At 36.9% G+C, this 62,053-nt stretch overlaps 2 protein-coding genes across 6 annotated transcripts; both read right to left on the bottom strand.

The window, feature by feature from the left end:
* Positions 1-1,695: 1,695 nt before the first annotated feature.
* MFN1 (mitofusin 1) lies at positions 1,696-33,378 on the bottom strand. 3 transcript variants are annotated; one of them, XM_032875394.1, is made up of 18 exons: positions 33,270-33,378; positions 31,900-32,018; positions 30,607-30,742; positions 29,123-29,285; positions 26,510-26,634; positions 24,719-24,827; positions 23,191-23,298; positions 20,360-20,513; positions 20,178-20,245; positions 13,940-14,061; positions 12,182-12,308; positions 11,790-11,894; positions 11,415-11,517; positions 11,048-11,277; positions 9,266-9,418; positions 8,011-8,207; positions 4,674-4,808; positions 1,696-2,407 (listed from the first exon to the last, which is right to left on the bottom strand). In XM_032875394.1, the coding sequence occupies exons 2-18, from the start codon at positions 32,009-32,011 to the stop codon at positions 2,326-2,328; spliced, it is 2,229 nt and encodes a 742-aa protein (XP_032731285.1). In that variant the 5' UTR covers positions 32,012-32,018; positions 33,270-33,378; the 3' UTR covers positions 1,696-2,325. The 3 variants fall into 3 exon arrangements, with proteins under 3 accessions (XP_032731285.1, XP_032731286.1, XP_032731287.1); XM_032875395.1 differs by lacking the exon at positions 33,270-33,378 and adding an exon at positions 32,945-33,059; XM_032875396.1 differs by lacking the exons at positions 1,696-2,407; positions 4,674-4,808; positions 8,011-8,207; positions 9,266-9,418 and adding an exon at positions 9,927-10,209.
* An 11,405-nt stretch (positions 33,379-44,783) lies between these two features.
* ZNF639 (zinc finger protein 639) lies at positions 44,784-55,310 on the bottom strand. 3 transcript variants are annotated; one of them, XM_032875392.1, is made up of 7 exons: positions 55,139-55,310; positions 51,872-51,943; positions 51,172-51,240; positions 49,662-49,772; positions 49,378-49,437; positions 47,097-47,231; positions 44,784-46,976 (listed from the first exon to the last, which is right to left on the bottom strand). In XM_032875392.1, exons 3-7 carry the CDS (start codon positions 51,227-51,229, stop codon positions 45,823-45,825), a joined length of 1,518 nt encoding a protein of 505 aa, XP_032731283.1. In that variant the 5' UTR covers positions 51,230-51,240; positions 51,872-51,943; positions 55,139-55,310; the 3' UTR covers positions 44,784-45,822. The 3 variants fall into 3 exon arrangements, with proteins under 3 accessions (XP_032731283.1, XP_032731282.1, XP_032731284.1); XM_032875391.1 differs by lacking the exon at positions 55,139-55,310 and adding an exon at positions 54,918-55,034; XM_032875393.1 differs by lacking the exons at positions 49,378-49,437; positions 55,139-55,310 and adding an exon at positions 54,918-55,033.
* Positions 55,311-62,053: the final 6,743 nt, after the last annotated feature.

Here is a 62,053-nt window from a genome sequence, read left to right as displayed (position 1 = left end):
AATATCTTAATCACACTAAAAATTAAGCCTCAGAAGTAAACTCCAAGCCTGGTATGTCATGCTCGGCCCTTTTTCCTTTCCTTAACCTCCTCACCACTGTGAATGCTACCTACTGTTAAAAGGCTACAAAGTTACTGCTTTCATTTCTTTGTCCTTCAAGAATGAATTGGGGGAACTTTTTCTTGGCCAGGAGAATGAAATGAGGGAGTCTCTTTTCTTGGCTGGGTGCATGGGCCAGTCTACTACATAAAGATTAAAACTCATTGCCAGCATAAATGCTACATTTATCAACTATCAGGCAAACAAGTTTTATTTTCACCTTGCATACTTATAAAAATGTAGTTCTATAAAAAGTTTAAGGCTACACAAAGTTATAAATAATCCTGCAAACATACAGAGTAAACCAAGTATGTGCAACAACTTTGAATTACAGCTGTGAATTTACATACTTCCTGTATAATTCATGGCCTTAGAGGTGCACATATCTCTTAGGCATAAAGGTTGGGTTTCATTACTTCAGTGTTCCATTTCCAACATTCATGCATTTTTACACTTGATCAGGTGGCGCTACATTCAAACTGGTGATGGAGAACTTAACTGTAGCTTCACTATACCAGAACCACTATTCTGGTAGTTCCAACTTGAGCATGCATCGGGACCATCTGGAGGGCATGTGAAAACAGACTGCTGGTTCCCAAACACTACTGGATTCAGTAGGTATGGAGGAGACCCTGCAATATGCTCTTCTCTAAAATTCACACAAGTGATAATACAGTTAATCCAGGGACCAAACTCTGACAGCCACTGTACTATTACTAAGGAGGTGATACCAAACAACTATGCTCTTCAAAATGTTCAAGTACTTTCATATAAAGATTAAGGTCTTGAACTTGTAACCTAAGTTAGTAGTACCCAGTCTTAGACATCAGTTTTTCATGTGGCAGTTGCTACATTTGTTGGTAGCTTGTACTATTTTTTGGTTATAGAACAACAAATGCTATCAAGTAGTACTTGAATTTTAACACTGCATCCTAGTATCTGATCTGCATAAAAATACATTTTGAAAGGCTTCTGTGACCTAAGTAATGTTATTTTCTCCTTAAAATATCCTGGAACATAATGCTGCACCAAAAAGACTGAGTAGCATCCGGGAGCCTTAAAGGCACAAGAAATACTAAGGATAAAAGAGCCTAACATGTTATCCCTCTATGGAAAAGCAGAAACCATCCCCGGCCAAATACACTGTCATGATGCATTTAACAAGCATCTAGATGCTGGTGCTTTGGTGATCCTCAAGACTACGTTTTGCATAGCAAAGCCCCAGAATACCATTTTGTATGTTTCCATATATGTTTCTATTAGTTTCTACACAGAAAGAGACACAGTACTCGAACTCATGAACATTTCATTAAGTTAGAAATTAATATAAACAGTGCCCTGGCAAATTCATACAATTAAGAAAAGTAAAAGCCACCTGGGGGGACAGTCCAGCAGTACTCCTGGCGAAAACCTTCTGAAGAATAGCATTTGTACATGACCGTAACCACCGAAAATTCAGAGCTCCCATATCTTTGGCTATTTTTATCACTTCAAACTTTATTCCTAAAACTGAGAAAAGTTTTCTTGCCATAATCATAGCTGAAGCAGAAAATGTTTCTTTAGAAACAGATCAGGCAACTATTTATTCAGACCCAGATACTTTTTAAAGAGACTTTATAGTAACAAACCTTTATACTATTTTACATCCGTTTTAATGGGAAAAAAGAGGGAGTAAAAACAGTATATTAGTGGTTTACATATCTGCCAGGATGGCAAAAGTGATTGTAACTTGCATCAACAATACACTCAAGAACATTTCCACACTCCTCCTTGATAGAGCATTACTATTTATAAAACAACAAAAACAAATGGCTATTCCCATTAAGGCGGGCATCAAAAATTAGTTTTGAGAAAAGGCGAAAGGAGCATTCTCTAACTCCTGGATGCCAGGAAGCAGAGTTTTTCAGAATCAAAAACAAAGAGAGCCCTAATTAAGAACAAGGCCCCACCCCTCAGGGGTCACATAGTTGGTTCTGTTGCTTTTAACTAATTCATCATTTTTAACACAATTTAGCCTTTCTTTACCCAAAATTAAAATTAAAAATACATCACAACACTCTTCAGAAATGCAAACACCCTGAGATAGATAATTACCAGAATCTACACAAGGATTTGCTATTTAGGTACAGTTAGTATAATTCATATTTAAAGTCATTTCATAAACAACTGTCCCAATCTTCCAAGTTCCATTTTCTCCTATGATGATCACCAAAGCAATCTCTACTGTTAAGATTCTTCTTCATTGCTTGAATGTAGAAACTGCTTAGTAAAATTCTCCAGTTCATTTTCAAGTTGAACGGCTTTATTTCTAATTTAGAAAAATGAATAAAAAACCAATCTAATTATCATAAAGGCCAGTGAGGAAAAAAGTGCATTCCATCCAATCTTAAGAAGAAAACCACTAGTCAGGTGTTGCTACATTTATCTGAATGCAGATTAAATTATTACCAACCTTTTAAGAGTATGTATATATGCTATTACTTTGCTGTAAACACAGAATCCAATGTCCAGAACTTGAAAAAGGTACACTGAGATAAAAACCAAAAACTTAAGAATGAAAAGCATAAGAGACAAAGGAATCCTATTACCTTACATGGGTGTTATATCCAAAGTCACAGAGTCGTAACTGTCTTTGAATTCCCTTTAAGTTAAGCATAAAGTGTAGAATAACTGTTTTGTTTTTTTTTTTTAAGATTTTATTTATTTGACAGACAAAGATTACAAGCAGGCAGAGAGGCAGGCAGAGAGAGGAGGAAGCAGGCTCCCTGCTGAGCTGCTGAGCAGAGAGCCCGCCCGATTCGGAGCTCCATCCCAGGACTCTGAGATCATGACCTGAGCCGAAGGCAGAGGCTTTAACCCACTGAGCCACCCAAGCGCCCCTAGAATAACTGGTTTTATGTATACATAAAGTAGCTGTCAGATGTGAAAGGACCATGGTATACCAAAAGTTTGGTTTTTTTTTTAATAATAGGATTATACCTGATATAGCTAAGTACCCTAAAAAGAGGAAAATAGGAACACTGACAGAGGAACACAGATTGTGTCTCCCATTCTCATTCTATGCCAGGGCGTGCACATACTTGAATGAGTTTCTCTTTTCTCTTGGTCTTGTACTGTTGCTGGGTGCATATTGTCAAGGTCATGTACTATAGACTCCACTGTGTGCTTCTTCAGGCTTCAGCAGAGGTAAGTTTTACCTGAATTACTAATCCTAATCTAGCAACAATGGAGATTCTAAATATTATGGTATTTGTTATTTTATACTTTCCTGTTAGAAAAAGGATGAGCAGATCATAATTATTCATACATAAGTCAGTCTGGCCAAAATCAAAAAGCTACAGTAAGTGCCAATAATATCATTTACATTTTACTCTAAACAAGATGAGAAACACTACTAAAAACTTACCTAAGTCAAACACACACACACAAAACCTACTAAATGTAATCTTACTAAATTTGAAAGGCTGTATTTGAGATAATCTTAAATCAGGCAGAATGGAATAAATCAAATTTACTTGGCTGTGTTTATATGTATAAGGAGGTTAAGGTCTAAGTGACGGCAGTCTTTTTCAGAGATGATGAAATTGAGGAGTGATGACAATGTCACTGCACATCAGATTAAGACATCGTGAACAGACTTAACTGCAAGTGTTTTAGATGTACCTCCCAAAATTGAGCTCACAAGGACAGCCTCTATAATTTGGAGACACTGCGAGCTGCTCTTGGATGAGTAACCGTATGTAGCACATGCACTGGTAAACGGCAGCAGCTATTAATTGCTGCTTAATGATAACTTGTTAGGTAAGCCAGCTAATGGGTAAAAGGTGAAAGTTAGGAACTACCAAGAAGTAGTTTCTTCTACTACTCATCACTCATACTCCTGGTCAAGTCCCCAAAGGCAAACTTTACTTAGATGCCACAAAATCCATGATAAGTCAGTATTAAACCAGAACTGCACATATTAGGATGTCTTGTTTACTTTCGTTGCTTTAAAGTTAAGTACACCCAACAGTCCCCCAAGGAAAATGGAAGTTAAGGGTCCTGAATACCGAGGACTAAAAACTCGCACTTTTGGGGCACCTGGGTGGCTCTATCAGTTGAGTGTCTGGCTCTTGGTCTCTGCTCAGGTCATGAGCTCATGGGTCCTGAGACTGAGCCCCATGTTGGGCTCTCTGCTCAGCAGAGTTTACCTGAAGATTCTTTCCCTCTGCCCTGCCCCTCAACTTGTACAGGTGGTAAAAGTGTGCAAGCATGTGCCCACTCTCTAAAATAAATAAATCTTAAAAAACAAAACCAAACCTTGCACTTTTAATTACAAAACTTCTGCTCTGAATGGGGACTAGTATGGCTTAATAGTTTTAGATAAAGATCTAAAAAAATCCTATTAATTTTTTAATTTAGATTTTCTTTTTCTTGTTGAAATTAGGTTTCACTGAAAATGAAAAACAAATGGAATATGGAAAGTAAACAAATGTAAAAAGTTTTACTACAAATTCACTAGTTATTTTACATAATTATACTCAAGTAACGAGACCAACAAATGTTCACATTATTGAGAAAAAAGATTCAAATACCTTAAGAACTTTGAATTGTTTTGTATTTTCTCCAACTGATCTATTTCTTTGGATAATCTAGCAATTTCTTCTTCCAGATGTTTTTGTGTAATATCAACTTGTTGGCACAGGCGAGCAAAAGTGGTTGCCATTTCCCTTAAAATAAAAAAAGCTTTTTTTCAGCAGTCATGAATGTCTTTTAAAATGAATGAAGCTTTAATTTAAAGCTTATACAGAAAGACTAAGTTTAAAATATACCTAAAACATAAGATATCAAAGAACACTGTTAAGAATGTTCTGAAGGAGGCTATGGCACTTGTAGCCTTAATTTCATCTGGTCTCAAGACAAATGCTCAACAGGCAGTATCGACCTCTAATGTACAGTTGTGAATATGAACAAGCTATAAAAAGGCAGAAGATGGGTGTATTTCTTCAGAAGCACAATAAGCCTTACTCGTCCCTTGCCTATAGAAATAACAATTACTGAGCACAGGCAAGAAAATTTCATAAGCTTGTGACTTAGACAAAAAAATACTTTAAATCATAGCAACATTGAACCATGTTTCCATAACTAAAGGATTGTATTTGTGTGCCAGTTAATATGGTAGCTTTGGCAAACGTTATTTTTGCAACTGGGAGCATGCCTAGTAGGTGTGTATACCTCTGGAATATGATTAACTGACTTTTCTCTGCAACTATTCTATGCATATTCATCTTCCTCATGGTTTTTTTTCCTTTCCATTTTCAACCCATCTCACCATATATCAATATTAGGACAAATAAGAATCTTTCATTATTTTCATATTTCATTAACTCAATATTTAGAGAGTATTTTTTAACTGAGTAATATATCGAGGCTGCCTCCATTAGGATGTAAAGTCTTTTAAGAAAGAGATCAAGTTATCTCTATTTCCTACAACCACCGTTAGCATAGATGTTGGCACAGTTATTAGCACATGTTAGGCAATTAACAATTGATGATTAAATGAATGAAAAGCTTCATTTTTTTGAAAAGCTTTGTTTTTACATATGTAACCTCAGCTGATTTCTTCCGGAGGTCTAGGTACCTCCATTAGAGAAAAGATCTTCCTTAATATAAATAAAATGAAAACTCTCGTGTAAGACAAGAGCTCAGTAAATATTTGGCAAATATCCTCCAGTCTGTGCCCTCATTGTTTCTATTCTCTGCAGCTCTGTGTTAAGTGCAGGCTTTGAGCTTGTGTCTGAAAGTTTAATCTCCCTTTAACTCTGGTCTCCTCAGCCTAAACCATTCAATACACCACACCACTGCAGTTATTTTTATAGAACTAAATGTCAATGACATCAACTTCCACGACTTCCAAATATCCACACTCCTATCCTAGTATTAGGTTTATATTCGAATGTACCCCCCTCAAATACACATCTGCCACACTCAAATTTCTCATGTTTCTGAACACATTTCTTCCCCCCACTTACTTTCTTTTGGTTTGGGGTGTTTCCCTCTGCCTACATCTTCCTATTCCACACATTCAAACTTGGTAGGCTAATCTTCCTTGTGGGAAATCTTTTTTTTTTTTTTAAGATTTTATGTATTTATTTGAGAGAGAGAGAGAGATCACAAGTAGGCAGAGAGGCAGGCAGGGGGGTGGGGGAAGTAGGCTCCCTGCTGAGTAGAGAGACCGACGTGGGGCTCAATCCCAGGACCCTGAGATCATGACCTGAGCCGAAGGCAGAAGCTCTAACCCACTGGGCCACCAGGCGCCCTGGGAAATCTTTTTTGACCTACTACTCTTCATGATTTAAGATTCTAGAGCCTCATATTATGAAGCTTACTTACCAGTTACATTACTTATCACTTTTCAACTTTTATTGTAATTATCTATGTTATTTCTCCCATTAAATCACAATTCTCTTCAGCTCAGAAAACAGTTTAATTCAGCTCTCAGCAGCATCCAAATACAGACTATTATGCATTGACTTAATTGCAGTTCTATGTATTAGATCAATGAAACAAATTTTAAGATCTATAAAAGAAACTAGTGGACCCAGTATAATAAAATTCAGGGGCGCCTGAGTGGCTCAGTGGGTTAAAGCCTCTGCCTTCGGTTCAGGTCAGGATCCCAGGGTCCTGGGATCGAGCTCCGAATCGGGCTCTCTGCTCAGTGGGGAGCCTGCTTTCCCTCCTCTCTCTGCCTGCCTCTCTGCCTACTTGTGATCTCTGTCAAATAAATACATAAAAATCTTAAAATAAAAAATAAAATTCTCTTCAGTTCTAAAAGAATTATGCCTTTAAACTTGTAAATACAGTGGGGCACCTGAGTGCGCTCAGTTGGTTAAGCATCTGCCTTCAGCTCAGGTCATGATCCCAGGGTCCTGGGATTGAGTCCCACGTCAGGCTCCCTGCTCAGTGGGGAGTCTGCTTTTCCCTCTTCCTCTGCCCCTACCCCTGCTCCTGCTTATTCTCTCTCAACAACAACAAAAAATCTTAGACTTGTAAATCTCGGCTGTGACAGTAAAAATACATTACACTTGCCATCATGCTTTTTTTTTTTTTTGGTAGCATTTGGTTCCCAGATTATTTTTTTTACTTTTTTTTTTTTTTTTTGAAGATTTTATACGTTTGACAGAGAGAGAGAGTACACAAGCAGGGGGACGGGCAGAGGCAGAGGGAGAAGCAGGCTCTCCCCTGAGCAGGGAGCCCAACAAAGGGCCTGATCCCAGGACCCTGGGATCATGATCCCAGCCAACAGCAGACGCTTAACTAACTGAGCCACCCAGGCTCCCCTTTTCTCACCTTTATTAAGATATAATTTACACACTATAAAATCTGCTCACTTAAAATATACAATTCAATTTTTAGTATATTCACAGAGTTGTGTGACCATGACCAAAATAAAATTTTAGAACCTTTTATCACTACTGCCCCACAAAAAATCTCATATACATTACCTGTTATTACCCTTTGCCCCTTTCCCAACCCTTGGCAAATAATAATATGCTTTCTGTCTCTATACATTTGCCTACTCTAGCCATTTAATATAAATGGGACCATACCTTATGTGGTCTTTTGCGATTGGCTTCTTTCACTTAGTATGTTGTCAAAATTCATCTTGTCTTGGGGCGCCTGGGTGACTCAGTCGGTTAAATGTCTGCCCTCGGCTCAAGTCATGATCCCAGGGTACCAGGATCAAGCCCTGAGTGCCATCATGCATTTTTGAGCCTGTTTGATACCCTTGTTTTTTTCACCTTGGTGGTGATTACAAAATGTGTTTATACTGTGATAATTCTTTTGAGCTATATTCTTATTTATGCATTTTTTATACATGTCATACATCAGTAATGCTTTAAAAAAAAAAAGACACATCTTTCAACTTACTGTTGTACTTGATGGCTACAGTTTGCACTGGTGAAGCTAACAATCATCTGCAGTTTTTCCGTTGCATAGTTCACAAACTGCTGTTTAAAGGCTCTCTCCTTGGCACGTGTGGTCCAGGTCAGCCTCTCATAAAGATACAAAGCTCCATACATACTTAATGAAACAGATACGAGTTTCCACCCTACAGTTTTCCAGATCTGTAGGATAAATTCACAGGTTATTTCAAGAAAGAATATCACCACTAGGGAGACTGTACATTAAGGCATTTTAACAAACTCATCAGCCCCCTACATATCGTTGACTCAAATCCTTATTTTTAAAAAAATGTATATTCCTTCTCTGTGAGAAAATCTGAAGCCACTGGAAATCAATCAAGATGAAAAAGGAGCTGTACATAAATACCAGGCAAGAACTTTTATAACCTGCCAGACATTTGCTAAGTTGATATAATATATCTCAAGAAGACATGTGAATTTTTTTTTAGGTCAGACATTTTATTTTATTTAAAGATTTTATTTATTTATTTGACAGAGATCCCAAGTAGGCAGAGAGGCAGGCAGAGAGAGAGGAAGAAGCAGGCTCCCCGCTGAGCAGAGAGCCCTATGCGGTAATGGATCCCAGGACCCTGGGATCATCACCTAAAAGGAAGGCAGAAGCCTTAACCCACTGAGCCACCCAGGCGCCCGAGGTCAGAGATTTTAAAAACCAAAACAAACCTATGTTGTTAATGATGTGAAAAAATTTTTAACAGTTTAAAAGAACTACAACTAAAAAATAATCTTGAATACTTTAAGGCAGATCCCTCTGGTATTCAGAGAAGTCTACATAAGGGACCTGAATCATTCTTGTTACTCCAAATTATAAATATCATTTATGTGCTATGAAGTGAAAATAGGAAGCATTGTTTTAAGGACTAGCTAGTTGGTGGTATTTTTTTTTTCCTAAAGAGGTATTTGTTAAAAATGTATACTGTGGTAATCATTTTGCAATATATATACATCAAATCATTATCTTGTATGCCTAGAACTAATACAATATTATGTCAACTATACCTCAATTTAAAAATAAATAAGTCTGCATTTTTAAAAACTTAAGATTAGACCTGTGAAACTCATCTTTATTCACTAATTTTAGCCAACAATTTTTCATGTCATTTTACAGATTATCCTGGAAATAAAAGTAAATATACCTTTCTTTTCGTGTCTAGCAGTTTTGCAAAACTCCAATTTTAATTATACTAAAAAGAACTTCTTACCACTCCTCCAACAACTATGATGCCCATAGAAGTTCTAGATGTGAGAGAAGCTAATCCTGTTATTAAGGTGACCATGAGTTCTTCCTGTGATGCACTGTCTGGAGTTGCTGGATTGGTTGGAGCAGTGGGAGTAGAAGCTAAAGATCTGGGAAGCTGATAAGGTTGGGGAAAAAGGATTATTATAATTAAACAACTACAAATGGAATAGTTACATTTATAAAGTTCTGTTTTATTTCTTGTATAATTACAGTAGTAAATCTATAAAAAGAATGAGTCAAATAATGAGTTTACCATAAATATATGAAGAAAATAAAAAGTCTCAAAATTATTTTCTATGACCAATACTGAATTTTTATACTATATGATTCTACCTTTAACAGTAGGCCCTCAACTCTCAAGTGGAATTAAAACTGTATTTTAACACTCTCACACCAAAGACACAACCTTAGAAAAAAATTTTTTTAATTACTTAAAAATTAAAATCTTCTACACTTCAAAATACACTATACGAAAATTAAAAGACAAGCCATAGACCAGAAAAACATACTCTGAAATCATGTATCTGACAAAGGACTTCCATCTAGAGAATATATAAAGAACTTCTACAATAAGAAGCCAAATAATCCAATTAAAAAATGGGTAAATAATCTGAATAGACATTTCACAAGATACACAAATGGCCAATACAAGCACATGAAAGATGTTCAAAATCATTAGTCATTAGGGAAACACAAACTGAAACTACATGAGATACCCCTTCACATCCACTAATAAAAAAGACAGACAATAACAAGTCTTGATGGAATGTTGAGAAACAGAACCTTAATATACTGCTGGTGGGAATGTAAAATGGTGTAGCTGCTTTGGAAAACAGTTTGGCAGTTCCTCAGAAAGTTAAACATGGAGTTACCGCATGGCCCAGCAATTTCATTCCTAGGTATATACTCAAGAGAAATGAAAACAAATGTCCACATAAAAATAGTACATGAGTGTTCATAGCAGCATCATTCATAATTGCCAGAAAAGTACAAACAACTTCAGTGCCCATCAACTAAATAAAATATGTGATAATCTATAATGGAGTATTATTCACCTATAAAAAATGGAGTACTGGTATATGCTACAACATTCATGTACCATCATGATGAACCTTGACAATACTCTGCTAAGTGAAAGATGCCCCAGGGACAGAAGGGCACATTTTTTATTATTCCATTTACAGGAAATGTCCAGAAAGGGAAAAATATGACAGTTAAATAAGCTAACTAGCAATAGGGCTGGAGGTGAGAATGATCACCTGCAAATGGGCACAAGGGTACCATTTTGGGGTGATAAGTTCTAAAACTGGATTGTGGTGATGGTTTTAAAACTCCACTGATTTTCTGAAAAAGTACTGAATTGATAAAGTCAAAGTTTTTTTTTTTTCTAAATGCTTGCATTTACTCTAGTTGAAGTCAAAACTTCAATTTTATTTGAAAACAAAAACTCTTAAGGAAAAAACTGTTTCAAAAATGAATGTGGAACAACTACAACAGTACTGAATGAAAATGCTGGAACTGCCTTTCCCTTTGCACAGTATAACTAATTCAGAAATGGCTCTATGTGACTGGTATTAGCTCATAACTATGCAAACTGAACATAACTAGTTGTATTAGAGAAATCACATAAAGTAGAAATATTTTTAAAAAAAGAGCAAGAATCTCAACTGGTAGAATCAAAGATAAATAACTGTGTAGTAGAGCAACAACAAAATCAAAAGCTTACTCAAAAAGAAAAAGATACCTGGAAGATGGGTTCTGATAATCCTAGCAACACCCTCTGAGCATTCACTGGGCCCAAGAAACGATGGACAAGGGAAGACCAGCCCAGGGAAAAACGAAATACAATATCCTCTTGAAAATCTGAACATAACTTGTGGCAATTTAGGTCATAGCTGAGATCAAATTTCTTGCAAGGAATCAGTGTATGTAGTTTATTTTGTATACCAGTTGGAAGTAATGGCTTCAAATTTTCTAGATAAAACAAAATTATGGTATTTAAGAAACAAGAGTAAATAATATTTTACATTTTATAAAACACTTCAAGGAAACTAAGTCCTTTCCCAATGAAATAAATAAACTACACATGAACTTATAGACATAAACATTACCAATAATTTCTTGCTGGGACTGAAGCATTGAAGCATTGACTTCATTGGTACACCGATCCGCCAAATTTCTTCCCATACCATCTTCTATGTGCTTATTTAACTCCTGTTAACATGGTACATGTGCCCATTATTTTTTCTCTAGAACATGTACAGATTTTGCAAAAACTTAAGTGTAGTAAATGATCTTATTTTAAGAGGATGTTTTTGGGTACTTTATATATAAGATAGTTTACATTTATTACAAGAGTGCACAGGGGATAGAAAAGTTCAATTATGTACTGATTGCCAGGAAGACATTAAAATGGCTAATCCACTAAATAAAAATGTAGAATAAGGTGAGGAAACCGAGTAACTTTTAACAATAATTTAACTTACATTTTTATATACTTTCAACACACTTGGAGTAGGATGAAACTCAGAACAAAATTCATCAACTAAAATGGAGAGTCGACAAATTTCATCTGTCATTGCACAGGAAACCTGAAAATATGAAGTTAAAAAAAATTAACCAAGATTATCAACCAGTCAGTCAAACTGTAAAAAACTTAATCAAATGTGCCTTTAGGGTAACGGTGATAACATTTTTAGGATTATCAAAAATATTTTCATTTCCAGAAATTTATTTTATTTAAAGATTTTATTTTTAAGTAATCCTACACCCAACGTGGGGCTTGAACTCACAAACCCAAGATCAAGAGTGGCACACTCTACTGATTAAGCCAGTCTCTCCATTCCCAGAAACCGTAGTCATAAAATCACCAACTCACCTTGTTTGCCACCTCTTCTGTAACTGCCCTGATTTTTTTCTTAACATCCAGTGTTAAAAGATTCATCTGGTTTCGGATAAAGTCCAGTCTATCAATTTGATCTTCCCTCTCTTCCATTGAATAAACCCTATTGTAGTAGGTAGAATAATTAATTCTCAGGAAATACTAAAGTCCCAAAGCAATTAAGCTAGGACATTCACTTAGGTAATGAACCATCTGCTAGCATGATACAGTGGCAAAAAACCCCAAAACTTACATTTCACATCTAAAATGATTCAAATAATATTTCATTTACGAAGTATTTTCTAGAGGATCGAATATAAACTACTTTGTCTGTCTGTGCATGTGGCATCCAAATCCCAAAGAATAAGGACTCTCCAAACACAGATATGAACAGTCACAATAAAAATAATGACTTCATTTAAAAAACAGGGTCAGCAAATGGCATCCTGAAAGCCAAATCCAGCCAGCTGCTAGTTTGTGCCATGCCATGACCATTCATATGCCTCATATGCCTATCATGACTGTATGGCTACCTTTGCCCTAAAACTGCAGAACGGACTAGTTGCAAAAGAGAAAGTACAACTCATAAAGCCTAAAATATCTACTATCTAGCTTTTATAGAAAATCTGTCAACCACTATAGGATATAGGAAAACAAAGACCTGAGCATTTTAAAAATTATCTTCAGCTAAGAGAGTCCCCAAGACATGATTATATAAACCATTCTCAAATCACATCTTCTTTGTGCTGTGTTTAGTTTAATGTCCTGTATTTTTAAAATCAGTAACATTAAGGTCAACCAGTGGACCAAATAGTCACTCTGGCTACTATGATAAAACAACTGAGCTGAAAGAGGCATAAATGACAAAATCATCTCATACAGAAACAATGCACAGGGCCTGAGATCAGACTCTTTGAGTTCTCACTCTTGTGTTTCATTTATTAGAAATTCTCTAATTTTGTATATGATGCATTCCAGGAGAAGTGTCATAATTAAGCAATAGATTTAGGTGTATTTGTTCCCAGTAAGATCAGATGCATTTAAAATTCCCAATTTAATGTCCTCTTAATCTCTGATGCTTTGTATCTTTCCCTTGATTGGCTTAAGCCCACTAACTGTTCAATTAAGGCTTAACATCCCGTGTCACATCTAATACCTGTATCACATCTAATAACCTCAGCTTTGTTTCAAGTGTACCGAGTTTGTGAGAACTAGCCCTTTCCTCAGTGTTAGCAATTTCATGAATTTACTTTCATCTTTATAATGTCATAAATGCAGTAACAGTGCAGTACAATGACATATAGGGTAGTGCTTACCAAATTGACCTTCTGGCTGGCAGGTAATATCACCTTGTTTACCAGTTGATAAAAAACCACAACTGGCATCAAAGAGAGATTTCTAGGTATCAATGTATAAAACATGAAAAATGGGTCATAGGTTGAATATAAAAAGAGGTCCACCTGCTTTTTGTATTTCTTCAAAAAATTCCACTTGTTCTTCCATTGCCTTAAAGATATTTTAAAACTATGAAGCACGTCAAAATCATAACTCGAGAATAATGGGTTCCAGGAAATGTAAATGATGTTAAGGTTGTAAAATAAATATTTACAATTTCAAATATTCATTTAAAAACATGCAAGTAGGTTGCTGACTTAAGTGCTAAAGTATTTAAAATATAACAATTTAAAACCTTAGTCTAAAAATTTATATTGACATGAACTGACATTTTTATTTTGCAATAAAATGAATTCATACCTTTTCTCTGCTGCTGCCACGTTTACTGAATCCATTATGTTTTTCACAGTATCTAGTATCTGTTTAGCTCTGATAGTGTGCTGTTCAAACTTTGTTTTCACTGCTGACTGCGAGATACACTCCTGCGAGGGCCCAAGCCATAACACATTACTGTAATTCCATCCCAATATTTTCAGGAATTTAAACACAAAAACTTGCTGTTTGTAATGATAACCAAAACATAAGTAAGGGCAGAAAATAAATGCATGATAAAAAGAACTTAAAATAACAAAAGTTAAAAAACCTACAAGAAATCAAAAGTAAAAAGGGCATTAACAGCAAGTTCATATCTTTGTGTAATTTTACACAGTAATGTGCAATGGTTTTTTGACTATATTTTAAAAAATAAATGAATAAGCAGGGTACTGTTGTCAATGTTAAAGTTTTCTCCATTAAAATTACTAACTTTATTGGAATTGCCTTTAATCTATTTCTAGTCTGTTTTGATTTTTCTCATGCTTACAATAGATAACCTAATGAAGTTCTTAACTGAGTTATGTAGAATTCCACATTTTAAGAAATGAGTTGATGATAGAACATAGTTATTAGAAATTAGGACTTGTATTAAAACTTGAACTTGAAAAACAGGTTAGCAACAAGCAACCGAGATAATATATTGTTTAAAAATACCTACAGCTATTTCAAAGATAATCCTGTTATTGTCCTTGCTCTATAGTTTGTGCAAACAGGTTCAAATGATGTCCTATCTCATTTGTTTCATCTTTAAGCTAATTGTAGCTCATAAACCATTCACAGCTGTACAAATCAGGTTTCATGACCAGTGTTTTTTTTGTTTGTTTGTTTTTTGTTTTTAAATAGAATACGGGAGAATGCATCACATATAGTAATGGACACATTTATACTATAGAACTTGTTTCAATTTCAATACATCTAAATACTATTTGTTATCCAAAATATTTACTGTGAATTCATCATTGAAAGCTCACAAAATTATATTAAAACTCTTTCATTCTTACTTCATAGAAAGTTAAATTCTGCACTGACATAACATCTAAAAACAACTACAAGTGTTTACAGAAGAAGGTCATCTGGTCTTTGAACAATCGCTTGTCTGGATCACAGCAGCAATAACTACAATAGGTTTTTCGTAGGAAGTCACATTTATTCCCTATGATGATTTTTTTTAAAAATTAGGAATATACCCCAACTTCCATGATTTCCATGAATTCATCTTCTTGAACCTCTTTTAACTGTAACCAGTATAAATTGTGTTAACTATCCTTCATCACAATAAACAGCTTTCAAGCTTTAAAAAGTATTCACTTAATACCAAAGTATTTATCTTGAAAGCACTAGTATGTTACATTCATTCAATACACTATTTATAACCTAGAGCCTTCACATCTCTAAAATGATTACCTATTCAATTCACTAAGATAGAAAAAACTTTTATAATTTCTTTTGCCATTTTAGCTGTCCTCTTTGGTACTACGAGGTATGAAATAAAAACAGATTCACTTCTTTAGCTATAGGACATTGAGGGTAATTCATTTACTTAACAATTTATAAAACCTTAACTTAAACCCATGACTTTCTTTCACTGGATAGCCTAACTTCTGTTCATGGTTAAACTTATTTATACATCACTCAACATCACTAATCCTGAAAAGATTAGTTGTAGAAAGTTATGGTATTCCCGTTCTGTATGTGCCTATAGAAAAACTACCAATAAGTACACAATATTAAACAGTTAAACTGCTTATTTTTAACAACCAAAACAAAGCTCTGATTTTCTTTAAATAACTGCATCTCATAAAATGACAAATTAACCTCCATAAAAACAATAAAAGCATAAAAATATTTTGAAAAGAAAAAAAGGTTAAAAGAAATCCTATATTCCTCGATGAAGCAGATCTAGATATCAGCAATGAAGACCTAAATTTATAGGTAACAGCACAGTATTAGAGCTAGACCAGAAAGAAAATATTTTCAAAATTTATTAGGCAATATAAAAGTCATTCCTTGATTTTAAAAATATATAATAACGTCATGAATTAACAAAGAGACATAAACTACTTCTAGTTAATATAACTAACTAGTTAAAATAATAAACATAAACTCCTTCTAGTTTAGAAATGGGTATCCGACACGGATATTCCCACTGATCACAAAAATATCAAGTCAACCTGCAAAAGAAATACTCTATTCTGAGGTGTGAGAAATGTTAATTTAAATATGGGTTTTTAAAATTGCATTATTTCTCAGAACTCTCACTACACTAATAAGCTTATGAATCCCCACAGGGAACATACATAGTGAGCAGCAGCTTCCAGACTTACTTTATCAGGAACTCTAATTTTCCAAGAAGGTTAAAATACTACACCAAACCATTTTAAATCCCAATTGTATCTCAGTTAAGATAGTTTTCTAACTTACTTTTTTTGTTTGTTTGTTTTCTAACTTTCTAATAATATCTCAAGAAGCTAGCTGGTAGTTAATTACAGTCATAGATTTGTAGATATTAATACTTATATATAATTAAGACATAAAGTGACTTTGTCAAATCCTCTTAACAGACCCCAAACACCCAATAACATGCTATTCATCACTCCCAACTTATTTTTAAAGATTTTTAAAAATAATTATTTATTTATTTGAGACAGACAGAGAGAGATCACAAGTAGGCAGAGAGGCAGAAGAGAGACAGGGGGAAGCAGGCTCCCCGCTGAGCAGAGAGGCCGTTGCGGGCGGGGCTTGATCCCAGGACCCTGAGACCATGAAATGAGCAGAAGGCAGAGGCTTAACCCACTGAGCCACCCAGGCGCCCCTATTTTTAAAGATTTTAAATTGAAAGGGCAGTGCAAGAAAAAATACTACTATACAATATACCTCTCCCATCTGTCTCCCTCTCCATACAGATATATCTATATAGAGAGACAGACATATATTTTTATATTTTTCTCCTGTTGAACAATCTGACACTTCTTTGCAGACACCACAACTTCACTACTAAATATATTAACATGTGTTCTTAGGAATGGGATCATTTTCCTATACGACCAAGAAACAATCACTGCATTCACTGGGACAGTAAATACTATTAACCTAACACACAGTCCATTTTCAGATTTCACCAGTTGTCCCAGAATGTCCTTTATAACAAATTCACTGACATTTTAGAGTAGAATTATTTTATACCTGTTTTCCATCTTATAATCAAAACTATTAAGAACAGCTAATGGCCAAATATTTGAGCAAAGGTATTTAGATTTCTAAATTATCTTTAGAATATACACTTGTTCAAATACAGGTTTAAAATAATAAGAAACATGCTGACAGAATTAACACCGATTTTGATTGATTTTAATGGATTTAATTTTCAAGCCTTATTTTAACTTGATACTCCAAATGTTCCTATAATGTTTTGCTCCTCAAGAACCAAATGAAACCCAGAAAGTCTATGGCAAATATCAGACCATTAAAAATGGTAAACTTGGTACAATTTTTTTTTCACAAAAATCATTTTCTAAGACTCCAAAAAAAGTGAATTCTAAAAACAAAGAGAAATTACATATGTAAGACACATTTTGTGATCACAATACAAAGAAACCAAGAAATAAATAACCAAAAGTTGGATGAAAAGAATCAAAACATCTGATTCTTAGCAACTCCTGTATTGAACAGAAAATGCCAACAACTGTAATTAAAAACTATTAAAAACAATGAAAACTAAACTGGATACTGAAGCCCGTGGTATAGGTCCAAAGTTACATCACAAATTCACAGCCCTAAATTCTTCCCTAAAGAAAAAAAGCAAAATGACAATTCCACTTAAAAAAAAGTATAAAAAAAGGAAAAACTATGTTTAAAGATTAACACTGAATTTAATGAATAAAAACCAAAAACTGCTACTTATAAATGGAAAAATTAACCAAAAGCTGGGACTAGGTCTTTGGAGGATAAAGCAGAGCAATTAAATCACTGGGAAATCCAATTAAGGTTAGACTATATACATGTGGGGGCACCTGGGTGGCTCAGGTATTGAGCATCTGCCTTGGGCTCAAGTCATGATTCCAGGGTCCTGGGATCAAGCCCTGCATCGGGCTCCCTGCTCGGCGGGAGGCCTGCTTCTCCCTCTCCCAGTACCCCCTGCTTGTGTTCCCTCTCTCACTGTGTCTCTGTCAAATACATAAATAAAAATCTTTAAAAAAAGGAAAAAAGAAAAAAATAGAATATATACATATGTTTATACATGTACGTATGTCTAAATAGATATGAGAAAAAACACAGAAGTTTTAAAAATGAACAATTTTATCCTACTAAATTATAAATTCTTAAAAATGCCCCAATTTATAGAAGTCTTAAATTATGAAAATTGATTTAAGAAGGAACTAATTTCACTCTGGGAAAAAAGCTGAAAAGAATAATCATCAAAAAATGCTTTCCACCAAGACAAGACTTTTTGCCCATCTAGTTATTTCTTTAGGTAAGTTCAAATAATTTCTAGCTGATTCTTATATTAAATCTATCATACTTTTAATTGAACAAACATTTCAAATTCTAAGGTCTGATATTCTCTATGACTTTATGTAAAGCTCTTGCACATGGTTTTTTCTATACATAATTTTTAGATTCCCAAATGAACTATTACAATAAAAAACTGCCAAATTTCTTCTAAAAACATTAAAAACAGTAATTCCTAGGTCTGCCTGATTATTGCCCTCACTTGGGGAGCTTTGAATATATACGTATTTTTAGGTCCATCCCATGACCCATTGGATCGTCCTCTGGGATAATTCAGGCAGTTCTCTAAAGCACCTCATGTGATTCTCATGATCAGCCAAGGTTTGGGAACCAGTGCTCTACAGCATAGCTTTTTATTCTTCTCATTCCCACTTCTTCAAGGAGATACTCTGTCTGGGTAGCAGGAACCAATGAAAGAGGTTATAAATGCATACGAGAACAATATGATTTAGTAGGAGAAATCAGTGACAAATATCTAATACACATAGAAGGAAAGGAAGGTCAATAAGTAAGACAAAGGGAGACAGAACAATAGATCCTCTCCCCAATATTTTTCCCATGGATGAAATTTTTGAGAAAGGTGAGGAGAGCACTGAATCTTGTGAAAGAAAAAGGAAAGAATATAAACAATGGTCTTGGAGTGACTGGGAATTCATGCAATCTATGATTTAGCTTGGGATGACGTATGCTAACATCCCAGGAGCTTTGACTTTAGAGACATCTTACCAAGATCTCCACTAGTGTGGACTTTCCTTCTTTACATATTCTGTCTTCATCTACTTAATAGTCTAGCTCCAACTCACCAAATTAAAGATGGGGGATAGTGACCAAATGTTTAATTTAAAAAATTCTGCCAAGTACATTCAACATTCATGTCCTTGCTATTAAAGCTGTTATGACTTAAAGGAAGAATTACAAAAGAAGTTTTTCTTAGTTCTGAAGTCTTCATGTTCATACATGGGTGAAAAGGGGATATGTAATCTAAACAGAGCTAGATTAAAAAGGGCTAAATAAGAGCTTGGAAATTAACATCTAAAGAACTTTTTTCAATTAAATGTAGGATGAGTTTTAATGTCTCTGAATAAAATGCCTACACCAAAATATAAGAAAGTGTCCTTCCTTCCCAATGCTGCAAATACATTAGCTATTCGTGTGCCCAGTAGTTCCTACCAGATTCCTATACTACAGAATACCCTGTATCCTAATTATTTTTGTACTCATTTGTTTAGGACATTTGATATAAAATGTGGAGGATAAGCAGGTAGTGACACAGCTTAAAATGTAATAAACTTCAGTCAAATGACATTTACATTCTATATCTATCAGTAGTATGGTACAAAAGAAAAACATGATCTTCACTTTGCTCCTTACCCATTCCAATAGCAATTACATTTATTTAATCTTGCCTCAAATTACTGAATAAAAAGAATTTCACTCATTGCACAACACATGCAATATTAGAAAAACAGTTTCCTGTTTGAATATTACCATATAAGAAAAAATGAGAAATTACAATCTTTAATTCTCAATTCTTACAGATTTTGCAGGGACTTCCTTTCTTCAAACTTCTTTCACTTGCTGTAGCAGTAACTATACTAAATAACAGCAAGCAAAGGTTATTTGACAAAGATAAATAGAGGAAACAGAGGATTATGATCATTCTCCAACCAATGATAGGGTTTTATATTAGTCAATACATACACAAAATTCCTACCTCGAAGATTTGTTCAAAATTCTGAAACTCCTGTAATCTCGCCTGGAATCCTTCAGCAAGTGCCCCACCTGTAATATTTAGGTGAAGAGTTTAAAACCTAGGATACAGCAAAGTAAGATTTATAGCATGTTATTTCTACAACTATTCTTGCATTTCAAAAGACAATCTATATTAATACGTACCACCTTCTGGCATTCCCTGTGCTTTGTGCTTTCTAGCACTAAGAACTTCCTTTGCAGAAACAAAGAAAATACGATTCTGTGCCTCTAAAGGATCCACAACTTTAAGCTCCTCCACCAAGAAATGCAGACATCTTTCCATGTGCTGTCTGCGTACCTAGAGAAAACAGGGTACCGAAGTAATTCTAACAATTAAACAAATGTAATGACTGCTACAGGCCTTTTTAAACTCCATTTATAGTGATATTATAGTAGTATCTCCCATATACTTAACAAATCCAAAAATTCTAATAAATGAAGTTTGATACTTGCTGACAGAATATTTTCTTTTAGAGTAATGATCCTTCTTTGACCACTTAAAATTCTGATGGACCACCAAATACCATGACGCCATTTCCAAACATAGTATTGACAAATACTAATACTTACTGCCATGGGAAAATGTTCTTATTTCTGTATTATTGACATACATGACTATACTACAAAAAAGAAATATGTATCTATACATTTGTGAAAATTAATAGTTGGCATGAAGGCAACAACCACAAAGCAGGTGGGACATTTTTATTTCCTTCTTATGCTTGTTTTCCAAATTTTCTTACAATGAAGCTATTAATATCTTTGATATCAGAAAATAAATGCTACAAATAATTTGCTACAGTGAAGCTATTTTTATTGCAAAATCAGAACATAGTCTGTTTTTCTTTCAGTGATTGTTTTTTAAAGATTTTATTTATTTATATGAGAGAGAGAGAGCATGGTGGGGGGGTCAGAGGGAGAAGCAGACTCTCTGCTGAGCAGGGAGCTCCATGGGGGACATGGCCTGAGCTGTAGGCAGTCGCTTAACCAAGTGAGCCACCCAGGCATCCCAAATAGTCTATCTTTCTTAAAACACTGAGAATTAAATTTGGGGAGAACGCATTAGCTAGGGATTAGGGTTGCAATGTTAGGTTTAAGATTAGCACTTAGGTATTAAAATTAGGATTAAGAGGGGTGCCTGGCTGGTTCAGTCAGTACAGTATGTGACTTGATCTTGGGGTTGTGAGTTTGAGCCCCATGTGGGGTACAGAGATTACTTAAAACTTTTAAAAACATTAAAAATTAAAGAAAAAAATAAGACTAAGAGTAAAACTAGTTAGGGTATATTACTAGCCTCTAGCATTGTGCCTAAGATAAGGGGTCTAAGCTAAATAAGAATGGAAAAAAACAATCTGTGGATGATATTTCTTAAATCTCTGATGATTAAATGAGACCCCAATTTGCAAAAGTATAACCACATGAGTTAATAATAGCAGAATATATAAAGCTTCATATTAAACAAAATTATAATTCTGGGGGTAGGGGAAAGAATGAAAACACATAATCAAACATGTAAACAGTGATGGGATTGTGTAAATTTTAATTTTTTGTAAGTAAACACAAATCATGATTAAAATCAGAAAAAGAAATTATCAGGCAAATTAAATATTATTTATAGACCACAGACCAAATTCCAGATACTCTATTCTTTTTAAAAAGAAGTTTCTAGGGACGCCTGGGTGGCTCAGTCGGTTAAGCATTTGCTTTTGGCTCAGGTTATGTTCCCAGAGTCCTGGGATGGGGTCCCATATTGGACTCCTTGCTCTGCAGGGAGCCTACTTCTCCTTCTGCCTGCCACTCCTGCTGCTTGTGCTTACTCTCTCTCTCTCTGACAAATAAATTCAATCTTAAAAAAAAAAGTTTCTAAAACCACCAGCATGACCAAAATTTAAAACAACAAAAAAATACAACTGTTGGTAAGGATATATAAATCACTTGGAACTCTTAATCTGCTTGGGAGTATAGACTGGTACAAGCATTTTAGAAAACTCTTGGGCTGTGTTTACTGAAGCAGCATATTCTCTACCTATAATCCAGCAATTCTACTCCTAGATATATACTCACAAATTACTGATCTCTGCAGTACTGACATTTTGAGTCAGATAAATTTTTGGTTGGGAGGATTGTTCTGTTACGGGACTTTTAACAGCTCTTAGCCTCTACCCAACAGATGCCAGTAGCACACTCCCAGAGCTGTATCAATCAAAAGTATCTTCAGACATGGCCCAATATTCCCTAGAGATCAAAACTGCCCAACCCCTCAGACTGAGAAGCACTGGAATATACCCAACAGAAATATATACCTATGTGCACCAAAGACACACATGTAAGAATATGTAGAGCAGCACTACTTATAACAGCTAAATACAGGAAGTTTACCCAAATGCCCGTCACTAGCAGAATGAATAAATCAAATGTAGATATTCAAAGGCTGAAATACTATACAGTAATGACACTGCACTTCAACTATGCACAAGAGTATGGATGCAATCACAAACGTAATGTTGAGCAGAAGAAACCTGACACATAGCAGATACTATATGATTCCATTACATAAAGTTGAACAACCAAAAAACTAATCAAGGATGTCAGAAGTTATGTAAGTGCTCATTCTTACGAGAGAGGACAGAGACTGGAGGTGGGTGCTGGCAATGTTCTGCTTCTTGAGCTGGATCCTGATACAGATGTGTTCAATTTGTAAAATTCACCGAAATGGACACTTAGGATCTACACACTTTTTTGTTATGCTATATTTCAAAAAAACTACAACAAAACAAAGTTTCATTATCTAAAATGATTAGATAGTACACTTTATAACAATTTTCCTCCAAAGTAGTTTAATATTCTGGTCTCGATCACTAAGTCTTTTCTCAAGTAAAAGAACAGCTACGTAGGATGTTCTATAATGTATACTGTTTTCTCAAATAACAATGTACATGACTACAGCTCATAACTTAGAAGAAAAAATAACTTACGTCTTCCATATACTCTGGCTCTGACGCAGAGGCATCCCAACGATTATTCAAAATGAAAATATTAGGCTTGGAAAGTCGTTCATTTACCTTGTGAAAAAACTGCTTTTCCTAAAAAAACATCAAACACCCAAGATATGTTTACTTTTAACAGCTATTTTATATTTACATTTATAGTTGAAGTTCTTCTAATCTTAAAGTTTGAACCATTAAGACAACAGTGGATTCATACCCACTGATAAAGGATCCCAAATCACTGAACATTACACTTCTCCAAGATGAGAAAACTAAATTGTAAGATGGCAAGAGTGAAGATTTTCCTGCTCCTGCCATGAATCTTTTCTGAAATTCAATTTAATAAATATCTATGTCTCTACTATTGTGCAGAGCATAACAGATACTGCTGGATATTATAGTCCACATTTTCAAAAAGCTACCTCAAATCTTTTTGAAGATTTAGAATAACAATGTAAGACCTATGCACATAATAATAACAGAGAAAGGTATGTGCCTTAAATGCTATAAATACATACTATGCTTATTTAAAGGAAAGAGACACCATATCCAGTTGGAATTAGGAAAAGCTCCATAAAGAAGGGAGTGATGATAAAGATGTGCTTAGAAGTACTGATAATGGCTTTCTGAAAGAGAAGCTGGGAGTGGAGGAAGAATTGTGGGCAAAGAATAGCATAAACAAAGACACAGAAGTCAGAATGTAATTCAAATGGGGTTATTCTAACAAAGATTTTAAGCATTTATCTGTTTCTCATATCATGAGATTATAAACAACTGTCCATGTTGTCTTAGCAGCCTGTTCCATGTGATATAGATCAGGTTATACAAAAGCTAGTACCAGTGGCAAACCAGAGGTCTTGCTGGTAACACCTAGGTTATAATGGTGTTTGGCTATTTATATGCTTTTGAGGAATGACAATTTTTAAAAACCATACTATAGTTTTGGATATTAGATATCTATAAACTCTGGAATTTATCTGGGATGAGTATGGCTCTAGACAGCCTGGATAAATAATCTAATCTATTAAATCTGACAGCGGCATATAATGGGCACAGGTAAGCCAGAACCTAGAGTACACACAAGTAAAGCTGGGAAGGATTGACAAAACTAGAAGTATGAAAAGCCTTGCCTGCCAGATGTGGGGACTGGGGGAAGGGTGTGAGATGGGAGTGTTAAACTTTATTCAAAAGACTGAAATCATCACCCTGACAATCTGGTGCCCATTCCTTCTGAAACTGGCAAATAACCACGATCAATGTCAACACCACATACATATCACACCTTGCATTTAATTAAAGATTCACTAGAAGCCAGAGCCATCAAACCCTAGATTCCCAATAGGAACACTCAAGAAGGCCAGCATCAGCTTTTCCGGTCCCATGGAAACACAAATTCCTCTGTTCACCCTTGATATTAGAGGTTGTTTTTAATCCATGATTTGGATTTCCCTCACTCTTCAGAAAAGACACTATCTCATTTCCTACCACTCACACATAATAATATGATTAAACCTACCGTGTTCATTAGAGTTGATTCAGAGTTTGCTACCAAAACGAAGACATCAGCATCTAAGCAAAACTTATCAATCCAGCTATCCAGCTCTGTAGTGACATCTGTACCGGGACTAATGGGAATAAGATAATATTGTATTTTATATTTTTTAAAAAAGAAAATTTGATTATAAAAGACATTTTATAAAGCTTTTATAAATTGAAGTCTAAAGGCCAGGATTTCCACCAGTTTTCAGCACAAAGCCTAAGAGATTTACTTTTTCCACCTATAAAAAAGCACTTGTGACAAGCTGAGTCTGTGTTTTATAAACTTCCATATCTATTCTGCTGACAAAGAACTCCCAGAGCCTATTCAATTGAAAACTTAACAAATGCTTAAAAAAAAAAAAAAAAAAAAAAAAGGTTGTTTACTAAAAAGAAATAACCTTGGGCACCTGGATGGCTCAGTTACAGTCTACCATCAGCCTAGGTCACGATCCCAGGATCCTGGGATGGAGCCCAAGTCACTGGATCCCTGCTCAGTGGGGAGCCTGCTTCTCCCACTCCCTCTGCCCCTCCCCCCTCCTTGTGCGAGGGGGGGAGCACTCGCTCTAATAAGTAAATCTTTAAGATAAAAACAAATATCCTTCTGATTTTTGACAAAGTAAGAAACACAGTCAATATTTTAATCTTTTAAATCCTTATGGTTTGGAAGGATGAAAAGTAAGTGCTAAAAAAAACCCCAAACCTCCCCCCACAAAAAGGGCTAATATATACCAAAATCAAAGGTGTAAGTAGCTATGTCCAGTACAGCTGAGAAAATATTTAAGTGCTCATGAGCATAAATAATAAAACACCCTCTGCTAAAACCTAAGTTTAATATACTATACTATAAAAATTATAATGCAACTATCTACACACTGTGACAATGTAGAAAGATGAGAGGTTGGGGTCATGGACATAGTCTGGCCATGAAATAAAGCAAAATTAAAAGCCCATCGCCAAAACCAAAATGGTTTCCACACAACACTGAAATTTTAAAGAAAACAAAAGAGCATACCAAAATTTTGAAAAATCATTTAACTACTTTTTTTAGTTAAGGACATCGCTTAGCAGATGTGCATTAGCATTTTACTTAGCACCAATATAGTAAAAGAACATATAATAAATGAAGACTCATCAGAAGAGTTGAAACAAAATTCCAGAAGTATTCAATTAATTCCTGAACAATAAAAAATCTATGTAAACTGTCCATTAAGTTATTCTGGGAAACTTGGGCCTTAAGCATAAATTTATTATGCCTGGGTGACTCAGTCAGTTAAGCGTTGGACTACTGGTTTTAGCTCAGGTTGTGATCTCAGGGTGGTGACAGTCCTGCATTAGACACCACGTTTCAGTGTGAAGTCTGCTTGAAATTCCCTCCCTTTGCCACCCCCACCCCACACCTTACGCATGTGTTCTTTCAATTCTTAAAAAAAAAAGAGGTATTACTAGTTAAAAAATTTTACCTAACATAGTCATTTAGAATTAGGCAATCTCTAAGCCCCAGCTATTTATCCAAACTACAAGGTAGAGGGGGGAGAAAAGTGGCTATCCTTGAAATTTCGTCTAATAGAATTAGACAAAGAAACTGGCACTTTATATAACCAGTAAAAAACATAAACCAACACCTTTTCTGTTTCTTAACAATCTAACAAGTGAAAACAAAGCAGCAACTAAACATTTAAATTTTTATATATTATACTTTAAAACAAGCAATACTATTCTATCAAATAAACTTTTACAAGGAGAAAATGCAATTCATATGTAATTTTACCTGTCCACTAAAACCAGGTCATCTCTCAAGAGGGCACATTTTGCCTTTGGCCAAAATACATGTACAAGACAGCCAGCTTTCAAGTCTTTGTCCATATGAAGGGCATGAGCCAGCTGATTAACTGTCTAAAGTGGAAGGGAAAGAAATTAAACTCTGCTTGTAATAAAACTCAATAAAAATGAAAAACACTATGATCTGGTACATTTATTTTTGCAAAACTTATAAAAAAAGCAAAACTTTAAATAACTGGAAATAAAACTATCTCAGCAATCTTGAGAAACTGAGTTTTAGAATTACCAAGTAGGGGGGAAAAAGATACTCTTAAAAACAGTTTACTCATCCACTCTGCAAAAATAATCAGAGCTAGTAACATTTTAAATGCCCAATAAGTGAACTCTGGCAATGGAATGCTATGTAATACCCGATATTGATATTGTATGTATGAAAGCAAATCTACAATATATTAAGAGAAAAAAAAGGCAAGTCAAAACAAATAGCACACATGAAACCATTTTGCTTACAAAATACAAAGAAACACATTTAATTCTATACCATAAGAAGTTTCCACTGGCTTTAGGAAACATGTGAGTTTTGGAGTTTCTTTTTGCCCATTTGTATTTTCTGTCTCTTCTAAAACGCACTGCTCAGTAGTTAAGGGGCGAAAATAGAAGAAACATTACTAAAATAGGTTTAAAAGCACCAGAGTAATAAGACCAAAACAATACAAGAGAAGCTCAAGACATATTCTTTTAATAAAGGATTTTCCTCACCAGGCAGTTATTTACTCACATAAACCTGCTTGATTGACATCAATGACTAGGCCTTCTCTTTCCATCTGAATTCCCTAAAATATTTCTACTTCTCAAGATGATTTCTGACATATGCTAATTTATTAATGTGTTACTTTAATACTATTCATGTATGTGTTAAATATACAATACAAAGAGCTTAATATAAAATTAGTATTCAAGGAAAGGACACCAGCACACATACAAATGAAATGCGGAGGTATCAATTTTTAAAGGGAAACATCTATTTTCAAATGGGCACAACAGTCCTGATCACGGCTGAGGTGAATCTCCATAGTGACAATGTTAACTAGGTTTTATTTTCGCTTGCTTTCATAAACTTTCTGACTGAATTATAAACTTGTACTAAAATCTCGATGCCTGGTCTGTAAAATTAAGATAATAAAAGCACCTATCTGACAGAGCTGTGGTGAGGTCTGAGTTACTGCAGGTACTTAGAATATTGCCTGGTACTTAGTAAGTGTACAGTGAAATATTAGCTGTTACTGTCGCATTTCTTTTACTAAATAAACTACTACAGCATGAGACTCAAAGTCTATACCTTAAAGCAGGCCTCAACTTGAGGTAAACAAATTTAAATTCTGGAGTAGGGGAGAGGAGCAAAAGGGCATGAAGGAAGTGGACTGGACGTAGAGAGAACAGACCAAGAAAGAGATGATTACTTTAAAATATCACAGTACATTTTACTGAGGATCTAAAGCCACCAGTAGTTTGAATTTGGATTTGGTAAAAATCCTGATTAAGAAGTGATTCCTTCATTTGGATGGGTGAAAAATTTGAAAATATTTTCATAAACATCACCTCCTTTATTCCCCATAACTAATCTGAAGGGTATTACGCAGATTGAGTTACCTGAGCTAAATCAAACAGTAAACTCACAGAACAATAACTACACCAGTGAATTCAACTTAGTTTTGCAAAAACTAATATGGGATGGATTTTAAACACTGAACTTCTGCATTTGTGGGAGAGATCTTAAGACTTAAGAGAAAGTGATAATACTGAGAAACACTTTTTTCCCCTCTTTTGGCTGAAGGAACCTAGTGGCACTGGGTTCCTTAAGAAATTTATGAAAAGGGTGCCTGGGTGGCTCAGTGGGTTAAGCCTCTGCCTTCGGCTCAGGTCATGATCTTAGGGTCCTGTGATAGAGCCCCACATTGGGCTCTCCGTTTGGCAGGGAGCCTGCTTCCCCCTCTTTCTCTGCCTGCCTCTCTGCTTACTTATGATCTCTCTCTCTTTCTCTCTCTGTCAAATAAATAAATAAAATCTAAAAAAAAAAAAAAGAAATTTATGAAAGGTAGGGAATTGCCATTGGCCCTTATCTGAAAACTATTAAATCTAGTCATGAATGTTCTTACTAAATACTCCAAAGATAAAATAGATTCTAAAGGCACAGACATGCATCAAAAACATTCCAGAGCCCCATTTTTTAAACAAAGTTTTCTTTCAAAAGATGAAATTAGATTTGAGATTAAATAGCAACAATACACTTCAGTAATGCTGTTTTCACTGGGAACATTATTTTTAAAATGTAACAAACTTTTAACTCTAATTTATTTTAAGGACAAGTTTTATTCTTCTAATAAGATATTCTTCTAATATGGTATGCTTTAAGATCTATTCTTCTAATGATTTAGCTCTGAAGCAAAAAAAATTTAGAGAATTCAAAAATATCAGTGATGGCTTTAAAGCTACAAATAGAACTATTAATAGTTCTTTTATGTCCAGCAATGTAGACATCTTACAAATTAAAAAAAAAAGTTAAGGACATTATTTCAGATACATTATGCTAATAATATTATACCTTCACACTCTTTTTTTCATCTGATCCTTCTGTCATAAGATAGGCTTTATCTCCATCAGTTCCTTCAACACTCAGGAAGCAATTGGTTGTATGGCCAATCCCACTAGGGAGGACTTTATCCCATAACATTGCATTGATAACAGAGCTCTTCCCACTGCTTGTCCTGAAGAATGATATATAAAATCATGAAAATAAAACGTTAACAGTAAAAACTTTATTCTTTCACTGGGTCTAAGACCAACCTTTTTAGAATTCAAACTTTGATGAAATTTCATCAGATTGCATTTTTTACAAAATTGCCAACCTGATTTACACAAATATTAGGAATGTACATATCAGAAAAATAGAAGAACACAAATCCCACCTTTCTCATATATCTATCCTTGCCTTTTTATCTTGTGACAATTTGACATCACAATCGCAAATTCTTCCCATCACAAACTATCGTCTCAAGTCTCCATCTCCGTAAATCTGGGCTGGATCTTTTTCACTTCCAAAGATATTACCTATCTCTCCTTCTCAAATAGGACAACGGAGTCATCACTTCATCAGGAGGTCTCTTCCTTTCCATTTCCACTCCACCCTAATCTGAATTAGGGCCTATTTATGGACCTACCTCATGCTAGATTCTGTAAGGCCCATAAGGTGAAGCAGAAGTGGACCTAAATAAATAAATAAAACAGCACTGTGGAAAAGGTTTAAAGGGCACAAACAGGGCACTTTAGAAGAGAATAACTGAGAAGACATACTTCAGACAGCGGTCAGAGAAGATTTCTGAGGTTGTAACACTTAGGATGAGATCTGAACAGTGAGAAAGAGTCACACATAGATAAATCAAGGCAAAGGGAATTCTAAGTATAGGAACTCACAAGTGCTTGAAAAAAAGCTCTAAGATGGGCTTAAAAGTTAGTTTAGTGAGTAAATCAATGTTTCTGTTGACACACAACACATGATATGGGCCTACTCATTTGTCTTTGCATTCCTACTGCCTAACAGAGTGCACACTACACAGGAAGTTAACAAATTATTCTTTAATGAGCATGAACTATGTCACAGATTGCTCTATCACTCGAGATAGTTAACAAATGGCACTTCCTACTCTCCCTCTGGGAATCGTGGGGCTCAGAATCCTTTTGGAAGGCACACCTGATAATTAAGAGAAACTTTAAAAAGTCACAAGTTACACATATCATTTATCTGTATTTCTATTCTTTGGACTGGCTAAGAAGCTAATTCTCAGAGATCAGCATCCTTAAAAAGTAAAAATACAAATGACCTTTAGAAAGCTTCGTTTTATACCAAGAACTAAAATGAACAAATGCTTTTTCATGCTAATAGCTTTAGCATTTAGCAAAGGGAGAAACTCTTTGTGGGGTAAAGGGGGAGGAATATCACTTGCTGAAACATAAGAAACAAGGCTGGAGATATGACTTAGAAAACCTGATTTCTGGAAACTACCCTTGAGAGAAACAATAAAGGATTACCTGCCAAAAAATGCCACTTTCATATGTCTCCGAGACAGCACCTCACCAATGATGGAAAGCTTGTTTCTATAACCCTGTATTTCTATCAGATCATCCTCAGTAGCTACTTGATCAAGTTCTGGATTCCTGTATGTTGCTACAAAATTGAAATGGTGTTAGCAAAAGTGATAAAAATTATTATTAGGTTAATCATACAAAGGAATACCTAAGATATGCACACATTTTGCATATTTTGGCTTTGCTCTATATTATCATGGCCATTTGAAAAGTAAAAATGCCACAGTATCTGAATATTTGGTAAAAGGTGAATGCCTTGTTGCAACAGGTCATAAGAATCCTGCCCCTAAATTCCAAAATTATTAAAAATTACAGGGGCTATCCTCAAACTAAAAATCTGGTGAGGGAGGAAGGATAAGGAAAAAAGTTTGACTCTACCAACCTACCAAATGTTTCCCAACTGTCACTGAAGAAGTATATAGAATCCCTCCTTTTTCATTGTACCCCTGACAGTCATGTAATCTTAAGAACCAGAAAAGATTTCAACAGTTACCTCCAAAGCAGTATTCCCCAGTAAGACATTCCTCACCAACCTGTTTGAACAGTTATACTCACTCTAAGAAAGCTTCTTTTGCTCTTTCCCCCACCATGGTCCACCCTCATCTGAGAAGATAAGATAGGTCTGAGATCTAGGCTGACAGCTGACTTGTGGGAAGAGATACATATAATGGCTTAAATGTGGGCTGCCTGATTTTTAGTCTGGACATTCACTAGCAAGGTGATCTTGGGCAAGTTGCTTACATTTTCTGTGCCTTGGTTTCTTCATCTTTAAAATAATTGCGATTAGGGATGTGTGGGTGGCTCAGTCAGTTAAGTGTCTGCCTTTGGCTCAGGTCATGATCCCAGGGTCCCAGGATCAAGTCCCACACCGGGGTCCCTGCTTCTCCCTCTGCTGTTCCCCCTGCTTGTACCCTCTCTCTGACAAATAAATAAAATCTTTAAAAAAAATACAATAATTGCAATTAAAATCTGTCCCAGCGTTGATATAAGGATTAAAAGCATTAATAACATAATAAAGTGCTTACAGGTATCATACATAAAACTATTTATATCTTAGGTTATTAATACCACTTAATCTTCTTCCTTTGGAGGGCAGAAATGGGTTTCATTTGTTACGGCATTTCTCCTAGACTATAGAGCAATGCCCTGTATACGTGTTCAGTAACTAAGGGTGAAAGGACAAAGCACCTGCATATACTTTCAACCATATTATTTTAAAAACTTAGAGAAACTAACCTTCAACAAAATAGGATCCTTCAGTAACAAACTCCAGTAATTGGTCGAAGATTGCAGTAATTGCCCTCTTAGCCAGCACAAAGTGTTTCAGTGGAGAAGCAGTTTCTGCCATTGTGTTACTGGGGGAAGAAAATTAAAGTTAGAAAAGCACAAATTAGGGGTGCCTGGGTGGCGTAGTTGGTTGTCCTCTCAGGATCCTGAGATCCAGCCCCAGGTCAAGCTCCAGGCTCAGGGGAGAGTCTGCTTAGGATTCTCTCTCTCCCTGTTTCCCCCGGCAACTCCCTCCCTCTGTCTCTCTCTAAAGCAAATAAATCTTTAAAAAGAAAAAATTAAAGCACAAGTTAAACTATATGATAAAGACATGCAAATTAATGACACCTTCCTACTGCATTAGCTCCCCAGTGAAATAAACTAAACTGCCAAGAGACTTTTGGATAATGTTTTCCTGAGAAATGTTTTAGACAAGCTATTAAAGACTTTTCAGTGGATAGTCCATTAAAATAATTAACTATTGGAAAAAATCTTGGTTGCAATTTCTACTTTTCCTTTATTTCCCTTTGGAGAAGATGAAATTAATTGTGGCAAACTGTGACTGCACGTGACTCTTAAGAACAGGGTTAGTGAGATGGAACAAGTTCGGGAACAAGAAGTTTCTCAACCTGGAGCTATAGGGGGTGGAGGTGGATACCAGTTAGGAAACAAAATTCCAGTATCATAAAGTAACTCCGACGTTTAAAAAAAATTAGTTCTCATCACAACAAATAAGCAGGCTACGCTTAAAGCGATCATTAACGTTACCAGCCAAAGTATCAAGAACTTCCAAGAATAGAAGTTAAAACAAATTTTCTTTTCTGGCAAGTTCCCATGAAAAAGACACCAAACAAAACCGATTACATGCTAGTCCAGTCCCGGTATGTATGCGTGTGGAACGGAGCAGAATGGCCATAAAGCCTTCCGAAGGGTCACGAAATGACTCAGTGAAAGAGCTGCGTGGGAAAAGCGGGGTGAGGGCAAGGACCCGGTTCTACCGGGTGTGAACACCTACCTTCCACAGGAAAGGCCTTCCACACCGGGCGCTGGAACGCCGCCAGCAGAGCTAGGGACCGGACCTCACCACCGCCCCGCGAGCGCCAGCCCCAGACCGGGCTCCCCAATCCCGGGCTCCAGGCTCTGGCCTCGCGAGCTCCGCGGGCCCGACCTGGCCGAGGGCCCCCGCTCGCAAATCCGCTCGCTAGCTCCGTTCCCGCAGAGCCGCGGCGGCGCCTCGTCACAGAGCTCCGGCGCACGATTCTCCGCCCCCCGTCCCTGGCCGCCCAAAGGTCACCCCGAGCGAAGTGAACGGGCCACTGGCCGAGGCAGCGAGCACTCACTCTGTCCCGGCTCCGACTTGTCACCCGGCAACCGCAAACCAGCCACAGCCCCCAAGCCTCTTCATCCTCCCGGGAGAGGCTGGGAAGAGGAGAGGAGGTGGGAGGAGTGTCAAAAGGGCGGTCACTTCCGGTTTCTTCTCCGCCTGATTTTGTTTGGCTCCGTGGCCGGAAGTGCAGCTGCGCCGACCGCCATTTTTCCTAAGGGCAGAAGGCTGGGTTTGTTGAGGCTAGGGAATGCTACCCGAATGGTTTCCTTCCCGGGCACCCCTCCTCCCCCCACCCCGTGTACGTCTGCCTCCCATCTCTTCTCCCATCAGAGTCTCCAAAGCTCTGCCTCCTTTAGGCATGGCTAGCTTCCACTTTAGTGAGGGAGATCTCAAAAAGGAGGTGGGGTGAACTGGGATGAGGTGGGGTTAGGGCTGCCAGACAAAAGGGATTTCTGCTTGCCGCAGTAGCGGCAATAAAGGAAAACCTTTTGACCGCTCCACTACCACTAATCTTTTCTGTTGTGTGACTGGCTTCCTGGGCTTGGGGGAGTTGTGTGTGTGTTGAATTACTTTAGAGGTGAGAAGAAATTGATACATTGTTGATGAGTGTTTTTCAAATTTTATACTGAAGAATCACCTGTGGATCTTGTTAAACAGCACATTCTGATTCATTGGGTCAGAGGTGAGGCCTGAGAGTGTGCATTTCTGACATCCTTGGAGAGCTGCTGCTGTTAGTCTTTACATGGCTTAACAGTTGGTCTGGAGATTGCTTTCCTGGACTAGTAAGTGAGGTGCAGTTTTGCACGTGAAGCAACCTCATCTTCCTGAGCCTCAGACACTTCGTCTATAAAACTAGAGTACTAATAAGACCTACCTTATAAGTTCTTGTGAAAATTAAATGGGTCGATAGCAGGTAAAGTACTTATAACACTGCTGGGTATATAGTTAGAGCTGGTTAAAGAAAGATTAATGTTTTATTGGAATACATGAATATCGATTAAAAAATGAAATAAATGAGATCATTTCAGATGTGCTTCCTACCCCAAAAAAGGAAAAAATGACAAAGGGATAGACTATGGGAAGAAAAATGAGGAAAACAGCCACACAGGGTGATCCTTTCTGGGGAGATAATATTTCCTTGATTTTTCCCAGGAAGCCAATCCTTGGAATATTGGAGGAAGAGTGGCACAAATAGTGGGAACAGGAAGTCCAAAGGCCCATAGGAAGGAGAGTGGTATGGTGGATGAAAAAGAAAAGGCCAGTATATCTAGGATGTAGGGAGGGAGAAAAAAATGTGGGAAGTTTAGAGAGGTAGGTAGCTGTAGAATCATATAGGCCAAGATTAGAAGTTTGGATTTTATTTTAAGTGCAATGGCTAGCTGTTTTAAACTTGGGGACTGATTGGACTTACATTTTAAAAGGTCACTTTTGTTGTCCTCTAGGTATTGGACTCTACCAAGATTCCACACGATGTTTATTAAAGGGCTATTCTACTGACTGGAATTAGAGGTATTTCATTTTAAAAATGGCTTTTAATATTAGTAATATACTGGAGCTGTAGGCATAATTGCAAAATAAACTGGAATCATTTGACTTCGGTGTTCTATGCTTTTTAATCCCTTATCTAATTTTACCAACCTCCTTCTGCAACGTATAAAATGCACACACATAAACAGTATGCTATTCATTCTGCTAGGAATCCTTATATTGTACTTCTATCAAAATTTGTTTTCCAATAAAGATCTATTTCAGGGCACCTGGGAGGCTGCCTTCGGCTCAGGTCCATGATCCAGGGTTCTTCGTTGGGTCTGCTTCTCCCTCTCCCTCTGCCCCTGCTCTTGAGAGCTTTCTCTTCTTATTCTGTCTCTCAAGTAAATAAATAAGATCATTTCAGATGTGCTTTTTTCAGATCTTTTTAAAAAAAAGATCTATTTCTATGATAGATAAAAGTCTGTTTATGTAAGAAAACTTTGCATTATAATGTAAATGACGACTTGGCAGTTGCATACTTTGCTGGTCAGAGGGTTACAGTGTGTATCAGTCAGGAGTCAGAGGGCAAATTTATCACAAAGAATTGGCTTCTGTGATTGTGAGGGCTGGCTAGGCAAATCCAAAATTTGTAGGGCAAGAGGTCAGTAAGGGCAGAATGGAAATTCAGTGGTTCTTAAAGGGGCAGAATGGAAATCTTTGGGCAGGACCTGATACTGCACCACAGGCACCATTCCTTTTTAGGAAAATCTCTTCTCCTCTTAAAGCCTTCTAACCGGTTGGATCAAGCCCACCCACATCATCCCCAAATAATTTTCTTTATATAAAGTCTACTGCTTGTGAATGTTAATCACTAATACTTTCCCAGAAACACACAGATCAGTGTTTGATTGAATAGTTGGGTATTACAGCCTACTCAAGTTGACACATAAAACTGTCTATCACATTGTTATGGACTATTTGGGAAAATTATTCAAAATTTATAATGTGAAGGCTTTTGACCCAGCAGTCCTAGGAAAATAAACATGTGGACAGAGACTTAGCTATAAATAAATAACCAAATACTATATATTCAAAAATACTAATACATATTTAGTAAAATATTTAAAACCATTAAAAATTATAAACAAACCAAGTGTTCCCCCAAAAGAGATGGGTTAAATAAATTGTGGTATGTGGACAGTATTAAATATGATGTAGTCATTAAAGTTTATTTTAGAAAAATATTTGACATAGATATATTCCCCAGTACATAAAAATATTTTTGTAAATCATGTAATACATACATTTTATTTCTGGATGATGATATTACATGTGTTTTTTTTTCCTTTGTAGTTTTCTGTTTTCACAGTTTCTATATTAAGCATGTATTTCTGTAGTGAGAAAAATATAAACAGTTTTTATTTTTAATTCTTAATAAAATACATGTGCATCTATTAACAATTCTGACTGATAAGCACTATAATTAACAATGGTTTTAAGGCATTAAGCAAAAAGGAATGAAATTTTAAGGATGAATTTCAAGCATCTGGCAGCATATGGAGGGTGAAAGCATTCACCACCTTTAAGATCTATTCATATGTTCATTCAACAAATATGTATTGAAGAAGAAATCTTTTAATGTTAAAATATGGAACTTGAGGGGTGCCTGGGTGGCTCAGTGGGTTAAAGCCTCTGCCTTCGGCTCAGGTCATGATCTCGGGGTCCTGGAACCGAGCTTCGCTCGGCTGTCTGCTCAGCGGGGAGTCTGCTTTGCCCCCTCTCTCTGCCTGCCTCACTGTCTATTTGTGACCTCTGTCTGTCAAGTGAATGGATAGAATCTTTAAAAGAAAAAAAAATGTGGAACTTGAAATCTGAAGACCTCAGTTCAAATCTAGACTATGCCACTTAATAGCTATGTGAAACCCTTAATTATTCAAATCAGCTCTGAGCATAGGGAATCTCAAAGGGAACTTCTGCTTTATTTTTAAATTTTTAAAATCATGATGATGCCCCTTTGTTAATTCTACAAATAATAATTACATGGTTATAGAATTATTATATTTTAAAGTAAAAATGAACTATAAATTACATTATAACAAATGTTTTAATATAATAACTAATAAATCATTTAACCCATTTTTCTTATAATGGAATAGGCTTCATGGGCAAAAACCAGCAAAATAAACATAAAGAAGAAAAAAATTGGGGCGCCTGGGTGGCTCAGTTGTTAATGATCCCATGGTCCTGGGATTGAGCCCTCCTCTGGCTCCCTGCTCGGTAGGGGGTCTGCTTCTCCTTTTCCCACTCCCCCTGTTCGCGTTTCCTCTCTAGCTGTCTCTCTCTCTATCAAATAAATAAAATCTTAAAAAATTAAAATATAAAGACTAAAACAAATACAGATTAACAAAAACTAAAATGTAATTATTCAAAAAACTTATAAATTTGACACACCACTGCCAAATGTGTTCAAGAATGTCAAAAACAAGGAAGACACATATCAAAGGAAAATAACTCTAGATATATACCATAAAGCCAATAACTTTGAAAACTTAAATGAAATGTAAAATTTCTGGGAAGGCATCAAATACCAAAATTATTCCAAGAAAAAAAAGAAAAATTGAATAAGTTAATAATCACTCAAAGAACTGAAATGGCAATTTCCAATGTATGTGTGTCTTTTAAAAGCCAGGCCTAGATGATTTTAGAGGTGACTTCTTGCCAAACACTTTAAAAAGAGATTAATCTTATCTGATACAGGTTTTGGCTGAGAATAGAACAAGAGAGGAAACATCCAACTCACTTACAAGAGTAGAATAACCTTGACACCACACCGGATAGGAGGTACAAGTAAGAAAAATTACATTTGTGAATGTAGAAGCAAATATTCTCCATGAACTATTAGCTAACTGAATCCAACACTGTATTTGAAAAAAGTTTTTGTCCAAACAGGGTTTTCCTGGAAATACAAAGATAATTCCACATCTGAAAATCAACCAATATAATTTATTCTATTAGTAGATTAAAGGAGAAATCTCACATACTTATCTTAATAGGTGCACAAAAAGTTATTGCTTAAGTTTAATATCTATTTATAATAAAAGTTCTTAGAAAACTAAGAAACCTAACAAAGACTACCTACCAAAACCTACAGTAAACAAACTTACTGGGGAAACTTTAGGAGTCTTACATCTAAGACTAGAAACAAAAAAGGAATGCCTGCTATTGCTAGTTCTGCGCATTAATAATGGCACTCATTAGTAATAACAGTAAAGTTACAAACAAATTCTGTGATAAAAAAAAAGCTATTAAGGACATTTAATTCCTTAAGTTTATGTCATTCAGAAGTTAGATGATTATTTATATTAAAAATTGAGCAAAGATGGCTATTAGAACTAAGAAGACTAGAACCTGAAAAGGTGTCTATATACAAAATCAATGTTTAAAAACCAGAAGCCTTCCTATGTACCCGTAATAACCCTTTAGAAAATAAACATGCTAAAGAAACCTAAACTGTGAAGAATCTAGGCATTGACCGGACAAAATCTACATATGACCCTCATTGAAAAAATTAAAAGAACATTAAAAAGAGACTTGAGTGAATGGAGAAATATACAATATTTACAAAAGGAAAGATTTTTTTTTTAATTTTTTAAAGATTTTTATTTATTTAACAGAGAGAGAACACAAGCAGGCAGAGAGGCAGGAGAAGAGAGAGGAGGAAGCAGGCTCCCTGCTGAGCAGAGAGCCCGATGCGATGCGGGGCTTGATCCCAGGACCCTGAGACCACGACCTGAGCTGAAGGCAGCGGCTTAACCCACTGAGCCACCCAGGCACCCCAAAAGGAAAGATTTTAATGTAAAGATGTTAATTCCCTCTAAAATGATTTAAAATTTTAATGCAGTTGCGGGGGCGCCTGGGTGGCTCAGTGGGTTAAGCCTCTGCCTGTGGCTCAGGTCATGATCCCAGGGTCCTGGGATAGGGCCTGCATTGGGCTCTCTGCTCAGCGGGGAGCCTGCTTCCCCCTCTCTCTCTGCCTTCCTCTCTACTTGTGATCTCTGTCTGTCAAATAAATAAATGAAATATTATTAAAAAAATAAAATTTTAATGCAGTTGCCACAAGACTTCAGATGGAATTGGAACCAATCCTAAATTTACATGGAAGAAGAAAAAGTCCACCAATAACTAATACAATTCTCCCAAAGAGTAAAGGGAGTAAAGTCGCACTACTTTATACTAAGACACATTGTAAAACCCTAATATTTTAAGCAGACTGTAACTGTTTAAGCCTGGGGCACTGTTGCTAGAACAAAGGAATATATAGGAGTACAGACACAGACCTGTCTGCCAGTTATGTCTGTAGGCAATTGATATACGATAAAATTGGTATGAACACTGAGGGAAGATGCATTATTTAACAAATAGTATTAGGGAAATTGGCTCACTTGAATCAAACAACAACAACAACAACAACAACAACAACAACAACTTGAATCATACCAACACACAAAGAAACTCAGATGTGGACATGCAAAGTATAACCAGAAAATTATTAGGAGAAAATGTAGGAAAATAACTTTATGACATTGGGGTTAAAGATAATTCTGTAAACAAGATGCAGAAAGCACAACTTGTGAAGGGAAAATGCAATGGATCTATCTACATTAAAGATTTCTGTTCAAAAAAAGATATTAGTAATATATAACAACCTGGGATTTTTTTTTTTGCAGTATATATAGGAAACAAAGGACTGATATTTAAATTTGATTAAGAACTTTTGAAAGTCAACCAGGAGAGGCAGTTCACAAAATAAGAAACCAAAATGTCTTGTTTTAAGATATTTTCAACCTTGTTAGTAATTTGATAATGCAAATTCAAACAATAATAATGTACTACTTTATGCCCCTCAGATTTACAGAAAATTAAAAATGTGGTATGATATTAATTTTTGGTGAGGATGTAGAGAAATGTGATCTGCTGATGAGAATATAAACTTTAGCCAGTCTGGATAATACTTTGGAAGTATTTAATCGCACATATATTGTGTGTATATGTAACCCAACACACCCACACACCCCCAAAGAAAACCAAAACAAACCCCAAACACCTCAACACATACAAGAATGTTCTGGTAGCCTTGTACATAAGACAAATACTTAGAAATGCAAAAGTTACTCAGTTTGATATTTAACTGAATTGACTTCCGCAATGTGAGAGAAGAGTTTCCTGCCTTATATGGTAAATCTCTTTGAGGACAAGAACCATAGTTTATTTATCTTCATATCCCTGAGCACACGGCTTTGTAATTGATATTCCATAGCTACTTGTCAAATTGAAGAGTAGTGAAATAGAAGTTTTTAAGGAATTGCAGAGACTCCATGGTCTATTTGAGAAAATTTTAGTAATATTATGTCCACTGTACATGGTTATAGCCATACAATTTACGGTTAGCAAACAGGGTTTACAAATCACTCATATTTTAGTCCCGGACTCTGTCATTTTCTCTCTTCAGGTGTCTAGTATAACATCCTGTGAAAAAAACAAATAGGGCATATTTAAACTTTCTCTAAAGAAAAAATTTTAAAATTGATGGGGAAATTAGAAGTTCCATTTATTTTAGCTTAAAAAGCATTTGACTGGGGCATCTGAGTGGCTTAGTGGGCTAAGCATCTGACTCTTGGTTTCAGCTCAGGTCATGGTCTCAGGGCCATAGGTTTGAGTTCTGCCTCAGGCTCTGCACTCAGCAAGGAGTCTGCTGGATATTATCTCCCTCTTCCTCTGCCTCTACTCTTCCTCCTGCCTCGAATGCTCCAAAATAAATAAATAAAATCTTTATAAAAAAGCATTTGACTAATGGTACTAGATAACCATTCTTCTTCTTCTTTTTTTTTTGATAACCATTCTTCTAAACTATAAACAAAGAAGCTTAGATCAGAATTTTGTATTCTCAAATTTTAGTCTTTCATGTATCACTTACCCAACTTTTCCATGTCTATGTATCATTATTTACTTCATATTTTCTTCAAATCAATCTGCTTTTTTCTTAAAAAAGTCAGTTTTGTCCTAAGTAAATATATTCACAATTCAGATTTGATGTGACAGTTAACATATAATTCATTGCCATGAAAACAAAATTTATATCACATACAATTATTTTTATATGTTGTGCACTTTATGAGTCTGGATTAGAAGACCTCTGAGGTCCTTCCCAGACAGACTGACATTCCATCATTCTAGGTTAGTTCCTCTACCTCAGTATTTTAATTATTTAGTAAAGAACACTGAATGAGTGCCATAAGGAACTTAACCATAATCTTGTGACCATAAAAAAGTATTTATTAAGATCTGTGCCATGATATCCTGCTTAAAACCCAAGATAGATTCACTGAAATTTACAAATTCAGCACAGCCAACTGCTATTAGAGAGGAATATGTAAAATGTTTATAGGGTATAGAAACCAGTGATGTGGTATATGGTGTGAGGGAAGTTAAATTATTTTAACAGTTTGGAGAATAGAAGAATTAAACAAATTTACTCTCACCCTTTTAATTGGGAAAATTTTAATCTTATGAGACTTCCTGGAGATATGGGAGAGTTGTAAAGATGAAGGTAATCAACCATAGATTTTATTTGAGGAATATGTTTTAGAAACATGAATAATGGAGGTAACCCTAAATAAAATGAACAGGGAAGGCAGGAAAAGAGAATCTAATACTCTCAAACTTCAGTCAATTCAAGTTTAGAACAGAATGGTGAATGGCCTTCACACACAGAATTAAGTAAGGAAAAAAAAATTACCCACCAGAAGTTACATTTGATGGGTATGATTCCAATTCCTACTCTCAGGTTATTCTAAAGAGAAAGGCAACAAAAGTATCAGTCATTTCAAGCAAAAGTTTTTTGGCAGTGGACACTATCTGGGTAAGGTTAAAAGCTAGAAAACTTTTGCGTTTTCATTCAAAACATACTTTTCACTAAATTTCAGGGTATAAGTCATTCAGTTCAGTATTTTTAGCAAGAAAGACTATTCAGGTTATACTCATTTGCCTTTTTAAAACTAAAAGTAACGCACTTTTAAAGGTTTTAATAACAAAAATTCCTTTAAAAAGCTGTCTAAATAATCAACCTTCTTAAAATGTGGGAATAAGATTAGTAGGTAATATGATATTTCTATGTAGCAATGTGAGAAAATTTTTTATTTTCATTTTTTAAAGGATTTTAAGTAATCTCTATACCCAAAATGGTGCTTGAACTCACAACCATGAGATCAAGAGTCCCATGCTCTACTGAGCCAGACAGCTGCCCCCCAAAATTGTTTCTTTTTAGAATAAAGAAATTACTTTTCACAAATAAGATTTATGTGGGTTTGGGTAGTTACCAGTTTAACACCAGGATTACAAAAGAGAATGAACTTAAGGAGGTTGTGATGACTGATGCTTTAATACAGGAAGTCTTTATCCAGAAATTATTTTCAATGACTAGTATGAAGTAGGCTTCAAAGAACACTGTCTTGGGGTGCCTGGGTGGCTCAGTGGGTTAAGGCCTCTGCCTTTGGCCCGGGTCATGATCCCAGGCTCCTGGGATAGAGCCCTGTATCAGGCTCTCTGCTTGGTAGGGAGCGGGCTTCTTCCTCTTTCTCTGCCTGCCTCTCTGCCTACTTGTGATCTCTGTCAAATAAATAAAATCTTCAAAAAAAAAAAAAAAAAAACACGGTCTTAAAATTTTTAAAATTACAAATTGAATGCATAACTTCATATAAATATGTAAATTACATGACAACTTTTAGCTTTGTGAATTTATATTTTACAACATGAATGTATACATTTCTTTCTCTTAGATTTGAATGTTGTCTTAAAAGATTTTTTTATGGAAAGCTAAACCATTATAAGGAATATATGTAAATCCATAACCTAAATGCCTTGAATGAAAATTCTTGTAGATACTCTGTCTTCAGTCACTAGAACTGAAAGTTATAGGCAAAGGAATATATATCCCCAAATTTGATCTTAATTTATAGGAATCATACTGTTTTTGCTTTCTTTTTTTAATTTAAAGATTTTATTTATTTATTTGTGAGAGAGAGAATGAGAGCAAGAGAGCATGAGAGTGGAGAGGTCAAAGGGAGAGCAGACTCCCTGCGAGCAGAGAGCCCAATGCGGGACTAGATCCCAGGACTCCAGGATCACGACCTTAGCCAAAGGGAGTTGCTTAACCAACTGAGCCACACAGGCGCCCCAGCAATCAGACTGTGTTAATTATAGGGTAAACCTGAGTAACCAAATTTGCTTTTCCTTGGGATGTTTGGTCTTAACTATTTGTTTTCACTTAAATTCTTAACAAATATTGATTTTTTGGCAAACCAATCTGATTCCCAAGGGGGTTGGGGCCATTTGATTTTTATTAACTTTCTCAAGTTTGTATAAGTCATAGTGCTTTTAGGCATTAATATCCACTAAAAATGAATCACAGTAGTTTGGGAAACATTAAACTTCTTACAAAAGGTAGTAATACTGACAAAACAAGGAAAAGTAAGGTTAATGGTAAAGTGCCAGAAACTAAGTAATACAGTGCTTTGCAAATTAGATTTAAAAATTAGGAATAGTGTTATTCTAAACACACACACACACACACACACACACACACACACACACAAAACCTTACATATACTACACCTACCAGTAACTCAGCAATCACCTAACAACACGCTATGGACCCTGTGAAACGGAGAAACCGGTTAGTATGTGATGACACACATTCATGAAATCTAAAAGAGTTGATTTAAAATGGTAAAACTGGCAAATTTACGAGCAGGAAGAGAGACTTTTGAATAGTGCACAATCACTTTCAAATTTTGGAGTACAGGGGAAATTTGGAATTTCATAAGTAATAACTCATTACAAGAAGATAAAAAAAGCAAGAAAAAAAATAGCCCAATGCTACTGCCAAGAATTCTTGCTGCCAAGAATCCTACTGTAGTGCAACTAAACATCACTATCAATTATGTATTCTCAGACTTGAACTGTGCTTTAAATCACAAGAGAGTTCAGTGGAAATGTTTGTTTTTTGGGGGGGGGAAAACCCAGAAGTAGTTAGAAAAAATCTCTTTATAGTTAGGGTTGTTTTTCTGAAGAAGTTCTTTAACCTAAAAATATAAACCAGCTGTCATTGACTTATTTGAAAGTGGAGTCAAAGCAAAAAGTTTTTATTGGACAAACTGTCAGTGGGATGTGTCCTCAAGATGCAGATTCAGTAAAAAGTACAAAGTTACATGGGTCTAAATTTGGATTAATATCTCGAGGTTTCATTACAATTACTTTAATTTGATTACTAATGTGATCAAATGTAAAGTAATAAAATACAAAATTGAAAAAAACCCACTAAGGCATTATTTATTTAAAGTCTGTTTCCTAAAAATAAAACTCTTGAAGGTGGATGTATATTAAAAAGGCATTAAAAAAAGAATTACCAAGAAGGCAGCCAAACAGCTATGTTAAGTAGTCATGAAAAACACCCAAGGACAAAGCTTGGATTTTAATGTAACATGGTGTAATGGAAACATTAGACTGGAGGCCAAATAACTTGGATTCCACTCCTGTCTCCTATAACTGGTTTTGGGACCTTGGCCTATTTCAACAAGAAACTTAAGAGAACTAGAGGGTTTAGACCATATGGTTTCTAAGGTTCTCTTCCAGTTTAAATACTCTGATATTAAGTCTTAGAAACATTTCTATCAGGTAGCCCTACCTGGAATGTTCAAATCAGATGAGTTTATAAGAATATAATTATGCATATATGACAATATAGAGCTAAAAAGGATTATTTTTGAAAAAACTTGTTGCTGCCACCATTCTCAAAATAGACTAAATTTCCATGGTTCTTGTGGTGGGAAAACCATAGGTCATAAACTGATCTCTTCAACTGTATCGATATTCCTGAACAATACTGTTTGTTAGCAGGAGTTCATTGGAGTTCAGTGATAGACAAAATCGTATCTTTGCATATTGCTATTTAAGAAGCTGCTATTGTATTGTGGTTTTGTCTCTTTTTCCCATCCCTCAATTCAAATGTTGAAGTTCTGAGCTCCAGTACCTCAAAATATGACCTTATTTGGGGACTGGATCTTTACTAGGTTAAAATAAGGTCATTAAGGTTAGCTCTAATCCAGTGACCTTATAAAAAAGGGGAGTTTGAGAAATAGACTTGCATACAAAAAGAACACCATGTGAATGAAGATGGCCATCTACAAGCCAAGAAGAAAGCCAGAACCCCTCATCTTCCATATCTTCGTAATTCCAGATTAATACTTCAGTGGGTTTTCTCAGTCAATAAATGATTTATCATCAGCAGTTTGAGCTTACTTCGCTGTTACATAACTGAAAATGAATGTTGAAAATGTTGAGCTATTAAATGTTACTTTTTATTGTCTAACCCCATATCAGTTCCTCCTCAGTCCCATTTTAAAATCATTTAACTCATAGATAGGGGCTAAAATAGAATGAGAATTAAAAAAAAAGACCCATCAACAAAACTGGATCTTCCCTTCCTACTGTAACACTTGCTTCCTAGTGTTGTTAAAAGAATAATACAGATGGAGAGTCCACTGAGTCTTGGAGATAATTCCTAATGGGGATTATCTGGGAGGGTTTGGGTTCTTATAAATGGAAATATCAGTGGACTTAATTGTATGGTACATTGTATTTAAGTTCTGATAATGCAGTACTCTGATGACTTCAAAGATGAAAAACTGAGTTTGTCTTGAGTTTAAAAAAGTTAATAGCACCCATGGTTACAAAAGCAAAAGTGTAGTCTAGTTTCTTTAGTACATCTGTTTCTCATCAATTCAAGAAATCAGAGGTTCTGTAAGAAACAAGATGACAGACACCAAGAGTGGTTAAAACTATCATGCACTGAAAATAACACATTTAGGATATCATTATATACTGAAAAATGTAGCAATGCCAAGAAAATTGGGCAATTAAAAAACTTACTTGTTAAAAGCAATTCTCATAAGTTATGTTTAAAATCATCCATTTTAACATCTCCAAAAAAAGTCAAATTTATTATTTTACATTAACATTATGGCAGGTAAAGAAAATAATCAAGTCGTCTCGTGGACTGGAAGGTGACTTATTAATTCCCTTTCATTTCCAAACCTCATCAAGCAGTCACTACATTTATGAGGTAAATCAGCTGAATGCTTGAAATCTAGATGAATTTTAAGATCTTCAATTTGTCCTGTTGAATATTCACAGTATTGACATAAATAAATCCCTTCAGATAAATGTGAATTTAAATGTTTGCAATATTCTAGCATACTTGAAAAGCCTTTCCCACAGTCATCACAAACATGAGGAAAAATTTTAGTATGTTCAATAGCAACATGCCTGTTAACATTTGTATGAAGTCTACTCCGAAAACCACATACTTGACACACAAAGAAGTTTTTACATTTGTCAAAGGTAATTTTGCTTAAGAGGCTGTACTGTCCATGTTCTCCATTGTTATACTTATCACTCAACTCAATTAATTTACATGCATGTTCATTTACCACATGGCTATGCAAGTCTTCTGGATCATTTGTTTCATGTTCACAAAACTGACACAAGTACTGTTCATCACAGCTGTGCTCCTGGAAATGTAGGTAGAGTTCACTGCTTGAGGAGAACTGTACATCGCACTGCTCACACCAATAGAGGTGGTCACTAAAATGGGTGTCTGCAATGTGCTGGCTGAGGTTCTCAAAAATCACTGTTTTATAATCGCAGTATTTACAAATGTAGGGATCCTCTTCATGCAGTTTGGCATGTTCGATCAGAAGCATGTTGGTAGAGAAACTTTCCTTGCATACTCGACACACATTTGAATCAGTACGCTTATGCTTCAGGATCATATGCTGCTTTAAATCAGAAAAATATTTGCTGTTGAACTCACAAAGTTCACACTTATAAAGACCACTGCTATTGGCTCTCAGTAAAGGCCACTTCTGTTGGGCAGTCACATTCAGAGCTTGGCTCTTGTCAAGAATTTTGCAAAGTTTAGATGGTGGCTCCTCATCAGTTTGGTCTTGAAGGCTTTCTGAGGAATTGTTTTCTGTCTCTATATCATAATCTTCAGAAACTGCATGCACTTCTGCAGCAATTGGAACATCTTCAGCAGTGTGAACTTCTATAGGATTTTCCTCTTGAGTCTGTTGGTTGGCTGACTCAGGTGAGTCACACTCATCATCACAAATTTCAGTATCAGCAGATTTTTCTGAAAAATAGCACACGTCTATTATCACCACTAAATAAGACCTAATGAATAAATAATTGGCAAAATTTTTTTCATTCATCTATATAAAATGAGCAAATGCTATCAACTGGTTTCCCTAACCTGTAGAAAAGGCAGTGTGGTCTAGAATTCGAAGTACAGGACTGGGAACCAGGTAGTTTTGATTTCTATTTCTGGCCTTGATTCCATCTGTAAATTTTGGCAAGTCATTTGATGTCTCTGTATCAGAATCATCATCTGTAAAAAGAGATTTGGAAAAATACTTATTATATATATGCAAAGCATTAAATATTAATTACCATTAAACAAAGCACTAAATGTTTTAAATAAAATCTTGAACTCCAACAGGAACTAAAGGACTTAGATTGAGCCAGGAAAAGAGATGTTATCCAACAGACACACAAAATAATCTGTCCAAACAAGCAACTGCTTTTGCATCTGTGCCCCATTTGGACTAGAATATACTTATTAAAGTTACTTAGGAATTTTCAGTTTAAATTACTGAGTCTGAGTAAGCCTTTATTCCCTCAGCCCAGACCCCGTGTTTCAAAGTTAGCATGGGGAAACTGAAATACAGGTCAGTAGAAAAAACTAGGCTTCAATATCATGTCACTGTTGTTCTTAAAAGACTTTATTTTTAGTTCTCAGAAAAAATTTGAGAAGATAATACAGAGGATTCCCATATATCCTGCATTCAGTTTCTCCATTCTCTTACATTACATTTCAATTTCTCCATGCTCTTAATATGATACATTTGTTACAATTAATAACCAATACCAGTAAGGTGGTATTAACTAAAGTCTATACTTAAGCAGATTTTCTTAATTTTTTTTTTTTTTTAAGATTTTATTTTATTTTATTTGACAGAGAGAGATCACAGTAGACAGAGACAGGAAGAGAGAGAGAGGGAAGCAGGCTCCCCACCGAGCAGAGAGCCCGATGCGGGACTCGATCCCAGGATCCCGAGATCATGACCTGAGCCGAAGGCAGCGGCTTAACCCACTGAGCCACCCAGGCGTCCCAAGATTTTCTTAATTTTTTCCTAATGTTCTTTTTCTGTTTCAAGAACCCAAGATTTCACATTACATTTAGCTGTCATCTCTCTCTAGGATACTGTTAGCTGTGGCAGTTTCTTAGACTTTCCTTGTTTTTGATGACCATGACAGTTTTGAGGAGTAGAGATCAGGTATTTTGTAGGATGCCCCATGATTAGACTAGGATTATGGGTTATTAGAGGTAGACCAGAGAGGCAAGCTGCCTTTTTTATCACATCATATCAAGGGTACATAGTACTTACATGATTTGTTACTGTAGATGTTGACTGTGATCACCTGGTTGAAGTAGTATTGATCAGGTTTCTCTGCTGTACTCTTTTTTTTTTTTTAAAGATTTTATTTATTTATTTGACAGAGAGCACAAGTAGGCAGAGAGGCAGGCAGAGAGAGAGAGGGGGAAGCAGGCACCCCGCTAAGCAGAGAGCCCGATGTGGGGGTCGATCCCAGGACCCTAAGACCACGACCCAAGATGAAGGCTCTCCATAGAGTACTCTCCATACTCTATGTTTTGGAACAAAGTCCCTGTATGCAGTCCTCATTTAAGGAGTGGAAAGTTATGTTCCACCTCCTTGAGGGAGGAGAGCCCACACAAATAATTTGGAATTCTTCTATATAGTTTCTAATTTATTCATTCAGTTTCGTCTGTATGGACTCAGGAATATTTATTTTACATTTTGGGGTTCTAATTTTTTTTTTTCCCTTCAAATTGTTTCAGCTTTGGCTACCGGGAGCTCTTTAGTTGGCTCCTGTGTTCCTCTGACTACCTGGATCATGTGTATGTTGAGTACTTCCTTATTTTCTGGCACTACAAAATGCTCCAGGCTCATCTTATGTATTTCCCACCTTAGAACTAAATCAGCCATTTCTCCAAGTGCTAGTTCTTTTTACTGGAGAATGGTTTTAAAAACCAAAATCTGGGCTCACTCCCACTGGGGTGTCATTATCTTTTAGGCCCTCTCAACTAACAGAGTAAACACGTTTGTACAGTGCTCCATATACACAGACATAACTATAATTATCTCTGTATGTAACCATCTGTGTCTCTATTAAGCCAAACATGAGTTCATACAAATATCTCCAACTCCTTATGCTTGTTAAAAAATTATATTTCTGTGCCTCTGGTAGGAGCTCAAGGAAATTGGCAGTTTTGATGGTTGAAAGAAGAGAGCAAATGCAAATTTTTATCATTTACCCAATGCTGTTTTAAAGACTCAACAAAAGACGTTAAGACTGAAAAACACTGAATGCTTCACCCTCCATTCCTTCCTTTCCATTAGCCCTTTAGACTACAGCTGAGTGGAGGTACTGTGTATAACACTATTCCTAACCTTTCGTCATAAATGCTCCCAGCTCTGGGTCATTCTTGATTTTCCACCAATTCCTTGCCACTAAAATGGACTTAGGAGAGTGTGCTTTTTATTTACAGGTCTGAAATAATGTTAAAAATTGAAAATTCATACTTGCTTTCTTACAAAAAAACCCAATTTCCCTACATTTAAACAAACTGAATACATGCCCATTTAGAAGTCATAACTTTTACCCACATTTTCAAGTAAGAAATAAAAATATATAAAAGTAACTTAAAGGATATTTTGGAAAATATTAGATATACCTTTGTTGTCAAAGTATTTTAAGTCCGGTTGTCTCATAGAACAAACACTATAACAATGGTCAGAAAAAATTCCATTGAATCCATCTGCAATTCTGCTTATTCCAGAGGAATCTGAACATAAGAGGAAAATTTTAAAAATTTCAAGTAAACAATTAAACATGTAAAGCCATCACTTTATCCACCATATATACATTTTCATATTTGTAATAAAGTATATTTCCTTCAATTCTGAAAGCGTCTATATTTCAGATCTGATAGTGACACTGAGCTTTGCAAGAAACACCAATTACATGATTTACAATATAACACTTGAAGTACACAAAGACAGATCTGCCTTACTGTCGGAATTCCACACATTATAAATATGTGATAAATATATTAACCTCAAAAAACATTGAATTAACACTGAATTAACTACCAAGAAGATCTGCCATGTAATGAAAAGGAAGTAAGGCATAGGAGAAATGGTCTGAGGACCAATGAAGGCTTCTGAATAGTCATTTCAAGTCTTGTTGGGAGGGGCTAAGAGGCAGTAAACCAGGCTTAATTTCCTCAGATATGAAGAATGAATGTGTAGCTTGGGTGGGCTAACAGGTATGCTAGAGACTATCTCAAACATAGATATGTGAGATTAGTTACAGGTGGCAACAAAGACCTCTATTTTTTTTGCACCAACATATACTTTATTATTTAGTTAAACTTATTTAAATTCATTAATTAACATACAGTATATTATTAGTTTCATTAGTTTCAGAGGTAGAGTTCAGGGATTCATCAGTTTGATACAACACCCAGTGCTCACTCATCACATGCCCTCCTTAATATCCATCAGCCAGTTACCCCCTCCCCTTCCCCCCTCCCCTCCAGCAACCCTGTTTGTTTCCTATGATTGAGAGTCTCTTATGGTTTGTCTCCTCTCTGCTTTCATCTTCTTTTATTTTTCCCTCCTTTCCCCTATGCTCCTCTGTTTTGTTTCTTAAATTCTGCATAAGTCAAATCAAAGACCTCTCTCTCTCTCTCTCTTTTTTTTTTAAAGACCTCTCTTCTTAAGACCTCACTTATTGCCAAGATAGTAGAGCCAACCTCAACCAAAGGACCTAAAATAACACAATCAAAATAAAGATCACATTTTTGAAAATAATGTATAGGATAAAAAATCTATCCCCGACAATCCAAATACCTTCCACCAAGGTTAATGTACCTTAAGAACAAGCTTGGGAATCACACAAGCAAATCTCAGTTAATGCTGTATAAGCATGCAACCTTGGATATCTAATTTTAAATATCTATCAACTACTCAGTTGTATATATTAAATAATGTCTGTAAGCTTCTGATGTGCGCTTAGCACGTGGGACAATGAGGAATATATATTCAAAGAACTTAAAGCTTTCTCTTACCTAAAAATTGACCCAGATATTCAACTGTTATCTGATCATTTATGAGAAAATGGGTAAGAATACAATTGCATGGGACTCAATGCAGGGCCCAACTTTAAAATAATCCACTGACCTGAGTAACGAGAAGGGTGTAATGTCTTCCTTTTTCTTTTTTTAGGATATTCATTCATATCTTTGCAATCTAAAAATGGAAATATTTAACAAAAATGTCACAAATAAAGATTGTTAATATTTTATAAAAATTCCTCCTAACTAAAGAACTTGCTGGGAATAAGAAGTATGTGCGCCACTTGAAAATCTACTTTGTAAGAGAAGTGTTAAACAATGCTTCCATTTATATTTTGGATTTACTTTTATGATCAAGTTTAAAGGCAGGACACCAATACTGTTTTTTTTTTTCTTGGTGAGGTTGAGAAGTCCATTTCAAATGTTGATGTAATTTTAAGAATAGGATAATTACAATAAACCATGCTCTTAAATTATTTTTATTTAAAAAAATCATTATAGTACCCTATTAAGACTAAGACAGGTATATTTCTTACAATTGGGAATATTTTGATATAGTTTTCAAGCTAACAGTGGATATACGCCCTTGAAAAGTCTGTATCGATCCCCTGATTTCCAGAAAATATACTCATCACATAGAAGCTCAGAATATGATTTTCAAGAAAAAATTCTTTTCTTACTTATAAGGTCACATTCAACATTCTATTTAGAACAAAACATAGCAACTTTTGTTTAATCATTAAATGATTAAATTCCAATGGACTGTTATAAAATTGACTAAATGGTTTCTGTCACATTCCACTTACTTGGTATAATTCTTAACACTGTAGTGAGGAGAAATGAACTACAGGGAAATTTTCACAGATGGTAAAAAATGCCTGTAGGAAAAAACACAAAGGAAGTCACATTAGCAAAAATGTATTTCACTTCTGAGACTCAAAAATACTATGGCACCAGGTCTCTAATTAACTGGAAAGTTATGTGGAATTAATTCAAGTATAAATAATCTTTTGAACATATTGTATTAAGCACTAAAAACTGATAAATATGTGAGTATACTCATGTGTCATATTTCTTTGAAACGAATTTACCTTCTAAAACTATAGCTCTATTTTAACACCAAAATAGGAATATAAATCTGGTTATTCAGCCATAATGAAAGCAAACCAAATCAGACTTTGAACTGTTTAAGTCCTTATAGATTATTTAACAATACAAGGACAATAACCATTTACTGAACACCAATCATGTGCCAGGCCGCTTTATCTTATTTAATCCTATAATATGAAAAATATACAACACTCCCTCAAAATTGATTATATATAAATTGATGTATTGATTGATGTATCAATTGATGAGGAAACCGAGGCATAGTAAAATTAAGTCCAGGAAATTCTTTATAAGTGGTAGCACTGGAATCTGAGTAAGGATCTAATTTTAAAGCACACGCTTTGGAAATAGGGAGATACAAATAGGGAGTTACAATTCAGGTAACAGATTAATGTCAGAATCAGAATCAACTCTTCCATTTCAGGTTAGTGTTCTTTCACTGTAGAAGTGAGCATGTAAGGAATGTCAGAAAAAGAAACGGACATTTTCTCTGCCAGCTTTATATGCTGCCTTTCTTATCATCAAAGTAATATACATAGCAGGTAAGCTTGATACTATTACTGAGACCATCTTGTTTCTAATGGTAAGATACCTGAGGTGCACACACTATTTTTGCTGCTTCACTAGGTTCTGGGTACATTAATTAGCTTTATAAGTGATATGATCATACAGTAATAAGACAGTGCTTTTTAGTTTATTGAGTATTTTCCTCTTATTTTATTTGATCTTCACAATCCTGGGAGGTACACAGAAGGGTTACCACCAAACACTCCAATTTTACTGATGAGGAAACCTTCAGTGAAAATCAACTAAGTGGCAGAACCAGAGCTGAAAAATCATGTCTTCTGACTCTTGAGTTTTGAACAACTAACTGTGTAAGTAATTTTTGTTGCTAATCACTATTACCAGCAAGTTACATCTTCCAGTTCTTAGTCACCAACAGGAAGAAGGGAAGGGAATCACCCAAAGAAACTGAAAACAGTTAGATTTATAGAAATAGTATCTCTATATAAAATGGCTTACCTAATATGAATAGTATTCCTTGAACCCTTCCCAATCAAGTACATTCAAAAATTTCTCACTACGCCATAAACTAAAACCTCAAGACTTATTCCTAATACCTCTTCTGTACACTTCCAGAATTTATACAGCCCAGGGCATTAAAATTCATGTTTTAAATGTTCTAAAACTGTCAGGGAGAACAATGAAAACTATTGGCCCAACATTAAAGTAGCTTCTTGCTATTTCAGAACACACTTTAAATTCTTTCCAATTTGAAGAATGAAAAAGCAAGGAAAGGAAACCAAGCATGGCATTAAAATTAATGTTTCAAGCTGGCCTGGATTCAGGCTGTCAGGTGAGAGGAATAGGATCATCTTGATCAGGAAAGGTCTGACTCCCACCCTTCCAGCATGATGCTAAGATGCCTACTCAAGACCAGAAATGCTAACATCTTTCATTTCAGCAAATATTCTTATGTGCTTTTTGTATACATAACTGCCCTGATGAAGAAGTTTGGTTTTTTACTCAAAGATGTCTTATCAACCTCCTCACTAAGTCTTCCTCTCATGGGGAAGATTTTGAGTCACCTTCTCATTCACTCTCTCTTCCCCATTTAACAAACATCCCATGTAATACATGTCAAGCAGGTTATAAGTTAATTTAAATTAATTAAATCACTTTGAATCTATTCACCCAGAAAAAACATTAACATTTTGGTATACAGACATCTAGACATTTTCCTATGCTAAGGTGTACATATATATGTTTTACATTTACAAAAATGTACCAAGCCACATGAAACATTGATTTTTTTTTAAAAGGCAACTTGCAAAATACCTATCAGCATCTCTCCACCTGTCATTTTTTTCAAGAATGTCTGTACAAAATGCCATATAACACGCAATCAGTACCTATATCAAACAGATCGACATCAAAGGCCTTTCATTTAATATAAATAAAAATAAGGCAAGTATTCACAATCAAAAGCTCTATTTTTACAAGGTTTTAAAAGCAAGTTTTTTTCATCCTCCTTTCAGAATAAGTACATATTCTCCAGATTTTAAAAGAACTGAAACACAAAAATGTTTCAGTATAGTTTTTAAACTAGAACCCACGGTACATCCAACTTGAGTTATCAGTCTTTGCCCAAATTTTTACCTCTTCGCAAAGAGGTAACTGAAATTATTTCAAATTACTCGTGTCCTAGGTTGTACTGAAAAAGAAAACCAAAAGGGGTGTAGCAGCACCCTAAGTGGGGCGGGGGGGCAGGCCACTGGCCCGAGATGAGAGCGCCAGGCTGCTTTCGGCCGCGGAGGCTTGCGGGCAAACAAGGGATTCGCAGCCAGAGTCCCGAAGCCGCTCCGCAACGCGGGGGGCCAGCCTGGCACCGACCCGCTTCGGGAGCCCAGGCGCCACCAGACACGCCGGTCAGAGGCGCCGCGCAGGAGACCCCCGGACCTAGCCGCCTCCACGCCCGGGCCACGCGCGGGGCCCAGCAGGGCCAGGCGACCAGCGGGGACTCCTAAACCCCGACCCCAAAAGCGCCATAAAGAAAACAGCAGCAGGGGGCCGAGCGTCCTCCGCGGGGGGTGGAACTGCCTCCGGGATGGGGGAGGGGTCGCCATCCCGTCTTAAAACGGAGGCAGGGTTTCATTTAAAAAGACGTCGGGGGGTCTTCCTTGCCCTCTCCTGTGGGAGGCTGCGTTCGCACGCCGCCGGCCCGCTCCTCCTCACACTCACCAGGACTCCGGGGCCCGCCCAGGCGCAGCTCCGAGGCGGCGGCTGTAGCCGAAGCGCCCGAGTGCGGGCGGAGCGGCCGCGCGGCCCTGCCGGAGGGCGGCGCCGCTGTGGCCCTCGCGCTCTCCGGCGCTCCCCCGGGCCGGCCCTTCTCCCTCCCGCGCGCCTCACGCCTTGCCCGCCAGGCGCCAAGCCCCAGGCCCCAGCTCGGCGGCCGCACTCACCACCTCGCTCCGCGCCTGCGCCGCGCACCTCAGAGGCCCGCCAACTGGGCGGGGAGGTGACGAGGTGAGAGTGGGGGGGCAGGGGATCGCGCGGCGCGGCCACGCCGCACACCAGACCTGGGAGGGACCACCGGCCTTTAGCCCCGGGGGGTGGCCCGGCAACCCGCGCCCCCTGCCGGCACTTCTGTGCGGCCGCAGGGTTCTTCGGGGATGGGTACCGCCCCTCCGGAGCCTAGCGGGTGATTCCACTCCCTAGAATTGCTCCCCGCGAGGCCGCCGAGGGAACTTCCCTGCCACGGGCTCCCGAGCCTTTCCTCCCGCCTCCAGAGAAGTGGGAGAAGCGCGGCGAGCTAGCGGCCCCTTTCCCACCCGGCTCCTCCAGGGGGCGTGCGAGAGCGGTTTTGCACGAGTTAGGCAAGGCAAATGGCATTTCAGCCCCCAGAGCGGCAGCTGCTTGCTGGGGACGCAAAGGGCGACGGCCTTGCCGAGGTTGTACCGAGTCCCCACGAAAGAACTATGCAGGGGTAGGAGGCTGAGAATTTTGAAGATCGCGGTCGTTATTAGGCGTCAGGACGATTCCTTGATTCAAGAAATCCCCGTGGAATGAATGTAAAATTTTAGAGGATTGGATTAGATTATTTAATTCCTTTTCGGATTTAGAGCTCCTAGGAGCAGACGTGGAAAGGATTAAATTGAACAAACATAAATAAACCTGTGAACACGGTTTCAAAAATGAACATCTCTGTACAAGGGGGGCCGGCCATATGTTTAATTTTTGATAATAAATTGAAGTCGTCGGTCCCAATTTACAAATTAGAAAAGCGAGGGTCTAAAGACTAGGTCTGATTCATTTTTGTAACCTCAGCACCCGGGTTTCAAATAATTGTTAAGTAGATGAATGGGACCCGTATTATACGCGCTCAAGGTCTCTCGGAGAGTTAGGGCTGCAATCCATGTCTTTTCATCCACATCCACTGTGCTTTTTCTGATTACCACATGCTACCCTACCAACCAAACGCTGGAGAATAATCATCCCAGACCTTACTCCCATTCCTTCACCTTTATTGCAGAAGATGAAGCCATATCTTAAAGAGACACCCGGTTTCCGATGCGCACTTTTTAGGACCTCGACTACTGTGTGTGTGTGTGTGTGTGTGTGTGTGTACTCAGCCCAAATAAGTGAATGTTTACGAATGCTGGCTGGCATGGCCTGGATAAAGTACGAAGAGATTTAGTGGTATCTTTTAATCCTCATATAGTTCGTACCGCTACCGAGTAGGGAATGGACACGTGTTTGCTGGACTTACATAAACAGTATCCACGGTTCCGTCCTCTCGGCTGGTTGGGCTGTTTCCCCCACAAGGGGGTGGTATGGGACCATTTTAAGTTACTGTTTTGCTCATGCGTTGCCTTGTGCCAAACAAAATCTTTACATTCTAGGCTGAAGTTTTATTTCAAAACATTCTGTAGTGAGAGCAAACAACACTACCAGCCCCCCAGCACATTACTTAAACAAACAAACCCACACTATTTTCCCTTACCCAGAGAAGTAAATACGAAGAGCATCACAATGTTGACTTGTCCTTTAGCATAATCACAAGTCAGAGGCTACTTGATGTTTTTTGATTAGCTGGAGTAAGTTTCCTAGTTTCATTTTTGCGTCCCCCCCTTTCCTTTCCTTCCTCTTAATGGAGGGTGGTGGCTGCGAGGATGAAACCCTCAAATCTCAAGAGAATACCGAGTTGTAGGGTTTGTTATCATCTAATACAATTTTGACAGGAGGGGTATTAAATCCTCATTATTTCTCCCAACTTTTTATCACATTTGTAGTATAGCTCAGTTTTTTTCCTGATTAGAAAAGGGATACGTCTTTATCACTTAATGGAAACAACAGCAAAGTATGAATAGCAAAAGAAAAAGTTACCATAATCCTACAACCCAGAGATAATCAATGGTAACATTTTGCTCAGGGGCTGTACATTATTATTACTTTTAAAAATCTATATCCATTTAGAATTGGTTTTAAAAATTTGGATAGTATTATGTTATTCTGCAGCAGCTCCCCCCCCCTTAATATAGCCTGAATATACTTCATGCTGTTAATGGCACTGTGGAATTCCACTATAAATAACCAACTATATAGTTACATAGTGGATGATTAAGTTGTTTCTATCTTTTAAAAAATGCTTTGCTAATTTGGTAAACTAAATATAGTATTCCATCTTAATTTGTATTTGTTTTTTGTGAACTTAAATATTTTCTGTGTTTACTGGCCATTTGTATTTCTCTTGAGAATTTTCAGTTTATGTCTTTTGTCCATTTTTCTATGGGCTGTTTATCTATTTAAAGAAAGTTAAAATTTTTAGCTTTTTACCCGAGATATATGTTGCATATATTTCTTTCAAGTTTGTTGTTTGCTTTTTAATTTTGTTAATGGTATGAATGTTTTAAGTTGTTGTGAAATTAATCTTTTCTTCTACCCAGTATCTGGTTGTATTTTTTCACTTCAACTTTTTAGCTTATCTGTAGTTTATTTTGGGCTGTGAGATGAACAGAATTCATTCTCTTTCCGTCATAATCCTTTTTTTCTCATTTCTCTCCATCTTGTATAATAGCCTGAAATTAAATTTGTTAAGGATAGCTTCATCTGATGCTCAATTAACTTCTTTTTTTTTTCCCCCAAGATTTTATTTGTTGATTTGAGACCAAGAGAGTGAGTGAGAGAGCATGATAGGGGAGGAGGTCAGAGGGAGAAGCAGACTTCCTGTGGAGCTGGGAGTCCAGTGCAGGACTGGATCCTGGGACTCTGGGATCATGACCTGAGCTGAAGGCAGTCGCTTAACCAACTGAGCCACCCAGGCGCCCCAGATGCTCAATTAACTTCTTAAGGCCCAAGTTTTCAAACTTTAACTGCATCAGAATTACCAGCAGTACTTGTCAAACTATGGATTTCTGTGCAATAGCCCAAGTTTCTACCTGGATAAATCTGAGCTGGAGGTGAGTGACGCTGATGTTGTTGGCCCAGGATCACTGTTTGAAGGTCACTATGCTAAGGCTTTCCCCACCCAGACCTACACTAGCCAAATAGCACTTCTCACTATTCCACAGATAGCCTGTAGCTCTTTTTCACTTGTGAGTTTCAGCATATTTTTTTCCCACCTGCAGTGTTTTTACCTTGTTTCTGTCTGTAAGATCAAGCTCATAATTTATCTCTTCTGTGAAATCTTTGATTATCCCCAGCAGAGATCTCTGATCACTCTTCAGAGACTTCACAGTATTTGGTACATTGGTCCACTTATTACCAGAGATGCATTTACTGTGAAGGAAACAAAGCTTAAGCTTCAAGTCTTCTCAATTTCATGAACCGCTTCCGAGATGAGATATTTATAATTTGATATTCTTGTATAATTTTGTACTTAAGTAAAATTTTGTATTTATAATTTTATATTCTTTTTCTTAACAATTTAATTCCCCCAGTTTGAATAAGCTTTCCTCCTCGCAAGAATTGGCTTCTCCTATTTATTATTATTTTTTTTTTACAGACTTTGAATTGCGGTTTTATTATATTCAAGTCTGCTCCATCTCTCTGCTTAGCAGTGTCTTATATAGACTCTCATTAATTTTTTTAAAGATTTTATTTATTTGACAGAGAGAGACAGAGAGAGACACAGTGAGAGCACAAGCAGGGGGAGTGGGAGAGGGAGAAGCAGGCTTCCTGCAGAGCAGGGAGCCCGATGTGCTGCTTGATCCCAGGACCCTGGGATCATGACCTGAGCCGAAAGCAGATGCTTAATGACTGAGCCACCCAGGCCCACCAACTCTCATTAATATTTAAAGTAAAATATTCATTGCAGTGGTGCCTAGGTGATGCATTCAGTTAAGTGACCAACTCTCGGTTTCGGCTCACACTGTAGATCTCAGGGTCATGAGATTGAGCCCCTCATGGGGCTCAGTGCTCAACCTGGAGTCTGCTTGAGACTCTTTCTCCCTCTCTCTGAACTTCTCCCCGCCCCCTCAAAAAAAAAAAAATCACTGTGCACTGGAAGGGGACAAAAAAATAAAATATTTGCTTCATATATACGTTCGGTCCAGCACTATACTGGGGTACTGGGAATACAGTGTGATCAAAATAGATATAGCCCTTGCCCTGCTGTACCTTATAATAAAGTGGGGAAAATTGGCAATTCAACAGCATTAGAATGTGATGGCTAACCTTATATAAAGTAAATAAAGAGTGTTATGGGAGCACATGACAGGTGACTTACCTTGGTCTAAGGAGAATGGGACATATAAAGGGGTATTCAACTTGTTGAATTAATTGGTAAACTCTGTCCTGGCCACTAGCTTGCTAATACTAGTGCAGACCTGACTGACTGACATACTCCTGACTCAGACATGAGGCAGCTACATGCCATAGTGTTAAGTCAGGGACTTTACATCCCCAACAGAGACACCTGGACTCCATAATTATGAGCCAGTCAGACAGCAGAGGTCCTCCAAGGACCCAGTTCAGTGCTTTCAAAACCAGCAAGTCTAGATCTAGCCAGCTAGTCAAACACTGATTCCTTAAAATGGAACAGAGAGAGTCTTTTGGCTTTAAAAGACTTCCTCTATTTTCCCTTCCTTGACCCTTATCCCCAAGAGTCTATCTAGACTCTCTTCTGGATCAGGTTCTCTGCTTGGCTATCAAACTTTTTCACTCAATGCTGAATTTTTAAATTTTTTTTTCCTTTAACCAAATAAGTGAATGAATGAATAAAATCTGCCTAGACTTCCTTATTAGAATATTACTAATAATTTCTACATGACACTTTTTATTTTCTAGAGTACTGACTTTATTTACAACATTTGGGAATGAAGGTCAAGTGCTGTATCCGTGTGATAGATTTATACTTAGACATAGATACCTGCAAAGATCTGAAGGCTGAGCCATGCCAAGGGAGACTGAGATTAAAAGATGATGAAAACAAAGCATTTCCTCAGTAAATGGTTATATTTGTTATCTCTAGGAAGAAAATGAATTGATTGTTTAGGTTTGTGGCAGGTGTTACTACTGTTGCACAATATCCAATTTCTGGTGCTCTCTGCTTTCAGGCATACAGAATATTACACTCCCTGTGCTGTTTGAAGGCGGGTAGAGTCACATGACTTGTGTTGGCCGTGAAGATGTCCGTAAAAGTATTATGTGTGACTTCTATTTCAAGGCATTTCATTTCCAGCTCTTGCTTCTCTAGCCTTCCCTTCCTCTGCATGGAGAGGTATCAGCATCCATAGATCTGACATGAACAGGAAACATACTGAAGCCATTAAGAAAGGAAAAAATATTTAAGGAGGAATATCATAATGAATGCAGGTCTTGGTTTTCCTGCCTTTCATAGATGTAAAATCCCTTTGTTTAAGAATTTTTAGGAGAGGAGTTAAGGTGTCAGAAGAGTAGGAGGACCCTGTGCCTTCCTCCCCTCCAAACACCCCTAGATAAATATCAGATCATTCTGAATATCCAAGAAGTCGATCTGAGGACTACCAGAACAGATTGCACAACTAGAGGGAGAGAAGAGACCACATTGTGGAAGGTAGGAGGTGTGGAGACATGATTTGGGGGAGAAAATGATCAAGGGTGCTGCAGAGGGGAGGGAGCCCTGATCGTGGAGCAGGGAGAGAGAGCTGGAGGGAGGGAGGGAGAGAGAGAGAGTGAGAAAGCAGTGCACAGGGGATCACACAGAAAAGTGCTTTCCCAAAACCATGGACTGGGAAAATGAGAGGGGTTTTTACAATCAGTGGAACTGAAAGACTGGAGTTTATGAAGTCCATGCCGTGGCTGGTGTTGAGCTTGGTGCACACTGCAGTGCTCCTGTGGAGAAGGAGGGCAGGGGCTGGGCGCAGACAGCTGTAATCTGAGGATCCCCTGGGACACACTGGGAGAGATGGTTCCCCCTTCTTGGAGTGCATCTGGGAGAGATGGCCTTGCTTCTCAGAGACAAAAGAGGTGGCAGGCACCATCATGCTTTCCTGCTCCTTAAGCATAGAAGTAGAGACTCCTGCTAAGGGCAGCTAACTTGGACTCAGGCACTTTATTCTAGACTCCAAGGTCCTGCATGTTGGTGCAACTCCTCTTCTGGGACAAACCAGCACCATCCAGAGTGTGGGGAGACCCTCCACCAGAGGACCAGTGCAGGTCCATGCCACGCCCCTGACATTTGGAGTTTTGAAGCTCAGTTGGCACGCCTTTGATAAAACATGGGTGCACTGCACTGCCAGGTGAGCAGATGGCCTGGACACAGACAGGGTAAAGGCAAGGATCTGAGGGATGCCTGGGATAAACAAGGAGAGATTGTTTGCTTTTCTGTGAAGGCTTCCCGGAGAGGGTGGGCACAAACGCCCCTCTCTAGGGAGGAGGGAGAAGACTAGTGCCATTTTTCTCCCCCAACCATCAGCATAGAAAGACTTCAGTGAGTAGTACAGTGCCCACAGCAGAGGCTTCAGCTGCTTACACTGAGCCCTACCCTTCTGTGCTCTGCAGGTGCTTTTTTACTAGTTCAAGTGTGCCTGAGAACCAGAACAGCAGTGGGCCCCTTTCCCCAGAAGACCAGCACAAGCCCCCATCGTGTACCAAGTCTACTGATCATAGAGTGCTGCAAAGCTTCAACTGTAGTGGAAATAGGATCAGGCCTTTTTTGATGAGCAGACCAGAGCACATCTAGTTAAAACTCACTACCCTCTGGACAAGGTCTAGTCCCCATTGCAGGCAAGGAGACACTCCAAAGAGGACTTACCTGAGTGAAAGAGCAGCTAAAATACAGCAACTGACTGTACACAGCATACACCAGAGACACTTCCTGAAGCACCAGACCCTGGACAGTATATGACCTCTTCTTAATAAAGCCATTACTCTCAGGAACAGGGAACACAAGAGGC

Source organism: Lontra canadensis, unplaced genomic scaffold (genome assembly GCF_010015895.1).
Source record: "Lontra canadensis isolate GAN:19392208 unplaced genomic scaffold, GSC_riverotter_1.0 scaffold56, whole genome shotgun sequence".
Lineage (NCBI taxonomy): Eukaryota > Metazoa > Chordata > Mammalia > Carnivora > Mustelidae > Lontra > Lontra canadensis.
This window is presented reverse-complemented; position numbering and strand designations above follow the sequence as displayed.

What these genes read in the sequence shown, in the direction of transcription:
- MFN1 (XM_032875394.1), bottom strand. Translation starts at nt 32,011, where the DNA reads ATGGCAGAAACTGCTTCTCCACTGAAACACTTTGTGCTGGCTAAGAGG. An exon ending in AAAGTGGCATTTTTTGGCAG is followed by an intron (nt 29,286 to 30,606) that starts GTAATCCTTTAT and finishes ATCATTCTTCAG; the next exon opens with GACAAGCAGTGGGAAGAGCT. An exon ending in ACAGGGAATGCCAGAAGGTG is followed by an intron (nt 20,246 to 20,359) that starts GTACGTATTAAT and finishes TAAATATTACAG; the next exon opens with GTGGGGCACTTGCTGAAGGA.
- ZNF639 (XM_032875392.1), bottom strand. Translation starts at nt 51,229, where the DNA reads ATGAATGAATATCCTAAAAAAAGAAAAAGGAAGACATTACACCCTTCT. An exon ending in ACACCCTTCTCGTTACTCAG is followed by an intron (nt 49,773 to 51,171) that starts GTCAGTGGATTA and finishes TCTTATGTTCAG; the next exon opens with ATTCCTCTGGAATAAGCAGA. An exon ending in AAAATACTTTGACAACAAAG is followed by an intron (nt 49,438 to 49,661) that starts GTATATCTAATA and finishes AGTCCATTTTAG; the next exon opens with TGGCAAGGAATTGGTGGAAA.